The sequence below is a fragment of the Lithobates pipiens genome, unplaced genomic scaffold, assembly GCF_037356315.1.
Source record: "Lithobates pipiens isolate NorthernLeopardFrog02 unplaced genomic scaffold, aLitPip1_a1.2 Scaffold_18, whole genome shotgun sequence".
NCBI lineage: Eukaryota > Metazoa > Chordata > Amphibia > Anura > Ranidae > Lithobates > Lithobates pipiens.
In genome coordinates, this window is record NW_027507758.1 from 334,434,533 (window position 1) to 334,506,621 (window position 72,089).

Sequence of the window (72,089 nt, forward strand, 5' to 3'; positions counted from 1 at the left end):
CTGTTAGCATCATTATTTTGATTCAATGGTATACAGCAACGGACAACTAAATAGAATATTGATGAACATCATTGGCATGTTATATGTCAAGTAAATAATTTTGTAAACAGGAATGCTCACTTTTTTTGTCATTTTCCAAACATGGAGAAGTCTCCCGACACAACATAAAACAACAACTACTTCTTCAAAGCATCACTGTACTAAGAAATCAATGCTATGAAAAATGACCAATAACTTTATTTGATAAGAAATCAATCTTAGATACAAAACAAGCAGCTACCAATGAATCAAATGTTTATGCAATTAATAACACACTAGTAAAAGCATCATACATTAAGATCCCATACTCTAGAATTTGGAAAGTAATTTGAAAATATCCTACAAAAATAGTAATATAGTTTTCAATGAGTTTTCAGGAAAATAATTCACTAGTTTTGAAATGCATGGGCCTTGCAGGACGCATGTCTGGATTAAGTAATTTCAAATCCATAGCAATGGGGTCTAAAATAAATTAATCCAAAACTATTTTATTGATTATTTATTGATTATAAGCAAAAAAAGGTTTTATGGGGTATTTTCCTTCTTTATAATTTAGCGATCGTCACTGAAAATAGTTAAAGAGGTTGTTAAGCCACCAACTGCTCATTATATCATCCCCTCCGTCACATAAAAACCCATGTCCTAGTGCCTGTGCTTTATAAAAAAAAAAGCTGATTTCTTCCTGTTTTAACAGCATCTCCACATGATCACGTGACTCCAGGCTCCACTTTGTCAGAGATCAGGGGCCCTGATATATTGGGGTCAGCATATAGAGGTGAGGGTATAAACTGGCAAGATCAACTAGGTATTTCAGGGGATACAGGAGGTCAAAATGCACAGCACAAGCACTGTGCTGTATAACATGCTTTAGGGGAACATGATCCTTTTTTTTGGGGGGGGGGTTAACAAATGTTTTAAGTAAACAGAAGTGTTCTCCAGTGGCAAAAATTAAATGTAATTTGTCCATTGAACATTCCTTCTATTACACTATGGGTTTGATTTACTAAAGGCAAATAAACTGTTAACTTTGCAAGTGAAGTTACATTCTGCAAGGGAATTTTCCCCAGAGCTTAGTTAATGAGGTAAAGCTCAACTGATCTCCATCATTGAATTACACTATATTATCAAAAGTATTGGGGTGCCTGCCTTTACACGCCCATGAACTTTAATGGCATCCCGGTCTTAGCACATAGAATTTAAGATTGAGTTGGCCCACCCTCGGCAGTGTCTATGGGAATGTTTGATCATTCTTCCAGAAGCTCATTTGTAAAGTCAGGCACTGATGTAGATGAGGAGGCCTGGCTCGCAGTCTCTGCTCTAATTCATCCCAAAGGTGTTCTATCGGGTTGAGGTCAGGACTCTGTGCAGGCCAGTCAAGTTCCCCCACACCAAACATGCTCATCCATGTCTTTATGGACCTTGCCTTGTGCACTGGTCCAAATCATTTAGAGGAGGGGGGATTATGGTGTGGGGTTAATTTCAGGGGTTGGACTTGGCCCCTTAGTTCCAGTGAAGGGAACTCATAAGGAATTAGCATACCAAGACATTTTGAACAATTTCATACTGTGGGAACAGTTTGGGTTTGACCCCTCCTGTTCCAACATGACTACTCACCAGTGCACAAAGCAAGGTCCATAAAAATGTGGATGAGAAAGTATGGGGTGGAGAGCGGAGACTGCGAGCCAGGCCTTCTCATCCACACCAGTACCTGACCTCACAAATGCACTTATGGAGGAATGGTAAAACATTCCCATAGACACACTCCTAAACTTTGCAGACAGCCTTTTCAGAAGAGTTGAAGCTGTTATAGCTGCAAAGGGTGGACCAACTTAACATTAAACCCTAAGGACTAAGACTGGGATGCCATTAAAGTTCATGTGCATGTAAAGGCATGCGTCCCATTACTTTGACTATGACTCAGATTATCAAACAAATTTTATCATTACACAAAGATAACCCGAGTAAATACAAAATACAGTTTTTAAATGATGGTTTACTTTTTTAAGGCAAAAAATCTGTCCAAACCTGCCTAGCTTTATGTGATAAAGTAATTGCCCCCTAAACTTAATGACTAAAAAGTAATTGCCCCCGAAACCTAATTGCCACCCTTGGCGGCAACAACTACAATCAAGCATTTGCGATAACTTGTAATGAGTCTTTCACATTGCTGTGGATCAATTTTGGCCCACACTTCTTTGAAGAATTTTATTCAGCCACATTGGAGGGTTTTCCAGCATGAACAGCCTGAGTAAGCTCATGATACGGCATCTCAATTGGATTTAAGTGCAGGCTTTGACTAGGCTACTCCAAAACCTACATTTTGCTTTGTTTGAACCATTTGGAGGTGGACTTACTGTTGTGTTTCAGATCATTGTCCTGCTGCATAACTCAAGTGCACTTGAGCTTGCGGTCACAAACTGATAGCCAGACACTTTCCTTTAGGATTTTCTGGTAGAGCTCATAATTCATGGTTCCATCAATTATGGTAAGTCATCCAGGTCCTGAAACATCATGCTACCACCGCCATGTCTGACTGTTGATAGGATGGTTTTGTTATGAAATGCTGTATTAGTTTTATGCGAGATATAATAGAACGCACACCTTCCAAAGTTAATTTTTTGTCTCATCAGTCCACAGAATATTTTTACCTAAAAGACTTGGGGATAATCCAGATGTTGTTTGGTAAATGTGAGATGAGCCTTTGTGTTCTTTTTGGTCAGCAGTGGCTTTGGCCTTGGAACTCTCCCATGGATGCCATTTTTGTCCAGTCTCTTTCTTATTGTTGAATCATGAACACTGATCTTACCTGAGGCAAGTGAGGCCTGCAGTTCTTTAAATGTTGTTCTGGGTTCTTTTATGACCTCCTGGATGAGTTGTCATCATACTCTTGGAGTAATTTTTGTAGACCGGCCACTCCTGGGAAGGTTCATCGCTGTTACAAGTTCTCCATTTGTGGATAATGGCTCTCCTTGTGGTTCACTGGAGCTCCAAAGCCTTGGAAATGGCTTTGAAGCCCTTCCTAGACAGATACATGTACATTACTTTATTTCTAATTTGTTCTTGAATTTTTTTAGATTATGACATGATATGTGGATTTTTGTGATCGGTTAGCATGCTTCTTTTTCTCAGACAGCCTCTATTTATGTGATTTAACTCAGCTTTCCAAAAAATTGTGGTTAATCACAGTTCATTAATGATTCAGCATGGGAGGGGACAATTACTTTTTCACATAGGCCCAGGCAGGTTTGAACAGCTTTTTTCCTTTTATTATTCCATTTATTATTTAAAAACTGCATCTTGGATTTACTCGGATTGTTTTTGTGTAATATTTAAATTTGTTTAATGATCTGAATAATTTAAGTGAGAGAAATATGCAAACAAATAAAAAATCAGGAAGGGGGCGAATACTTTTTCACACAACTGTATATATAAATTTTCCTTGGGTTGGGTATTCTTTGCAAAGTGAAGCTTAAGCACATTCACAAAGCTCTGGGGAAAATCCCCTTGCAAAATGATTAGTCTATTTTCCTTTAGTAAATCAACCCTGATATGATAAAAAAAAGGTATTTATATATAAGTTAGGGTTTTACAGCCTACTTTTTCATAAAGCCATCCAATGACATACATATGGATAGTCACCAATATATTTATGGACCAATACATTTTGTGACTTTGCTCTATATGATTGCTCATAGAAAAGACTTGTTTTCTCAGTTGTGCAAATTATCCTATTAGTTGCAGCCCTACAAATTAGACTTGCTGTATTTCCTAATATAGACAGAATGTTCTGTCACCAAATGATTTAAGATTTGCATATTTGTAAGACTCTTCCTTATACCCAAGTGTTCTTAACTGGAGACTATATGGGTTTAATTTATTTTGATTATATGGCCTGTAGTTCAAAGGGACAAAATGTTTTCAAAATTATTAATTGTCTTTGTTACATACTGTACATAACAGAGACTGAGATCTTTGTGTGTAAATGATAGAAAGAGACAAGACAATTGGAGACAAGAAAATCAAGAGAGACCCTCAGAGGAAGAGGAAGCAAAAGAAGATGAGATAATTGGGGAAGGGCATTTATAATATTAGCCAAATCCCCCTGCCAAGAGAGAAATTGAAAGTTTTAGACCAAGAATTAAAATTTGCACCTTCAAAAAAATCGGAATAAATTTGACACATATATTAACTTACAGAATTGTATTTGGAAGATAAATAAGAAGAAATATATGAAAAATATATTTGTTGCGCTATAAGCAAGAAAAAAATATAAAAATACAGCAGCTAACACAATATTGCTGGACACAATACAAGAAATTAGACATGTGCATTCGTTTTCGTCCGAATGCATTTTCGTCCGAATTTCAGCTATTTTCGTTTTCGTTTTGACAAACGATAACGAAAGCACAAAATCCGAAAAACGAAAGATCCGACATAAATAAAAGCTTTATTTTCATTTTCATTGTTACAACAGTTCGATATAGAATAGGAGATTCGACATGACTCTGACAATAACAATCTGTCTATAGAACCTGTGGTCGAATGTGCCTAACCTTACCTCTATTAGTCCAAGATTATATAGAGAAAATATTCGACAGAGAAAAAAAGATTTGACAGAGAGAAAAGATTCTGCAAGTTACTGTCCTAAAAAGTGTTTGGGGGCCCGGGTCCTGCCCCAGGGGACATGTATCAATGCAAAAAAAAGTTTTAAAAACGGCCGTTTTTTCGGGAGCAGTGATTTTAATAATGATTAAAGTGAAACAATAAAAGTGTAATATTCCTTTAAATTTCGTAGGGGGGGGGGGTTGTCTATAGTATTCCTGTGAAGGGGCTCATGTTTCTGGTGCTTAGAACTGTCTCTGCACAAAGTGTCATTTATGCAGGAAAAAAAGTCCTTTAAAATCACTTGCAGCTATTATGAATTGTCGGCTCCCGTAATACAGAGAACACTCATTGAAAGTCATTGATAAAAAAATAAATAAATAAATAAAAAAGCGTGGGGGTCCCCCAAATTCAATTACCAGGCCCTCCAGGTCTGGTATGGATATTAAGGGGAACCCTGCCTCAAATTTAAGAAAAAAATTGACGTGGGGTTCCCCCTAAATATCCATAACCAGACCCTTCAGGTCTGGTATGGATATTAAGGGGAACCCCGCGTCAAATAAAAAAAAAAAAATTGGCGTGAGGGTCCCCCTAAAAATCCATACCAGACCCTTTATCCGAGCAACCTGGCAGGCCGCAGAAAAAGAGGGGGGACGAGAGAGCGCCCCCCCCCCTCCTGAACCGTACCAGGCCACATACCCTCAACATTGGGAGGATGCTTTGGGGGTCTGTGACCCCTCAAAGCACCTTGTCCCCATGTTGATGAGGACAAGGGCCTCATCCCCACAACCGTGGCCAGTGGTTGTGGAGGTCTGCGGGCGGGGGGCTTATCAGAATTTGGAAGCCCCCTTTAACAAGGGGACCCCCAGATCCTGCCCCCCCTGTTTGAAATGGTAAGGGGGTACAAAAGTACCCCTACCATTTCACAAAGAAAGTGTAAAAAATAGCTAAATAAGACAAACACACTTTTTGAAAAATTCCTTTATTAAAAATAAAAAAAATAAAAAAAAGATTCCAGCGGTGGTAATCCACTCTTGCTATCCAGCGACGGAAGGTCATCTCTCCAGCGATGGCTCATCTCATCCAGCGCAGCGAATACATCCTTCTTCTGTCTCCGCGGAGGAGACACTGCAAGGATTCCGGCGGCTTGACGTTTCTTATATACGGAGGGCGGGGCCACCCGTCACCTGACCCCGCCCCCCTCTGACGCAAGGGGAAACCCGGGGTTCCCTGTGACGTGTGGGTGACCTCGCCCCCCTCTGATATAACGGAAACCTGCCTGTGTTACATCAGAGGGGTGCGGGGTCACCCATACGTCACAGGGAACCCCGGGTTTCCCCTTGCATCAGAGGGGGGCATGGTCAGGTGACGGGTGGCCCCGCCCTCCGTATATAAGAAACGTCAGGCCGACGGAATCCTTGCAGTGTCTCCTCTGCGGAGACAGAAGAAGGATGTATTCCCTGCGCTGGATGAGATGAGCCATCGCTGGAGAGATGACCGTCTGTCGCTGGATAGCAAGAGTGGATTACCGCCGCTGGAATCTTTTTTTTATTTTTTTTATTTTTAATAAAGGAATTTTTCAAAAAGTGTGTTTGTCTTATTTAACCATTTTGACACTTTCTTTGTGAAATGGTAGGGGTACTTTTGTACCCCCTTACCATTTCAAACAGGGGGGGCGGGATCTGGGGGTCCCCTTGTTAAAGGGGGCTTCCAGATTCTGATAAGCCCCCCGCCCGCAGACCTCCACAACCACCGGCCGCGGTTGTGGGGATGAGGCCCTTGTCCTCATCAACATGGGGACAAGGTGCTTTGAGGGGTCACAGACCCCCAAAGCATCCTCCCAATGTTGAGGGTATGTGGCCTGGTACGGATCAGGAGGGAGGGGGGCCGCTCTCTTGTCCCCCCTCTTTTCCTGCGGCCTGCCAGGTTGCGTGCTCGGATAAAGGGTCTGGTATGGATTTTTAGGGGGACCCCCACGTAAATTTTTTTTTAAATTTGACGCGGGGTTCCCCTTAATATCCATACCAGACCTGAAGGGTCTGGTTATGGATATTTAGGGGGAACCCCACGTCAAATTTTTTCTTAAATTTGAGGCAGGGTTCCCCTTAATATCCATACCAGACCTGAAGGGCCTGGTAATTGAATTTGGGGGACCCCCACGCTTTTTTTTTTTTATCAATGACTTTCAATGAGTGTTCTCTGTATTACGGAGCCCACGATTCATAATAGCTGCGAGTGATTTTAAAGGACTTTTTTTCCTGCATAAATGACACTTTGTGCAGGGACAGTTCTAAGCACCAGAAACATGCGCCCCTTCACAGGCATACTATAGACACCCCCCCTGTACGAAATTTAAAGGAATATTACACTTTTATTGTTTCACTTTAATCATTATTAAAATCACTGCTCCTGAAAAAACTGCCGTTTTTAAAACTTTTTTTTGCATTGATACATGTCCCCTGGGGCAGGACCTGGGTCCCCAAACACTTTTTAGGACAGTATCTTGCAAATTAGTCTTTAAAATTAGCACTTTAGATTTTGAATGTTGGAGTCCCATAGACTTTAACAGGGGTTCTAAAGTATGCTATATACTAGCTCCGTCAAATCTTCTTTATACATTCGACAGACACCATAAGCCTTCAAAGACAGATTCGACCGTAATTCATGTGGATTTTCGGACGAATGCAATTTTTTAACGAAAAACTAAATAAATAAAAACGAATTTCGGGAGTAATTAAATAAATTAAGTTTTCAGACGAAAACTAAATTCCAAAACGAAATATTTTACTCTGCACATGTCTACAAGAAATATAAAGGGTACAGTGTAGCGCAAAAAAACTGAAACAAAGTTCATATAAATGGTTCGTGTGATTTAAACTGTAAAAGAAGAAAAATCCTTCTGTGTCAGTCCAGAGAGGTAAAGAGGAGAGGGACCATTACCAGCACCCGACAACACTGACTCTTACCATCAGTGCAATTTAACCATGCACATAAAGCACAATCCTTGACAATCAGATCCCCCAGTCTCTCCCTTATCCTGACTCAGCAATCCAATCCAGAATATATCATCAGATGGTACAAATATAGATTTTAACTCCACCACACTCCAACAGATATATCCTCAATAATAATTCAATGGCCACATGCGGGAATTAAAAAAACAATCTCATTGCGCAAATACCATAAAAAATCCGAACAATCTTTATTTTCAAGTTCTAATAAAAATACACTCACATTTTGTGTGAAGTTTTACCAGCTTAAAGATAGGAATGTAACCAGCACTTCCTAACACAAAGAATCAAAGCCACTCCCGCACTCCTCCACATGTCACTAGTCCCTCATACACCCAACGTTTTGTCACAATTGTGCATCTTCAGGGGCGTGATGGTCCCTCGCCTCTTTACCTCTCTGGACTGACACAAAAGGATTTTTCTTCTTTTGGAGTTTAAATCACACGAACCATTTATATAAACTTTGTTTCTGTTATATTTTATTTTTTTAGCGCTACACTGTACCCTTTATATTAAGAAATATATGGTGATGCAAACCACAAAAGGAGAGATTAGGCCTAATTATTTGACCAACCCAGAGATCATACATAGTAATCTCCGTAACAAGTCAGTTTTCAATCCTCAGATCCATGAAAACTGCTTTGTTGATGTGTTCAACATAATGGTAGCAGAAGATGTAGAGGATTTGGAAATTACAAAGTATAAAAACCCGATATATATGTCAAAGGGAATCTGTAAAATTGAGATCAGAAAGATGTAATTATTCGACCAGCAGACAAAGGGGGAGGTATCGTGGTAATGTCCAAAAATGATTATAAAGATGAAATTAATAGATTATTGGAGGATAGAAGTACATATACCATTTTAAGGGAGAATCCTACACCAAAATTTCAGGAAGAATTGGAGAGGATGGTCAAAAGGGGAGTCCCCCCCCCCCTGGTTCGCTTTGCACCAGAACATCCGAACAGGCAAAAAATTTGGATGAACAAACGAACACTGTTAAAGTCTGTGGGACATGAACATGAAAAATCAAAAGTGCTAATTTTAAATGCTTATATGAAAGTTATTGTCATAAAAAGTGTTTGGGGACCCGGGTCCTGCCCCAGGGGACTTGTATCAATGCAAAAAAAGGTTTTAAAAAGGCCAGTTTTTTCAGGAGCAGTGATTTTAATAATGCTTAAAGTGAAACAATAAAAATGAAATATTCCTTCAACCACTTGGGATCCGCGCTATTGCAAAATGACGGCAACAGCGCGGACCCACATTTCCGGGACTACGTCTATTGACGTCGTCCCGGATACGAGCGGCCTGCGCGCCCCCTGAGGGGCGCGCGCGGCGCGCTCTGTGATCGGCGAGTCCGTGAGACTCGCCTGATCACCGATCCGTGCAAGGGGTCGATCCCGACCCCTTATCACGTGATCAGCTGTCAGCCAATGACAGCTGATCATGTGATAGAACGGAGCCGGTAATCGGCTATTATTCCTCCTCGCGCTGACAGCGCGAGGAGAGAAAAAAAAAGCCGATCACCGGCGGCCGTGATCGGGACATCAGTCCCGATCACGGCCAGCAATACAGCTGACCACCTGCCCCCTGCCAGTGCCCACCTGCCCACCGCAGTGCCATCCTGAATAAAAGTAAGTGCCCCCCATCAGTGCCCCCATCAGTGCCCCCATCAGTGCCCATAGTGCCCACAGTGCCACCTACAGTGCCACCCACAATGCCACCCACAGTGCCATCCAGCAGTGCCACCAACAGTGCCACCCACAGTGCCCACAATCTGCCTCAAAGGTGCTGCGACCCAGTGCCGCCCATCAGTGCCCAGCAGTGCCGCCCATCAGTGCCCAGCAGTGCCGCCCATCAGTGCCCAGCAGTGCCACCTATCAGAGCAACCTATCAGTGCCACCTATCAGTGCCCATCAGTCCCATCTATCAGTGGTACCTATCAGTGCCCATCCGTGCCACCCATCCATGCCACTTATCCGTGCCACCCATCCATGCCATCTTATCTGTGCCCATCTTTGCCCATCAGTGCCGCCTTATCTGTGCCCATCGGTGCCGCCTTATCTGTGCCTATTAGTGCCGCCTTAACTATGCCTATCAGTGCCCACCAGTGCAGCCCATCAGTGCCCACCAATGCAGCCCATCAGTGCCCACCAATGAAGCCCATCAGTGCCCACCAATGCAGCCATCAGTGCCGCCTAATCAGCGCACTTCAATGAAGGAGAAAAATGACCCGTTTGCAAAATTTTATAACAAACTATTAAAACATGATTTTTTTTTTTTTGCATCTTTTTTTGTTTGTTTAGCAAAAAATAAAACTCCGAGCTGTAACTAAATACCACCAAAAGAAAGCTCTATTTGTGGGAAAAAAATGATAAAAATTTCATTTGGGTACAGTGTTGTATGCCCGCGCAATTGTCATTCAAAGTGCATCAGCGCTGAAAGCTGAAAATTGGTCTGGGACTGAGGGGGGTTTAAGTGCCCAGTAAGCAAGTGGTTAAATATTGTTCCTGGGGGGTGTCTATAGTATGGTGGTAGTTTTCCCGTGTTTAGAATAGTACCACAGCAAAATGACATTTCTAAAGAAAAAAACTGAAAAAATGGCATGGGTTCCCCCCAGTCCATTACCAGGCCCTTTGGGTCTGGTATGAATATTAAGGGGAACCCTCACCAAAATTAAAAACACGTCCCCTAGGGCAGTACCTGGGTTCCCATACACTTTTTATGACAATAACTTTCATATAAGCCTTTAAAATTAACACTTTTGATTTTTCATGTTCGTGTCCCATAGAATTTAATAGGGTTTGCATGTTCACTAGAAATGTTTGCCTGTTCGCGGTGTTCTGATGTGAACCGAACCTGGGGATGTTATGCCCATCCTTAGTGCCAGACATGACACATGTGTCAACTTTCCCTATCTAAGGGCGGACAGGAGGTTTGTGCCATTATCACACACCACCATTCCTGGCTCCAGCTGGCATGACGTGAACCACCTCTAGGCCTGTCCCTGCAGTGCTGCAAGAATCTCAGCTCTGATGTGGTTCCTGTCCCCTAGACACACCAGCTGAAGCATTGCATGGCAGCTTTTAGGCTGACTTATTGAATAGCCCTTTGAACGCTTAGGGGGTAGTTTGAGTTCATAGTACAATTCAGGAGAGGTGGGAATGTAGGAAGAGGAGGGAGTAGAGCTGATGAATCTGGTATCATCACCAGCTGTATGGAGATGTGGGGGTACAACAAGTTGCAGCACCGAGCCCTGTCTTGCATCCTTTTGAGTTGCAAGCATAGTTACCCAGTGTGCTGTGAACAAAATATATTGTCCCTGCCCATGCTTGCGGACCACGTGTCAGCAGTAATGTGGAATTTGCGGCTGACTGCCTGGCCCATCGATGCCACAACATTGCCTTCCACATGATGTCAGAAAGATGGAATGGCCTTACGTGAAAAGAAATAGCGACTGGGAACCTGCCATTGTTGTGCAGCACATTCTGCAAATTTACAGAATGGGGCAGCATCCACCAGGTGTAAAGGCAGAAGTTGTAGAGCCAGCAGCTTTGACAAGCTTGCATTTAGACGCTGGGCATGTGGGTGGCAGGGACTTTACTTTTTTCCTGCTGTAGCAGATGGGGCAGAGAAATTTTCCAACTATAGGCTACAGCTGGTGGTGTGCTGCTGGCAGATGTGCTGCAAGGACCTGGGACACCCTGCACTATATGATCATCCCTGTCAGTGGAGGCTGAGAGGTCATTAGGTATAGCAGGGACAGACTGAGGTGAGTAAGGAGGAGGGACAGACGTGTGCCCTTTTGTGTAGCTTTTAAGTGCTCTTGCCAACGGGCTGAGTGGTGGGAGGTAAAATGCCTTGTCAAGCATGTGGCACCCAAATGGTTGGTGTTTTTGCCACACTTGATGCACTTGAGACAAAGTTTGCATATAACAACAGTGCGACCAGCTGCACATGTACTAAAAAACTAAAAAAGTCAGCTGAGCTGTGGGAAGTGGGCTGAGAGATAACAGCTCCACAATGTGATGGAATAGGGGGGCTGCTCTTTACTCTTTCATGATGGCTGCCTCATTTGGGTTGTGCCTCACCCTCACTTTCCTCCTCTGCTCTATCCGGCACCCAAGTCGAGTCAGTGACCTCATCACCATCATCTCCTCCCTCCTCATTACAACTGGAGACAATTTGGCAATATGCTGCAGCTGGGGGAACATGATTGCCAATTTGCGTACCAGTGTTCTCCCGTCTCTGTAGGCTCATGTTCCTGCCTCCCTCAGTCTCAGAGTCAGAACCAACATCCAAATCTTGTAATGGTTGTAAATCGTCAAGGAGCAAGTGGCTGATGCTCTGTTTAAAATCACTCCGCTGACTCCTCCATGCCTGATGCTGGGGCTATGGCAGGAATATTTGTGGACAAGGAGGCAGGTTTTGCCACTCTAGCAGCTGCAGGGGACTACACACTAGTCTCTGCTTGGGTGACGGAGGAAGAGGAGGATGAGAACACTTTAGTAAGCCAGTCCACCACCTCCTCTGCATGCTGTGGCTGGATAGCATGGGCAACATCACTAAACGATGCCCTGCCTGAGGACTGACCATGTCCACCTTTGCCTCCACACTCCACAGATACACTATACTATACTGCAATATATTGCATCAAATGTACAGTAATGCACAGAACTATATGGCGTTAAACTTTCAGTAATGCAATGAAATATACAGTGTTAAACTTGCACTAACGCACAAAACTATATGGCGTTAAACTTGCAGTAACACACAGAACTATATGGTGTTAAACTTGCAGTAATACACAGAATTATATGGCATCAAACTTGCAGTAACGCATAGAACTATATGTCGTTAAACTTGCAGTAATGCAATGAAATATATGTGTTAAACTTAAGCCGCGTACACACGGGCGGACTGTCTGGCCAACTTAGTCCGTCAGACAATCCGACGGACAGTCCGTCCTACTTTTGAATGAACGGACTTGACCACACACGATGAACAGACAGTCCGTTGAAAGCTTGCGCGATGACGTGTACAGCACGTACGACGGGACTAGAAATAGGACGTCCAATACACAGCAATGCAACCTTTCGCCGTGTAAATCCTTTCTGAGCATGCGCCATACTTAGTCCGTCCAACTTGCCTACTCACGAGCGGACTGTCCGCTGAAACCAAAGTTGGACGGACAATATTACGGAAATTCCGAAAGACTTAGTCCGCCAGACTGTCCGCTGAAAAAGTCCGCTGAAGCCCACACAGGAGCGGACTGTCCGCTGAAATGTGTTTCAGCGGACTAAGTTGGACAGACAGTCCGCCCGTGTGTACGCGGCTTTACAGTAATGAAATGAAATATACAGCATTGAACTTGCAATAACGCACAGAACTATATGGCTTTAAACTTGCAATAATGCACAGAAATATACGGCATTAAACTTGCAGTAACGCACAGAACTATATGCCGTTAAACTTGCAGTAATGCACAGAACTATATGGCATCAAACTTGCAGTAACGTACAGAACTATAATCCAGATACAGTTTGTAAGGGCGCTCTGAACTTCAGGACCAAGCAAAAAACAGATGTCTTTATGAACCAGAAAGTCTATAATAGGGTATCTTCCACACTTAGGGCTGCACTTACGGAGAGAAGCAATCTCTGAATAGGAAACAGAAAAACAAAGAAAAGGCGCCTCTAAGTGTAGAATTAAAAGCTGTTTAATTTCCCCAAAAAGGGTTAAAAACACTTACAAGATATGTAGACTGGCAGAGCATATCATTAATATCCATGTAGGTGGTCCGGCATGAATGCAGTGGTCACTGGCATATACCAGTTCTTTAGGCTGTGTGTGTCCAGTAGCAGGGAGGTCCAGGGGATGCCAAGAGGAAAAACAGCAGGGAGCTCCAAGAGAACTGACAGGCCAGTCCGCAATCACAGTCTCAAAACACGAGGATCCTGGAAGTGACGTCAGCGGCAGGAGACAATAACCAGCAACCAGCGTGGACCACAAACAGGAAGCAAACAGGAAGCAGTCATCAAAGAGGGACGCGTTTCGGAACATCTCATTGGTTCCTTTATCAACCTGATGACTGTGTGTGTATGGGACTAATTTATACTACCTGGGCGGACCTTAGGGGCGGGGATATGTAAATGGGGCGTTATCACAATATAAAGGTATAGGACAGGGGGAGAAACAGAAACAAAATCCCTATCCAAACAAAAAAATATGATTTCTTACAGAGCAACAACCAATAAGCGACATTTAAAAATAAAAATAAACATAAAATAAAAATGAGAATCAATATTTTTACATAGTCTTCAATAATGCTTAGGTCTAGGCATAATATATAAGACTGAAGAGGAGGGAGTAGGGAAAAAAAATAAATAAAGGGAGGGGCAAAAGAAGAAAGGGAATAAAGGGGCAAAGAGAAACTATTTTGAAAAATATCTAGGGCAAAAAATATGTATAAATATATTAGCTAAATATATTTAAAAAAATATATAATATATAAATATACCGAAAAGGTTAAAATTATTTAAAAATATTTACCATATTTAAAATAATATACTAATAGAAAATTATATACTACTAAAAAAAGTTATATACTACTAAAAAAATCTTGCACAAATATATTAGAAAAGGAGGAATCTAGAGAATGGCACTGGTTTCAAAGTCCTCGTTCAACCCTCCAGGGGCAAGAACATTTAAAGTAAAAATCCAAAACATTTCTCTATGACAGAGTTTTCTGAAAGGTTCGGCTGAGGGGAGGTTCTTTGGCATTGTCTCAATGACCCAGACCCTTAAACCATCTGTAGATTTTTGATGATACTTGAGGAAATGCCTAGGAACACTGTGATTATCTAATCCACCGGAGATGAAACGGCGATGCTCGCCGAAACGCTTGCGAAGTGGCCTAATGGTTCTCCCTATATAAAACAGGCCGCAAGGACATGTTAGACAGTATACCACATGGTCAGTGGAGCTACGTACAGAACTATATGGCATCAAACATGCAGTAACGCAATTAAATATATGTGTTAAACTTACAGTAATGCAATGAAATATACAGCGTTAAACTTGCAGTAATGCACAGAACTATATGGCTTTAAACTTGCAATAATGCACAGAACTAAATGGAGTTAATTATATTGCAGTAACACACAGAACTATATGGCATTAAACTGGCAGAAAGATGTGGTGGGGCTGGATAGCCACAGTCACCAAATTGGACAATTTATTAACTGTGGTACCTAATTTTTGATCTATGGTATCATTTGTCCATGCGGTCTCCTTTATGTTGGACACACTATATGCCTACTAAGGGTGAGATTCAGTGAACATAAATGCAATATTATCAATGGCAATGGGAATTACCCCAACATTAAAAGCAAAAAGAGACATAATTACTCAGTACCACGTCATTTTAAAGACTGTCATAATTGTAACCCAGCGGGCCTGCAAGTGTTCGGCATGGAAGCCATCAACAAAGATTCTGGTGGAGGGGGAAGCTTCCAAAAGCTATGCAAGAGAGACATTCTAGATCTTCACCCTTGGTTCCTTGGCTCCTGATGGGATGAATGAAGACCTAGAGGTCCATGGCATATTCTAATGGGTATGGGAGTGTTCCCCTAACCCCCTTGTCCATCATGATATTGGTCCTGCCCTGTCTGTTCTCCAGGTGTAGCTTTGTGGGAGGGGAGAGAGAGACGCATGTGCATGTATATGTTTGTATACATGTGTATATGTGTGTGGATGAATGTATGTGTTTTTTATGCATATACTGTATTTATCGGCGTATAACACACACTTTTTTTCCCTTAAAATAAGGGGAAAATCATGTTATACACGACCCCCTGCCGATTGTCAGCTTCTTTGCCGTTCTCGGTGGCTTTCGGCTATTTTCGGCCACACTCGGCCGTTCTCCGCAGCTTTCGGTCGCTCTCGACGGCTTTCACAAGGCTGCAGATGACTGACAAGGCTGCAATAGAAGGCTGCAAATGACTGACAAGGCCGCAATGGAAGGCTGCAAATGACTGACAAGGCTTCAATGGAAGGCTGCAAATGACTGACAAGGCTGCAATGCAAGGCTGCAAATGACTGACAAGGCTGCAATGCAAGGCTGCAAATGACAATGACAAAGCTGCATTGATGGGCATTTAAATTTAATTTTTTTACTTAAACTTCCCTCCTAAAAGTTTTTTTCTTTAAAATTCCCTCCTAAACTTGGGGTGCGTGTTATACGCCGATAAATATAGTACGTGCCTTTTTCATACGTGGATGCATGTGCGTGTATTCATGTATTCACATATGTAGATCACACCCCTTCGCTCCCACATAGATGTGCATCATGTGCAAGCTAAAATGTTGTTTTTTATTTCCCTTGCATGTCCCACTCGGATCTACAACGACTTTACTTCCAAATGCACCTTGAGTGCACTTTTAAGTGCACTTGCAGTGCAAAGTAGAGTTTCCTTTAGTAAATAACCCCCAATGTGTTTTCGTTCCTCCCCCTCTGTACTCACAACACACTAATTAATACTGTGATCTCTTGAAGGTCACCACGTATACAGTCCCACCCACAGATTACCTTTCTGAGCTCTGATAGGCCAGAGGACACAGATGCAATTTTTACATCACTCCGCCCACCGTCGGTACTAAGGATGATATGTATTCCAATGACTGGAGGAAGCACTTCCGGGAACTGGGGCACACGACCGTACTGCAAAGCTGCTCACCCCTATACCTCTACGTCACAGAAGCACCCACATATGAGTTCCAATGCTCCAGAGTGCAACACGGCTACAGGTCAGCAGGAGATGCTGCACAGCCACAGCATATGTGGATCACCGTGAACAGCCCAGCCACTACATGGTTACAGACCTTAGGCTGCAATAACAGAATCAACCATTGGGTAGGTAGGTCACGACCGTGGACAATTTCATTTCTTTTTATATGTTTATGGGGCATTGTTTGCATTAGCGTCTGCAATTCTATTGTTATCTATAACTGTTTGGTGTCTGTTTTAATTTAAAGTGCTGTGATGTGGAAGGATAATTCCTAGAGCAAAGGTGAATACGCCCACAAAGCTACACCACCTATGTCGTGTTATGCTACACTACATATCCGACCTCCTGTATCTATTTATACATATTATAACATACAGACCAAATTTGTCCCTCTAAGGCTCTGATGAAGAAGAAAACCCTTGAAACGCGTTAGCTATCATTTGATCATCCCTTGTGTGTATATCACTTTATAACAATCCATCAAGTGTTTAACATTGCTTTTTATTCATATGTATAACAACGTAGTATTACTCTGTTTATACCTAATTTGTTTATAATAAACTCTTTTTTAATGATTCATGCATTAGACCACGTACCTTCCTTTTTCCTTTATATATTAAACTGGCAGTAATGCAATGAAATATATGGCATTAAACTTGCAGTAACGTAATGAAATATACAGTGTTAATCTTGCAGTAACGCACAGAACTATACGCCGTTAAACTTTCAGTAACACACAGAACTATATGGCGTTAAACTTGCTATAACGCCATGAAATATATGGCATTAAACTTGCAGTAACACGCAGAACTATATGACATTAAACTTGCAGTAACACAATAAAATATATTGTGTTATACGGTCACTACACTCACACTGACTGAACTATCCCTACATTCACACTAATGTAAAGATGAATGGTCGCACTACACTCACAATGACTGAATTATCCCTACATTCACACTAATGTACACATGAATGGTCACACTACGAACACTATAGCACACTAATTCCCTGTACACACGGTCGACAATTCCGATGGAAAAGGTCCGATCAGATTATGTTGTCGGAAAATCCGATCATGTGTGGGCTCTATCAGACTTTTTCAATCAGAAATTCCAACAGAAAAAGTGCAGGAGCTGGATCTAAAATTTTCCGACAACAAAATCCAATCTGACTTTTTCCGATCATTTGTAGAGAATCCGACGGACAAAGTGCCACGCATGCTTATATTAAATTACGAGACCAAAGCTATTGGCTACTAACCTCTACATAGTCCCATCGTATGCAATGTATGCCACCTCGTTCCGAGCGATTGGATTTTCCGACAACTTTGTCCGGCCATGTGTATGCAACACAAGTTTCAAACCAAAATCCGTCACAAAAAATCAGATGGATTTTGTGGTCAGAATGTCCGCCGTGTATACAGGGCATTACTGTCTAATAGCCCTGTTCTATCCCTCTCCACACCACGCCGCTATCACACTACAAATAGTCACTTTGGAAAGAATACTTTTATAGTGTGGGGTGGGAGCAATGAGCCATGATTGGATACAATCATCATGACAGCGTCTAATCATGGCTCTGACAGTGCTCTGTGCCCTGATTGGGTGAAGCTTTCAATGCACTGTGTGGCAGCATTGTGGTTGTTCAGCAAACAGCCAATGTTCAGCCCAAACTCAAGGTCAGGCTGAATCATTTACCCATCCTTAGTTATAAATAGTTTACTGGCACTTATTCCAGTATAATGCTCCTAACAATATGTAGTACAATATTCTTATAAACCTTACAGAAGAGCAAGACAAATTATTCATATAACATTTTTTTTTGTAATTAAACTTGTTGGTACAGTAATATTGCCACGTCTTGATTCAGCTTAGTTTATTTAGCCAATCAGCTTGGTTTATTTAGTCAGTTTTACCACCTTCACATCAATTACTTTAAAGTTAACATGGTTTTTGTTAGACTGGAGTTAGCAGTATTGAAAACGTAATATTTTTCTGATTATAATATTTTTCCAGTGATGAACAGATATCCACTATATATCAGATGGATCATGCACAAAATCCTTCTACTCATCATGTTATTGTCTACTCTATATACATCCTCTACACACAAGTTAAAGATTCTAATAATTTCTTGCAGGGCTTTCTTATTGCTTTTTTGCAGATGACACACTAATGCCCTTTTAATTTCCCGTTCACACTCATTTTATCTAGAATCAAATTTCCCGTTGGCTCTCTACAACTCTACCATGAATGGGCAGTAACCATGTAATGCTCAGAGACTTGAATGTCTGTGTTTTCTTTACAGATTGCTCTGCGTTAACTGTGTATCTAAGGTCTGTATTTTCCCTTTCTAAGCATAATGATGTAAAATAAGGACTTTATATGAGCCAGCCATTAAAGTGTTTGTAAAGGTTTTTTATTTTTATTTTAAATAACAAACATGTCATACTTACCTGCTCTGTGCAAGGGTTTTACACATAGCAGCTGATCTTCTTATTCTGGGGTGCCCCGGCGGCGCTCACGAGTCCCACTGCTACATCCATTGACACAGACAGCAGGACTCGGCCCTGCCCCTGGCTCCCATGTTACTGAAATTGATTGACAGCAGCGAAGCCAATAGCTTCTGCTGCTATCAATCTATCCAATGAAGAACCAAGACAGCGCACATTAGAATGATCGGGGCCAGGTAATAAAAATGGGGGGGTTCTGGGGGCATCTGCAGCACAGATTGGTTTTCACCTAATGCATAGAATGCATTACGGTGAAAAACCACAAGTCTTTACAACCCCTTTTAGCCCTTGTACACACGGTCGGACATTCCGATGGACAATGTCCGATAGGACCGTGTTGTCGGATAATCCGACAGTGTGTGGGCTCCATCGGACTGTTTCCGTCGGGAGTATCCGACAGACCAAGTTTTCCAGCTGGGCTATAAAATTTTCCGACAACATGATCCGATCGGACTTTGTCCGATCATGTGTAGAGAATTCCGATTGGACAAAGTGCCACGCATGCTCAGATCAAATTCCTAGACCAAAGCTATTGGCTACTAGCCTGAACGTAGTCCCGTCCTAATGAAATAACGTCATCACGTTAAGTACGATCGGATTTTCTGACAACTTTGTCCGACTGTGTGTATGCAACAGTTTCGGACAAAATCCATTGGACAAAATCCGTCGGACAAAATCCAACGGATTTGGTTGTCAGAATGTCCGACCGTGTGTACAAGGGCTAGGAGATAATGGTTTATGATATACCATTTTATTTTCTAAAAAAACAACATTAATCTGTAACCTAAACATTTATTGACCCTATTTAAAAAAAGCTGGCTAACTAACAGGGGCGTAACTAGAAATCACAGGGCCCCATAGCAAAATGTTGCATGGGCCCCCCCCCCAAAAAAAATGAACTAATGCCATTGAACAACAGATTACCACACTCATGTAGCACAGTACCCAGGCAACAGCTTATATTAATTTCAACCAACAAAGTATGCAGTATACTGTATGCAGCCCCTGAAGGATACACATGCATATCCCCCTCAGTACAGGCCCCCCCTCAGTGCAGGACACCCCCAGCAGTGCAGGACACCCCCCCAGCAGTGCAAACCCAACCCTCTCAGTGCAGACCCCCTCAGTAGTACTGACCCCCAAGCAGTGCAGACACCCCCCTTAGTACATACACCCCACTTAGTGCAGACCCCCCGAGCATTACAGACCCCCCCATCAGTACAGACACCCCCCACCTCAGTGCAGACCCCCCCAGCAGTACAGACACCCCCCACCTCAGTGCAGACCCCCAGCAGTACAGACACCCCCCATTACAGACCCTCCTCAGTGCAGACACCCCCCATCAGTACAGACCCCCCACCCAAGTGCAGATCCCCATCAGTACAGACACCCCCCACCTCAGTGCAGACCCCCATCAGTACAGATACCCCCCAGCAATGCAGACATCCCCCTTAGTACCCACACCCCCCATTACAGACCCCCCTCAGTGCAGGACCCCCCAGCAGTACAGACCCCCCCAGCTTTGCAGACAACCCCCTCAGTGAAGGACCCCCTCAGTACAGACTCGCCCTCAGTAGTGCAGACCTCCCTCAGTGCAGACCCCCCTCAGTAGTGCAGACCCTCCCTCAGTAGTGCAGACCCCTCAGCAGTGCAGACTTCCCCTCAGTAGTGCAGACTCCCCCCTCAGTAGTGCAGACTCCCCCCTCAGTAGTGCAGACTCCCCCTCAGTACAGACCCCCCCTCAGTAGTGCAGACCCCCCCCCCTCAGTAGTGCAGACTCCCCCTCAGTGCAAGACCCCCTCAGTGCAAGACCCCCTCAGTGCAAGACTCCCCCTCAGTAGTGCAGACCCTCCCTCAGTAGTGCAGACTCCCCCTCAGTAGTGCAGACTCCCCCTCAGTAGTGCAGCCCCCCCAGCAGTGCAAACCCCCCCTCAGTGTAGAACCCCCTCAGTAGTGCAGACTCCCCTCAGTAGTGAAGACTCCCCCTCAGTGCAGACCCCCCTCAGTGGTGCAGAATCCTCCTCAGTACAGACCCTCCCTCAGTAGTGCAGACCCCCCTCAGTGCAGACTCCCCCTCAGTAGTGCAGCCCCCCTCAGTAGTGCAGCCCCCCTCAGTAGTGCAGCCTCCCCACAGTAGTGCAGACCCCCCTCAGTAGTGCAGCCCCCCCCCCCAGCAGTGCAAACCCCCCCCTCAGTGTAGAACCCCCTCAGTAGTGCAGACCCCCCTACCCTCCCTTACATACCTCACAACAGCGCTGACATTCTCCCCATACAGCGGTGTGTTCCTCGAGGCTTGAGCGCAGGCTCCTCCTCCTCTGTGGATGTAAACAGAGAGGAGGGAGGTGGCTTAGGTCTGCGACACTGTGTCCCTCAGCCTACGCTCGAGCACAGGCACAGGTGTTAGTGGTGCGGCTGCCGCTACCCAAGGATGTCACCCCGCTGGCGGGTGTCACCCGGTGCGGCCCGCACACGCTTAGCAACGCCACTCACCGGGCCCTAGAATGGCTGCGGGCCCCATAGCGCCCGCATGGCTCGCTATGGCGGTAGTTCCGCCACTGCTAACTAAAGTCAAAAGGCTAAGGATCTCTGGGCTCTGGCTTCCAGTAAATGTACATATTTGCCAGCACATCTTGGATCATCAAGTGCTGTCCGACAGCTTTATTTAATAATTATCACATCACAAAGGACATTGGAGCCACGCAGTTAAATGGAGCCATGCAGAACTTCTTTGTCAGGCATGCAATGAAGGGCAAAGGGCTCATATGTGAATTCAAAATGTCCTTTGTGATGTGATCATTATTCAAAAAAGCTTTAGGACAACACTTGATGATCCATAATGTGCTGATAAATATGTATCTGTGATGTCTCCAGTCTGCAGTGGCTGTTGCTGCAGCATCAGCTACCTCTGAGCTCATTCCAGGAACATGTGCAATGGGAATATTGACATTGGCTTTCAGTAAAGACTCCCCATGTCCCTCTAAATATAGACATAGTTTGTAGTAAAGTGTAATCAGACTGTTAAGATCCATATAAAAGTATTGTATGTTTCTTTCTAAATTATTCTATATAAATATAAAATTCTATATAAACAGGAAAAATGTGGGAGAGGGGGGTAAGACACAGGTAACCCTTAGTCAAAATTAGCAGACAGGAAGACTCCTTAGACAAAAATGGTGAGATAATGCAGACAGCAGTACATGAAAAAGAGCCTTTAAGCTAGGACCAGCGATCTATACTTTGTAGAATAGGCTGTCTCCTATAGTAACTGAACTTTACTCACAGCATCATACAGAATTATCTTGGATAAGTTCTCTCTTGAAGCTCTCCCAGCCACCTCATGGGCCCCCAGTCCATGAAGAGTCACCTCTGGTACTTCTCTCGAACTCCATCCCTTTCAGCATTGTTTCCAGATATTGAGCAGGCTCTCCTCTGTGAAATCTTGGATACCTGGATAGGCCTCAAATAGACCTAGCAGCCAGGAGACTCCTGGATAGGCCTCAGGCTTCATGCCTAGTAGCCAGGATCTGTTCCACACACAACCGTCAAGTTTGCAGTCTGGATGGAGAAGACCTAGATCACCTGACTCTCTCCAAATAAATACCTTCTCCCAGCATGTAGATCAGTAGTCTGATTGGCTGAGAAAAAGTATGTTTATCCATAACCTGAATTCACTGTAGCTCTCCATACTATTGTCAAAGGGAACAAGGCCACCTACTGAAAAAAGGGAGAAGCCACAGCTGAAACAGGATTAGAAGAAAACCCATTTGATCCATAAAGACTACAAATTAGCCAGGCTAGCTACCACCCAGCACAGCCAAATTCACCATTGTAGTAGTGACAAAATGACTGTGCTGCATATAGTCAGTTGGGGGAAACATCCAGATAGTCCATCCACTACAGGCTGCCTGCAGAAAAATACAGGAGGGACAGAGACAAGACCAGTCGCTCTACACAAGGAGAGAGAGTAGCAGTGGCCGGTCTTCATTACAAGCAACTCTTGTACAGATGGAAAAGTGCAGAATGTGTTTTATGGTGGATTACTGCACACATCTGGAAGAAATGCACAAACAAATTCAATATTCAAATGAAGCATACATTTCATTCTTTTATTTGCGTATGTTTTTATTATTTAAGTATTTATTTAAGTTCTTTTATTTAATATTTAAGTCCAGATTTCACCATTACAACTTGTTTTTTTTTAAAACATGGCTCTTCATCCAGAACACGAGTATTTTTTGTGTATTAACAGAGGGCTCTGGCTTATTACCAGATCCCAAATTTGTATTACGCCTGGAGCACCTCCTGCTGGAAAATCTACAGTGCATCCGGAAAGTATTCACAGCGCGTCACCTTTTCCACATTTTATGTTACAGCCTCCTTCCAAAATGGATTAAACTTTAAAATGATTTTCCTAAAAATTCTACAAACAATACCCCATAATGTCAACGTAAAAGAAGTTTGTTTGAAATGAAGGTCCCAATGAGCACAGTGACCTCCGTCATCTGCACATGGAAGAAGTTTGGAACCACCAGGGCTCTTCCTAAACTGAGCCATCGGGAGAGAAGGTTCTCACTGTGTCACGAGCGATCGCAGGAGCCCAGCGGCCATCGCGACTGCCGGGCACTCGCTCCAGCCCCTATTGGCCACAGGGCGAAGCGACATAAGGTAACGTTGTTTTCGCCCAGTCATGCCATTCTGCCACAGTGCAGCGGCTGGACGGCAAGTGGTTAAAATCACTGCTCCTGAAAAAAATGTTGTTTTTAAAGCTTTTTTTGCATTGATATATGTCCCCATAAACTTTTTATGCAATCACTTGCATATAAGCCTTTAAAACAAGCACTTTTTACATGTCCGTGTCCCATAAACTTTAACCACTTTCAGACCGGACCATTTTGCTGGCCAAAGACCAGAGCACTTTTTGCGATTCTGGTCTGCATCGCTTTAACTGACAATTGCACAGTCGTGCAGCATGGCTCCCAAACTAAATTGACGTCCTTTTTTTCCCACAAATAGAGTTTTCTTTTGGTGGTATTTAATCACCCCTGCAGTTTTTATTTTTTGCGCTATAAACAAAAAAAGAGCTCCAATTTTGAAAAAAAATCATTATTTTTTACTTTTTACTATAATAAATATCACCCAAAAAAGTATAAAACATTTTTTTCCTCAGTTTAGACCAATACGTATTCTTCTACATATTTTTGGTAAAAAAAAATCGCAATAAGCAATTATTGATTGGTTTGGGCAAAAGTTATAGCGTTTACAAAATAGGAGATCGTTTTATGGCATTTTTATTAATATATTTTTTTTTTACTAGTAATGGTGGTGGTTAGTGATTTTTATTGTGACAGCGACATTATGGCGTACACAAAGGACATTTATGACACATTTTTGGGACCATTGTCATTTATACAGCAATCAGTACTATACAAATGTGTAAATGACACTGGCAGTGAAGGGGTTAACCACTAGGTGGCAGTGTAGGGGTTAAGTGTGTCCTAGGGGCGTGTTGCTAACTGTGGGGTGCGTGGCTGTGTTTTACACGTCACTGATCTCTGCTCCAATCACATGGAGCAGAGATCAGTGACGCTGTTGCTAGGCAGAACGGGGAGATGCTTGTTTACTTTATCTCCCCATTTATCTCCCCATTCTTCCTCCCCGTGAGATGATCACGGGTATCCCTGCGGTGATTGAGTCCATGGGACCCACAATGGGAGTCACGGAGGTCCCGACCGGTACGCACGCAGACGATGGCACGGTGGCAAATTTAAAGGGATGTACCAGTACGCCCATTTGCCTGTCTGTGCCATTCTGCCGATGTACATTGGCATGCACCGGTCGGGAAGTGGTTAACAGTGTTCGAATGTTTGCACACATTTTTTGTCTGTTCACAATTTCTGGTGCGAACCGAACCGGGGGGTGTTCAGCTCATCCCTAACTGTAAACCAGGGAGGCGTTATGAAAATGAGGAAAGAACACTGTGTTGACAAAGTCCAACAGAGCAGAACTCATGCAAGGATTTTCATGTAGCAGGTGCAGGACTGCCATCCACAGCAGTAAGTTAGGAGCTCACTTGATTTCTGGCAGATACAGCAAATATTTAAAGGGAAAAAAAGTATGACATGTACTGCAGAGATGCACTGCATTTTTTTTTATTTTGCTTACACTTATTTTGCCAATTTGATGTTTTAGGTTTATTGCTTTTTATTATCTGGTGTGTTGGACAAAATATACATCTTTCCCTGCAATAAAATTACAATCACATTTTAAACATTTTACACATTAAAAATGATTTAAAAAATAAAGCAGCACTGTACAGTATATTTAACTTGAGTGTATAGTTGACCTTAACATGCATAAAATTAATAGACTAATTAGCACAACACTTTATGAGATGAATATTAATCTGTCATAACCTTTATTGCTTTATTGAAAATGATTAAGCTACTGAATATGAATGTCAGAAGCACTTATCATTGACATACTGTATATGACTAACAATTTTTATTAATATGGCTTTACTCAATTAACACCCCTTAACATTGGCTTATTTACATTTTTGTCTCCTTGCTGACATTTTATATCCATAATATTTTTAAATATTATAGTTTTAGTGCAAACTTTAGTTGTGGATTATTGTGAATATTAAAATGTATTATTTCAATTTCCTCTCCAGTGTCACATGTTTTTGACAGGTACCCACCCCCACTTCTGGGAGACTGGGCCACAGCGAATTATGTCAGCATCTCAGTTCCCCTTCTCCTCCCTAACCTTCTGCCGGGCCAGTGAGAAAGTGCAGTGTGCTTCACGCCATGCGCAGTAGGGACCTGATCGTAAAGCTGAAGGGCTACACTGCCTTGTTCCCTTATCCGCAATGGCGGTGGCAGCCACGGTGCCAACATCGCTGGACTCTAGGACAAGTAAGTGTCCTAATGTTAAAAGTCAAAAAGTCAGCAGTATGTGTAGCTGCTGACTTTAAATTTTTAAAAGGGGAGGCGGAACTCCGCTTTAACTTAAAAAAAGGTTTATTGCTGCACGCATACTTGTTGAAAAGATACCCACCCAGTCCAAGTTCCAGTGAACATTTCCACAGGTCCCTGTGTTTACTGTAGACATCTGATTACATGCAGAAAATGTGATTTTTACAATCAGAGTTTGAAATGAATGCTGCATTTCACGTTACACGTTAGTAAATCAAAAACAATATTTACCGTAACTGTTTATATTTTTTAGTTTAGATCAAAAAGTTCCAGCATTTTCTTCTCTTAGCCTCTGTTCTAGTTCTTTAGATGCCTAATGCCCCGTGCACATGATCGGAAATTCCGCCAGCAAAAGTCCATTATGAGCTTTTTTTCATTCGGAAAAAGTTCCGATCTGAAATTCCAATCGTCTGTACCAATTCCGACGTGCAAAATTCCTACGCATGCTTGGAAACAATTTGACACATGCTCTGAAGCATTGAACTTTTTCTCGGGTCGTTGTAGTGTTGTACGTCACCGAGTTCTTTTACGGTCGAATGTTCAGAGAACTTTTGTGTGACCGTGTGTATGCAAGCCAATTCCGTCGTGGGGGTTCCCCTAAATTCCATACCAGGCCCTTCAGGTCTGGTATGAATATTAAGGGGAACCCCAGACCAAAATGTAAAAAAAAATGGCGCGGGGGTCCCCCTCAAAATCCATACCAGACCCTTCAGGTCTGGTATGGATTTTTAAGGGGAACCCCGTGCCAAAATTAAAACAAAAATGGTGTGGGGTCCCCCCAAAAATCCATACCAGACTCTTATCCGAGCACGCAACCTGGCAGGCCGAAGGAAAAGAGGGGGGACAAGAGAGCACCCTCCCAATGTTGAGGACATGTGGCCTGATATGGTTCAGTAGGAGGGGGTGCTCTCTCGTCCCCCCTCTTTTCCTGTGGCCTGCCAGGTTGCGTGCTCGGATAAGGGTCTGGTATGGATTTTGAGGGGACCCCACTCCATTTTTAAAAAAAATCGGTGTGGGGTTCCCCTTAAAATCCATACCAGACCCTTTGGTATGGATTTTGAGGGGGACCCCCACACCATTTTTTTTTTGTGGGGAAATTCCATGCTGTTTTTATCAATGAACTTTTATTTGTATTGTCGGACCAACAATTCATTATAGCTCCAAGCAGTTTTAAATGACTTTTTTTCCTTTAGAAATGTAATTTTGCTGTCAGACTGTTCTAAACATGGGAAACATGTGCCCCTTTACAGGCATACTATAGAAACCCCCGGGTACGAAATTTAAAGCAATATTACACTTTTATTGTTTCACTTTAAGCATTATTAAAATCACTGCTCCCGAAAAAACTGCAATTTTTAAAACTTTTTTTGTATTGATACATGTCCCCTGGGGCAGGACTCGGGTCCCCAAACACTTTTTATGACAATAACTTGCATATAAGCCTTTAAAATGAGCACTTTTGATTTCTCCCATAGATTTTTAAAGGGTGTTCCGTGGCTTTCAAATTTGCCGCAAACACCTCAAATTGTTCGCCATTCGACGAACGGGCGAACAGCCAATGTTCGAGTCAAACTCATGTTCGACCTGAACATAAAGCCCATCCCTACTCTCTAGATAAAAAAAAACAACTATGCCTTTAATTTCTTATACCTTACCTTACCTTATACCTTATTCCTGCAGCACTGTTGTGTGGTCACATGATCATTCCCTGTTCTTTGACATCTGCAGAGAAATTCGGGAGGGGTTTCTATTGCTCTGCTGATTCATGCTTTCTACAGTATGAGTCTGTGTCTGGCCAGCTCTGATTGGTGATGTGCCAGTCACATGACTAAAAAAAAAATCTTCAAAAAGAGCAATTAATATTAAATTATAAACATCAAAAAAGCTCCCAATAGCTCAAATTCCAAATTGAAATAGAACCGAACTTAAACGAATCCGAAATAACAAAAAAAAATTTGGATGAAATTCAAATCGATTCCAATAGTATTCAAATCAATTTTTCAAAATTTGAAAACTTTGAATTTGAATAATCTTCCAATGTTCAAAGAAAATAACAGAATAGAAAATGAAGGAATAAAATAGAAAAATGTTTTATAGAATGGAATAGAAAAGAATATGACAAAAAATAAAAGAATAGCATATAATATAGTAAAACAGAACAAAATAGAAAATACAAGAACAGAATAGAATAGAAAAAAAAATAGAAAAGAAAGGAATATAATAAAATAGAAAGAATATAACCATCTTCTGAAATTTTAATTTCAAATAGAATAAATTCCAATTTGAATACATAAGAAAAGAAAAGAATAAATTGGAAAAAAAGAATAGAATAGACTATAGAAGAAGAGAAAATAATAGAATTAAAAAAAACAATAGAATAGAAAGAATATAACCATTTCCAAAACTTCGAATATGATCAATTTGAATTTGAATAGAATAGAAAATAAAAGAATAGTATAAAAAAACTAGAATAGAAAGAATACAACCATCTTCCAAAATTTGAAAAGAATACATTCAAATTTGAATAGAAAATAATAGCATAGAATAGAATAAACAAATAGAAAAAGAATAGAAAAAAAAAACAGAAAGAATATAACCATTTCCCAAAGTTCTAATAGAATCAATTCTAATTTGAATAGAATAGAAAAGAATAGATTAGAATAGGAAGATGGTTATATTCTTTCTATTCTATTCTATGTTTTTTCTATACTATTTCTGTTATTTTCCATTCTATTATTTTCTATTCTATTCAAATTCAAATTGATTCTATTAGAATTTTGGGAAATGGTTATATTATTTCTATTTTATTCTACTGTCGTATACACAGGGTCGTATTCTACAGGGCGTAATACACACCGGAAGTCACGTGTGCGTTCCACGCACCGAGGTTTGGTTAACCAAGGCACCAGGAAGCGAACAGACCTTTAGAGCGGACGTCCATGGTGGCTGAGGCTCACTGAACAAAAAGAAAAAGGCACAGTACATTTTATTCTAAGCGGTTGTTCTTATTTATTCTGGTACGCATATTTTATTTGCATGGTCAGTTTTAATAAAAAGGTTGAAGCAGTATCACGCTATGTGGGCATGTTTTTTCCTTTCACATGATAAACATCGGATCTCCCACTACTGAGACATCTAGTGGTCAAGAAGTTATTTGTTGTGATATCATGGAGGCTCACAGCAGCTATTATTATTATTATTGGTTATTTTACTATCATTTATTAATTTTGTTGCTTTAACATCTAGGTGGTTTCCACCTACTTCAAGCACATCTTAACCTGAAGCGCTGAGCAGCGTGCAATTGTGGTTGGGGATATAGAACTTTCAGCACACAGGCTTTAAATGTCTTTAAATGTCTTTTTAATTATATTCTTTCCTATTCAAATTTCAGAAGGCGGTTATATTCTTTCTATTTTACGCTATTCATTTTTTATTCTATTCTTTTCTATTTGTCTCTATTTTATTATATTCTATTCTTTTATTTTCACTTATATTATTTTCTATTTTATTATTTTTTTCTATTCTATTCCCTTATTTTCTATTCTATTTTATTCTCTTTGGAAAATGGAAAACGATTTAAATTTGAAAACTATTCAAATACGTTTAGAATTTTAATTTGAAAACTATTCAAATACGTTTCAAATTCAAATTTGAAAACTATTCAAAGACTATTTGAATTTGAAAACTATTCGAAAATTGATTTGAAACCTATTCAAATTCGAAAACTATTCGAAATTGACTCGAAAACTATTCAAATTCAAATTCAGAAAATTCAAATCGATTCAAATACGAACAAAACTAATTCCAAAAACAAATTAAATAACCTAACTTTTTTGTTCTGCACATGTCTAAAAGAAAGCAAAGATAGAGGAAGTAATTCAGCACAGGCTTCAGAAGTAGACTCTATACTCCAATAGATTACGGAGACTTTAGCACAACCCACTGTAAGCTGCTCATTGGTTATACTTGGCCCTGGAGTTTTTTTGTTTTTTGTCAAGACCTATGAAAGCACTGCTTTTTCTATATCAAGTCAGTGGAGGCAAAAACATTTTAGACATTGGTCTAAATACTGCCCTGTGTTTTTTTTTTCTCAAAAAAAGTTTTTATTATAACACAAATAAAGAAAGACTTGCATGAATAAAGTAGCAACTGACATGGGTTCCATACACATATGATTCAGTTTTACTAGCCGTGCCCACGACTCTCAACGTAGAGTAAGGATAAGTTACGAGCTACCGTTTGCTCCAGGCTTCCCACATATAAAAAACTACAATGTAGCGCTAAAAAGTGATACAAAGAATGTGAAGTGCCTGGCACTAGAAAAAAGAAAAAAACAAATAAAGTCCAAGTCTCAAAAAAATAATAAATTAGTCCTTAGAGTCCATGTGAAACTCAAATATATTATTTCACACAATGTATGAACCGAGAAATGATCCCAAAGACTTCTTTCTAGTGCCAGGCACTTCACATTCTTTGTATCACTTTTTAGCGCTACATTGTAGTTTTTTGTTTGTATATGAATTTGGTCACATTCGTGTGTAGCTGCCTATTTTCACTTGTTTTTGGTTAGCGCAATATTTTTTCCTTTTTATTTGTTTTTTTCCCACATATACTACTTCTCATGGGCTCTGCCTCTGTCACCCAAAAAATCACAACATTCACCCCACCTCCCCTATTTATATCAATGTTGTCTGAACAAGTTAAAGCAACAGCTTATCCATCACAAGGTCTATAGGTGAGATGCCATTGATATCTAGCCACGGTGACCATAGTTTGTCAAATTTGCATGGGCGCCCCCTATGCTGATATATATATATATATATTTCTCCAGCCGGAGTGTGTCCCCCATCTGTGCCAGCCACTCCTGAAGCGCCGGGGGTTCAGCTGCTTTCCAGTGCCTAAGGGTTAATTTGCAGGCCTGAAATAAGGCTCTAGAAATGGCCTGCTTCTGATCCTCTCTGGTGGGGATATCATCCATTATCCCCATTAAGCAGGGCTTTGGTTCCAACGGTACCGTGACCTGAAATGCCCTATTTATCATAGACACGACCCCTGTCAGGAACCGGTGAAGTTTGGGGCAGCGCCATAGCAAATTTATGAGATCGCCATGGTCTCTCATACATCCAGGGCAGTGCAGGTGCAGTCTCATCCCCATTTTGAATAGTCTGGCCGGTGTGTAGTGAATCCTAAGGAAAATGTACAGTTGGGACAGTCTTTGGGCTACTTTGAGGGAGCATAAGTGTATCGCCTGTAGCGCCCCCTCCCACTGTTCTTCCTTGAAGGTGCCCACATCCTTTTCCCACCTACTCGCCACCCCTGAGGGAAGCTCTCCAGACGAGTATGGAGGATCATGGAATAGCATCTGGATATAAAGCCCCTGAACATGAACACCTCTGTCATATAGTGGAAAACAGGCGTCAGAGACAGAATTCACGGAGTCCCGCTAGACTGTGCTGCTACTGCATGTCACAGCTGCATGTAATAATAAAGCATTGCGTGGGGAAGGCAATATTGCTCCCTCAGTGCCAAAAAAGGGCACAGTTTCCCATCAGCAAAAATGTGCTAGTAAACGCCTCTACAGCCTGTATCTGCCTGAGCTTATTCCATACTTTTTGCATAAGTGCATATGTTGGGATCTTTTATTGGATTATGCTTATGCCAAGGCCTCCGCCACATCTGTTGTTCCCATGGCATGACACATCAGGGCCCTGATGGGGTAAAAATCTGCACCCTCTCCCACCGGCTCCTGTCCAGTCACCATAGTGCGGGCAATATGCTGTAGCTGTACGGCCAGGTAATAAATCCAAGGGTTAGGGAGTGCAAGGCTTCCCCTCTACTTCTGTAGTTGTTCAAGTTTGATCCGTGTCGGCTTGTTAAGCCAAATAAAGGCCCTATAGATAGTGTTTATTATGCAGAACACCTTAAGAGGGATCACCATAGGGATGTTGTGGAGCATGTACAGAAGCTGGGGCATAAATACCATCTTAATAAGCTTAACCCATCCTACCAGGGACATTTTAAGGCGCGACCAAATTTTGTCTCTATCTCTAATCCTATTAACAAGGGGGGACAAGTTAAATGAGACAAAATTCCTGGGTTCAGGAGTGACCTGTACACCCAAATATTTAAAGCTGCGTGTGACCAGTTCCCCCGTGTATCGTTTGCTGTTCACTGTCTGGATCTGTGTCCATCAGCATGAGAGAGGATTTAGACCAGTTAATCACAAGCCCTGAGTAACCACCGAAGCGTCTGATCAAGGACATAGCCTCCCCAAGGGATTTCTCTGTGTCCCCTAGAAACAGCATGGTGTCGTCCGCATATAGCATGAGCTTCTCGTGGATTTCTTTGTATTGAAAGCCCCTAATATGCTGGTTGGCCCTGATTTGGGCCGCCATGGGCTCGATAGCGAAAAGGAGGGGGGACAATAAGCACCCCTGTTGGGTACCTCTATGTAGTTGAAACAGTAAGGATATATGTCCTGCCTCCTGAATCACCGCCCGTGGGGAGCAGTAAAGCAGCTGCACTCAGGAGAGGAAGTTTTCCCAAAGCCAAACTTGCCCATGGCTGCCCAAAGATACTGCTACTCTATGCTGTCAAACACTTTATGTGCGTCCAGCGACAGCAATGCTCTGTCACCTTCCTTGTCCATTCTAGTCTGTAGGTTTAGGAAAAGTCTGTGGAGGTTAATTGCAGTGGACTTATGGGGTATAAAACCTGATTGGTCTGAGTGGATGATACTGGATATAACTCCATTAAGCCGTATTGCCAGAACCCTGGCCAGGATTTTTATATCATTTTGTAGTAAGGATATTGGTCTGTAAGACCCTGGGTCTAGAGGATTTTTGCCAGGTTTTAGAATAAGGATGATATTGGCCCTAGTCATGGATTCAGGTAGGTGTTGGTTCTCTCTGGCCGCATTCAGTACCCTAAGTAAGTGTGGCAGAATGCAACTTCTGTATTACTTAAAAAGTTCTATAGGGAGGCCGTCATCTCCTTGGGCCTTAAAATTAGGAAAAAGGCTATGCGCCTCCTGTAGTTCCTCTATCGTGATAGGGGCATCTAACAGTGATCTCTGTGTGTCCGTTAGACTAGGCAGCTCAATACCTTGTAAATAGCCCTGCAGTTTGGTCGGCGTGTAGTCCATCTGAGACTTATACAGATCTGAGTAGAATCCCACCAACACCTGCATAATAAGGTCAGGGTATTTACCAGTTTGACCCCTCTGGGCGTAAGGCCCCAATAGACAGAGAAGTCTGGGAGGCCCTTACTATTTTTGCCAGTAATCTACCCACCTACTCCCCTCTTCATAAAAAGCCAGCCTGTTGAAAAACCTTTTCCGATCTGCAACAGAGCCAATAATTCTGTCTACCACTTCCTGGGCCACTAACCAGGCCTCCTTTGAGGCATCTGATGGATCTGCTACAAACTCCGCCTCCAATTGACTGACTAGCTGGGCAGCCTGCTCCTGTAGGGCGCTTGTCTTGGATTTCACCCCATTTACCTTCTTGATAAGTAGGCCTCTAAGGAATGCTTTAAATGTATCCCCCCATTACATTTAGATCAGGGTGTTTCTCGTGCTGCTTCCAGAACTCAGACATCTGGGGGGTACAAAGACAAAGGTCTATCCTAGATAGGGAAAGGTGCATTTTGGAGAAACAGGAGAACTGTTTCTGATGTGGGTTGCGGTCCCTCCATGGATTAATCCATCCAACTTCCTCCGTGAATTTCCGCAATGCCGTTCGAGCAATTTTGCGGCCATTCGCCAGAGGGGAATGTTTGTCCAGGACTGGGTCCATATAGCAATTCAAATCTCCTAATACAATGAAAGGAGCATCCAGACTGCCCAACTGGTACATCAATAATGTTCTTAACACCTCTAGGCTAAACGGTGGTTGCACATATTTGGCCGCAATTATGCATTTCAACTGGTAAATCCTGCACATCAAAATCACATATCATCCGTTGGCATCTATCAGCTTATGAAATAATTGAAAATCTACCATACGGTGCACCAAAACACTCACACCCCTGGAGTATAAGGTGTGAGTAGAGTGGTACACCCATCCCACTCATGAGTAGTTCACACAGGATAATGATTCTGGTACAAGATGTGTCTCCTGTGAGGCATATATGCCAGGTGAATGTTTTTTAAGAGCGGTGGACACCATAGTGCACTTTAGGGGGCTCTGTAGCATGAGAGTATTGGTAACCCACTCATTTGTGAGCAGAAATATATATGAGATATTGGCAGGTAATTCCAGGGCCATGAGTGTCTGGTGCAGTGTCCATTCTCTTCCCTTTAGACCATACCGGTCACAGGAGACATTTATACCTGAGTCCTGGTGCTGCATCCGATCAAATGGGCTCACCCATATCACAGTCCTCCGTGAGTTCATGTCATCACCTGTAGTGTCAGTTCCCTGACAGTTGATGGTTAAAACAGTAAAGAAAAAAGTTAAACAAAACACAAAGGGATCCCTGGGCCCGCAGAAGCCCCTATACGAGACCAGGCCTATCAATTTGCTTCTCTGGGTCCCGCTGACAGCATGGCGGGGATAACAGTGACTCCAGGGGAATTGGGTATAACCAGGGAAAAACATATGATCAGTCTAGCGGTCTAGCTGACTCAAATGGTAATCCGCTTGCCCAACAGAGGCCGAATTGGTAGAGACTGATTGATATGAAGTCTCCAAACGTTAACTAGAAGTCTCACTTACTCTCAGCACTTTTGCAGTAGGTAAAGGTTATGGCTTCCCAGTCGAACAGGGTAGCATTTTGCAAACTATGTTTTGATAAAAAAGAGTGTCAGTCTCCCTCCGCAGCACCCCTCCCATCCTGGCGAAAGACATGTTCGTTAGCGTCCAACCGTATTTTATATCTGTTGGAAATCAAGGAGTGTTTTTGTTCTCACCCTGTACATAACCAGAAGTTACCTTTAGCGAAAAAAAAAATTCCAAAATGATTAGTAAATCCAGAAATGAAGAGGCTGAAGTTTCCTGCAAATTTCAAATTTTCTTATAAGACAACTCCAAAGCCTACCTATTGGGATTTTATGTCATGCATGATTTCACTGTCCAGAAAGATTTGCATACAAATTTGTTTGCCTCTATCTTTGGATCTACTGGTTTCTTTTGACATGCAATTTTCACAGATGGTACCTGTGCGTATATAATCTTTTTATTGCTTTCTTTGGTTTTTGAGCTTTCTATGTTTGTGCTAGGTTTGCTTTTAGGGATGGCCGAACTGTTCACCCGGCGGTCGTTTCGCGGCAAATTTCGGCTGTTCGCGGTCCGTCCGTTCGGCGGACTATTGCCGCTGTTCGCCCGGCGGACTTACGTGTTTACTGTCTAAAAGAACTTTGACCTATGATGACACATCCATCGTGGGGTACAAGATAGCCAATTGAGACATTACAACAGCACATGGACACTTGGACATTTCCCCTAACTTATAAATAGACCCGATCCGGCGGACATTTTACATTCTTTCTTCTGTCACTATAGGGAGAGGTTGCTGTGTGGAGCAGGGAGAGACTGCAGTGACCCAAATCGCTAGCTATTAGGTCCACAAAAGTTATTTTAAGGACTGGTAGGGTATAGGTGTAGTTCAGGATATAGGTTTGAGGCACTGCTATTCAAGTCATTGTTGCTGCAGATTGTCTTTTGTCAGGGCTGAGAGAGGGACAGGACGCTGTGTGCAGCAGGGACCATCAGTTTAATCATTAGCTGTTACTATTAGGTCCACAAAAGTCCTTTTCAGGACTGGTATGGTAAAGTAGTACAGGATATAGTTTTGAGTGCTATTCAAGTTATTGTTGCAGGAGCCTGTGTTTTGTCAGTTTAAATAGGGACAGGCAGGAAGCTGTGTGTGACAGTGAGGGACAGTCAGTTTAATCAGTAGCTGTTACTATTGGGTCCACAAAGGTTCTTTTCAGGACTGGTATGGTAATAGGTAGGGATGAGCTTCGTGTTCGAGTCGAACGTACGTTCGACTCGAACATTGGCTGTTCGTGCGTTCGGCGAATTCCGAACGTTTTGGCCGTTCGCGTCAAAATTCGAGTGACGCGCGCGCGGACCACAATGCACTGCGTTGGCGCAGTGCATTGCTGTCCGATGATTGGCCAAGCATGCACTGTGACCCCGCATGCTTGGCCAATTGCAGCGCCGGCAGCGAGGAGAGCCATGATTGGCCACAGGCATCCTGCCTGTGGCCAATCATAGCTCAGACTGTGTAGTGCACGCCCCACACTATATAAGGCCGCCTTTAAGGCGGCCTCCTGTAGTGTGTTACTTTGCATCTGAAGCAGTGGGTGTTCTGTGTACCTTCAACACAGTACACACCAATCGTTTTTGGCTGATTTCCTATCTTGCTGCTGTGTAGTGGTTGTTGTCTGTGCCCTGACTGCAGTATACACCACTATATTCACCTCACCTATATAGCTAGTGATCTAGCTTTAACCACTTAACAACTGCCCATTGCCGATTAACGGCTTCAGGGCGGTTGTTTAACTCAGAGAGGCCGTTAATTAACGGCCTCCCAGAATTCTGCTCTCGCGTGCCCCGAGGTGTGCGCACTCGAGAGCATCCGTGACCGCCGGGTCCATAGGACCCGGCGCATCACGGTAAACGGCCGCTCATAGCGGCCGTTTACCACGTGATTGCTCCGTCAAATGACGGAGTGATCACTTGGAAACAAACCGGCGTCATGTTATGACGCCTGTTCCTCCCTCCCCTTTCTGTACCGATCGGTACAGCGGAGGGGAAAGAGATCGGTGTCAGCAGCGATGTGGGCTGCATCTGCAGTGCCCACATCGCTGCTCACCGAATTTAACCCCTCAATTCCCTGCCAATACTCTGCAATACCAGTGCATACTCTGCAGTACCCTGCCATTACTCTGCAGTACCCCGCCATTACTCTGCAGTACCCCGCCATTACTCTGCAGTACCCCGCCATTACTCTGCAGTACCCCCCATTACTCTGCAGTACCCCCCATTACTCTGCAGTAACCCCCATTACTCTGCAGTACCCCCCAATACTCTGCAGTACCCGCCATTACTCTGCAGTACCCCCAATACTCTGCAGTACCCTGCTATTACTCTGTAGTACCCCGCCAATACCCCGCCAATACTCTGTAATACCCTGCCATAAATTGCCATACCCAGCCATACTCAGAGATACCCAGCCATACTCGGTGATACCCTGAAGTACCCAGCCATAGACGCCCCCCACCCCTCACCGCCCTCCGGTGCTTCTACCAACTCGCCAGTACGATCAAAGCCAGAATCTTTTTTTTAATTTTTTATTTCAGGCTTCCCAGCCTAGAGGTGAGATGTGGGGTCATATTGACCCCCCCAGATTTCACTGTAAAGAGGACCTGTCACCCCATATTCCTATTACAAGGGATGTTTACATTTCTTGTAATAGGAATAAAAGTGATCAAAAATATATTTTTGGGAAAAAAAATGTCAAACTAAAATAAAGTAAAATGAACAATAAAAAAATAAAATAAAAATTAAAGCGCCCATGTCCCCATGTGCTCGCATGTGCCACACATGTGAGGTATCGCCGAGAATGTTAGAGCGAGAGCAATAATTCTAGTCCTAGACCTCCTCTGCAACTCAAAACATGTAACCAGTAAAAAAATATTTAAAGCGTCGCCTATGGGGATTTTTTAAGTAGCGACGTTTGGCGCCATTCCACGGGCATGTGCAATTTTGAAGAGTGACATGTTTGATATCTATTTACTCAGCATAACTTCATCTTTCACTTTATGCAAACATTGGGCTAACAAGTGGTTAATAATAGAGCTTGCAGTCAGTAGTGTTAGGAGACAGTGCGTGCTGTCTGCGTGCTCTGTACCCAGTACATACCGCTATAATATAGGGCAGGCCCCTACTTTCAAACATCCAACTTACAAACATCTCCTACTTGCAAACGCAAGGAGACAGCAGCAAGTGAGATGAAAAAAGATGGACGACAAAACAAATTATACAGGGGTGATAACCCTTCCCTATGTTTTCCAAAAAGCTTAAAGATATTTTTTTTGACTGGAGCTACACTTTAAAAATGTACCGGTTGAAAATGACAAACAGATTCAACTTAACACAACAAACCTACACAGTCCCTGTCTTGTTTGCACCGCCTGTATACTGCTGTTCTGAGTATATAGGGCCTGGGGGCCACACGCATTTCCTTTTTTTAATATGGGTACGGGGTTCCCCTTAATATGTGTACAAGACCCAAATAGGCTGGTAATGGGCAGGGAGGGCTACCCATGCCATGTTTCTCAATGATTTTCAACCATATTGCAGGAACCAGATATAACATTAAAACCGCAAGCAGTTTTAAATGGTGTTATTTCCGTTTAATGTCATTTTGTGCAGGGACTGTTCTAAACAAGGGAAACACGTGGCACTTCACAGGCATACTATAGACACCCCCCAGGCACCATATTTAAAGGAATATTTCACTTTTTTTTTTTCACTTTAATCGTCATTAAAATCAGTGCTCCCGCCAAAACGGTAGTTTTTAAAACTTTTTTTTGCAGTGACCCATGTCCCCTGAGGCAGGAGGCAGGTCGCCAAACCCTTTTTAGCACACTATCTTGCATATTAGCCGTTAAAATTAGCACTTTCCAATTCGAACGTTCGAGTCCCATAGACTTCAATGGGGTTCTAACGTTCGTACCGAACGCGGGGGTCGTTCGCAAGTTCTGGTGCGAACCGAACCGGGGGGTGTTCGGCTCATCCCTAGTAATAGGTTTGTACACGTATAATATTCTTTCTTCCAAATATAGAAAGAATATTATACTTGACTGCTGCCCTTCTGCTGCAGTAGTCCTTTATGAGTATAGGGACTGAGGTACAGTCTGCTAATCACAACCTACTATTTGCACAAAGGTCCTTCTAAGGACTGGTAAGGTATAGCGTACTACAGTATATAGGGTTGAGTGAGGTACAGTCTGCTAATCCTTAAGGACTGGGATAGGTCCACAATATATAGGGTTGAGGTGCACTACTGCTGACTGCTGCCCAATTCTGCAGCAGTCCTTTATCAGTATAGGGACTGAGGTACAGTCTGCTGATCACAACCTACTAGTTCCACAAAGGTCCTTATAAGGACTGGTAAGGTATAGTGTACTACAGTATATAGGGTTGAGTGAGGTACAGTCTGCTAATCACAACCTAAAAAGCACCCCGTACTATATGCCCGTACCCTCCTGTTTGAAGAGGTTGAGCGGTGTCATATTTTTGGGTCCCAGCAGCAAGTTACTGGTATCAGTGCTGCTGTTAGTGCTCTCTATCTCGGTGCTGGTGTCAGTGCACTCTATCACGGTGCAGGTGTCAGTGCTGTATATCACGGTGCTGGTGCTGGTGATCATCTCCTGCACCCTCTTCTGTGCCTACCCTGACCTTCCCTCATCTCCATTGTCTCAAGAGTCCTGAATTGTCAGAATTTCACATATAAAAAAAGAATGCTTGTAGTTGTCGATCCCAGATTCACCTCATACATGTGTTATGTCACGGTGCTGGTGTCAGATCACTCTATCACGGTGCAGGTGTCAGTGCTCTATATCACGGTGCTGGTGATCATCTCCTGCACCCTCTTCTTTGCCTACCCTGACCTTCCCTCGCCTCCATTGTCTCAAGAGTCCTGACTTGTCAGAATTTCACATATAAAAAAAGAATGCTTGTAGTTGTCGATCCCAGATTCACCTCATACATGTGTTATGTCACGGTGCTGGTGTCAGATCACTCTATCACGGTGCAGGTGTCAGTGCTCTATATCACGGTGCTGGTGCTGGTGCTAGTGATCATCTCTTGCACCCTCTTCTTTGCCTACCCTGACCTTCCCTCGCCTCCATTGTCTCAAGAGTCCTGAATTGTCAGAATTTCACATATAAAAAAAGAATGCTTGTAGTTGTCGATCCCAGATTCACCTCATACATGTGTTATGTCATTGGCCATGTGGTGGGACTATCTGTGCACAGCTATTAATTATTTTGTGGCTGCAAATATTACCTGTAGGTTTGTAAAGTTCACCATCCCTGTGCTGTGCTGACTTCCTCCTGGGGCTGTACCTCTGCTGTGCATATTATGAGGGGCTCCCACCAGCCCTGTGCTATGCTGACTTCCTCCTGGGGCTGCTTATTATGAGGGGCTCCCACCATCCCTGTGCTGTGCTGACTTCCTCCTGGGGCTGCACCTCTGCTGTGCATATTATGAGGGGCTCCCACCATCCCTGTGCTATGCTCATTATGAGGGGATCCCACCATCCCTGTGGTATGCACATTATGAGGGGCTCCCACCATCCCTGTGCTATGCTGACTTCCTCCTGGGGCTGCTCATTATGAGGGGCTCCCACCATTCCTGTGCTATGCTGACTTCCTCCTGGGGCTGTACCTCTGCTGTGCATATTATGAGGGGCTCCCACCATCCCTGTGCTATGCTCATTATGAGGGGCTCCCACCATCCCTGTGCTGTGCTGACTTCCTCCTGGGCTGCTTATTATGAGGGGCTCCCACCATCCCTGTGCTATGCTGACTTACTCCTGGGGCTGTACCTCTGCTGTGCATATTATGAGGGGCTCCCACCATTCCTGTGCTATGCTCATTATAAGGGGCTCCCACCATCCCTGTGCTATGCTTATTATGAGTGGCTTCCACCATCCCTGTGCTATGCTGACTTACTCCTGGGGCTGCTTACGGTGCAAATGTCAGTGCTTTATGTCACGCTGCTGATGTCAGTGCTCTCTATCACGGTGCTGGTGTCAGATCACTCTATCACGGTGCAGGTGTCATTGCTGTATGTCACGCTGCTGATGTCAGTGCTCTCTATCACGGTGCTGGTGTCAGATCACTCTATCACAGTACAGGTGTCATTGCTTTATGTCACGCTGCTGATGTCAGTGCTCTCTATCACGGAGCTGGTGTCAAATCACTCTATCACGGTGCAGGTGTAATTGCTGTATGTCACGCTGCTGATGTCAGTGCTCTCTATCATGGTGCTGGTGTCAGATCACTCTATCACGGTGCAGGTGTCATTGCTGTATGTCACGCTGCTGGTGATCATCTCCTGCACCCTCTTCTTTGCCTACCCTGACCTTCCCTCTCCTCCATTGCCTTCATGCGCTCCACAGTCCTGAATTGTCACAATTTCACATATAAAAAAAAGAATGCTTGTAGTTGTCGATCCCAGATTCCCCTCATACATGTGTTATGTCATTGGCCATGTGGTGGGACTATGTTTGCACAGCTAGTAATTATTTTGTGGCTGCAAATTTGACCTGTAGGTTTGCAAAGTTCCCCTCCCATTGAAGTCAATGGGGCCCGCCACAAACGTTATGGTTCGTGAACTATCGGCCGTGTTCGCGGTCCGCATTCACGAAACGTCCCGTCGGAAGTTCGTCCATCACTATTTGCTTTAACCCCTTCCCGACCGGCGCATGCCGATGTACGTCGGCAGAATGGCACGGGCAGGCAAATGGGCGTACCTGTACGTCCCTTTAAATTTACCACCACCGTGAGTCCGGTCACAGGTCCCGCGGACTCAATCGCTGCAGGCATACCTGTGATCGTCTCATGTGGCGGCTGAACTAGGAGATGCCGTTGTAAACAGCATCTCCCAGTTCTGCCTAGCAACAAGTGACACTGATCTCTGCTCCATGTGATTGGAGCAGAGATCAGTGTTCACTAAAAGAAAGCCCAGCCCCCAACAGTTAGTAACACGCCCCTAGGAACACTTAACCCCATACACTGCCACCCACTGGTTAACCCCTTCACTGCCAGTGCCATTTACAAAGGAATCACTGCATTTGTATAGCAGTGATTGCCGTATAAATGACAATGGTCCCAAAAATGTGTCAAAAATGTCCAATGTGTCCGCCATAATGTTGCAGTCACAATAAAAATCACTGATTGCTGCCATTACTAGTAAAAAAAAAAAATATTAATAAAAATGCCATAAAACTATCCCCTATTTTGTAAATGCTATAACTTTTGCGCAAACCAATCAATAATCGCTTATTGTGATTTTTTTTTACCAAAAAATATGTAGAAGAATACGTGTCAGCCTAAACTGAGGGAAAAAAATTTTTTATACATTTTTGGTGGATATTTATTATAACAAAAAGTTTAAAATAATGCGTTTTTTTGTTTATAGCGCAAAAAATAAAAACCGCAGGGGTGATCAAATACCACCAAAAGAAAGCTCTATTTGTGGGAAAAAAAGGAAGTAAATTTTGTTTGGGAGCCACATCGCATGACCGCGCAATTGTCAGTTAAAGCGACGCAGTTACGAATTGCAAAAAGTGGTCTGGTCTTAAGCCAGCAAAATGGTCCGGGGCTGAAGTGGTTAAATTACTTGACTAATGTCTATGGGCGCTATCGGGTAAATATAATTGGTCTTTTATCATTGCCAACCTCTATTAACATTGTCAATGCACTCTATAAACACAGACTATTAAGTCTGATATTCAAAGAGACAACATTTTTAAATAAACCATTCTGCTGAGCTAATTCTGAATTGTAACTGCAGCCTGGTTTAACTTATTATAAAATCCATTATTGCCACTTCAGTAAAGTGTAATTAATCTTTGCAATCTGCCGATGTGGAAACAAGCATGCGGAGCAGTATGCAATAAAATTATTAAATCTCATGATAAATGGGTTAAATGTTCAGCAGATGAGTAACCAGAATTATATTGAATGTTGTTTTGCCCCATTGTTTTTTTTTCTTACATTTAATATGCCCAATTAGTTTAAGCATAATTGTTTAGGCTGACTGCAATTATTCACTCATTTATTTGCTAGCTACAGTAGCACATTTCATGCTGGCTAAGCAACACCACTTTGCAACCTGCCAAACAGCTCTTGGAATACGTTGTGTTGTTAAACTGTTTTATGTTTGTACAGAACCCATTGAAAGCATATTCCTAATATACTGTTACTTTTTTGTTACTTAACCACATCAATACTGGGTACTTTCACCCCCTTCCTTCCCAGACCAATTTTCAGCTTTCAGCGCTCTCGCACTTTCATTGACAATTGCGCGGTCATGCTACACTGTACCCAAATGAAAATTTTATCATTTTGTTCATTAAAAATAGAGCTTTCTTTTGGTGTTATTTATTCACAACTCCATTTTTTATTTTTTGCTATATAAGCGAAAAAGAGAGGACATTTTGAAAAAACAAAACAATATTTTCTTCTTTATATTTTAAAAGAAATCCAATAAAATCTAATTTTGTCATAAATTTAAGCCAAAATGTATTCTGCTACATGTTTTTAGTAAAAAAATTCTGTTAAGTGTATAACAATTGGTTTGTGTGATCACGGAGAGATGTACGCAAATGATCATGTACAGATGTGCGCAAGTGATCACAGACATATGTGTGCAGATAATCATTGGGACATATGATTTTAGTGGGACATATGTGAGGAACAGGTGTTTTTATTACTTGGGGACATGTTTTTTGGGCACATGTGTTTTGGGGACATTGTGTGGGACATTTGTGTATTTACATTATGTGTTGACACTAGGTTGGTGATCAGTGAGTAAAAAGCTGTAAAAAACAGCTCATACTCACTGATCACCAGCCGGCTGCAGCGATCCCCTCTCCTCTCCTCACCGACAACTTCTGTGTGAGGAGATGAGAGTCAATTGCCTAGCAACCGTCTCTGTGTTTACATCACATGACAGCTGTGATTGGACACAGCCATCTTGTGATCAAGAGGGCCAATCACAGAGCCCTCCTGCCGATCGGAGATGCACCGTGTCCGCGCGCATCCCCCTCCTTTTAGGGGATGTTCCTGAACATACACTCAGAAGGAGAGAGTGCCCACCCAGCCGTTTATGTACATTGGCTGGGTGGGAAGTAGTTAAAAAAAAAGTTTTATGTGATAACTTTGCAGTGTTGTAAATTTTATGTAGAGTGATGCATCAGTTTGAGACCCAACAAAACTGTATAACCGTTCAGGTTATGTGAATATCTTCTGTTTTAAGAAGAAAATAGAAAATGTCAGTGATTGTTTCATGGTGCCAACATCCTATTGTGTGAACAGAGAAAAGAGAGTTCCCCTTTGGATTTGGACTTTAATGGCACTCAGATAAATGAAACAACTTAAAAAAGATATGGCAATATTTATTAGAAATACATAGTTAAAACATATGTTATGGAGTATACATTACAGCTACTACCGATGATACAATTGTTACAAAATAGATGGTATGTAGGAAATATCCTTCACCCGACGTGTTTCGGAGTCTGCTAGAGATACTTCTTCCTCAGGGGTAGCTAGGATATGATAACTCTACAAAAATAAGTACAAACAGTCAATGCCTATACATATTATTAGCCATAAATTACTATGCATGTATCTATTGCATTTTAGACTTACAATTGCAACAGTCAGATGCTTATAGCATACACCATTGGATTAAAAACATAAAAGTACAACATAGCCCTGGGAGACCGCCATCACCCTAAAAGGCCCAGAAAAAAGTTTTAGTTGAAAAGATACGCAACAGTCATCCAAATATAATCAGAAGCCCAAGATAGAGAAACTTCTTGAGTGTGGGACAAACCCGGATCCACTGAGGCCACAGATGAGATCCTACAATATAAAATAGAAAAAAAAATACAGTATTGCACAAAAGTGAGCACACCCCTCACATTTTTGTAAATTTCTTATTATATCTTTTCATGTGACAACACTGTAGAAATTACCCTTTGCTACAATGTAAAGTAGTGACTGTACAGCTTGTATAACAGTGTAAATTAGCTGTCCCCATAAAATAACTCAACACAAAGCCTGTAAGAAAACTGTTAGTTTGCGCATGGCATGCATGCACAGACAGCAACAGACTTTCGCAAGCGCCAACGAACATAGGAACGCGCCTGGCCCACAGCAGACTTCTATAACCGCTAATGCGCAACGAACAGCGTGCACACACAGAAGCGCGCCCCTAATTCCAGTTGGCGCCACATGGGCTATTTAAAGGGTACTCTGCTCACAAACAGTGCTGACTGGTCTTCAGCTTGTCCTGATCCTCTGTACTCTGCCTGAAACCTGCTTGATACCCGTTGTTGACCCCGGCTTGTCCTGACTCTGCCTTTGGACTCTGATACTTGGGACTTCTGGCTTCTGATCCTGGCTTAATCTGACCTTGTTCCTGCCTGATGCCTTGTACCTCGCTGCCCGCCAGTTGCCGAACCCGGCTATCCTCAGGACTCTGCTTCCGTCTCCTGTCCTCATGAAGTTCTGACAAGACACAAAACCTGAACTTGCACATCGGTTGGAGTGCCACTTTTACATCAGCTGAGCCACTGAACCTCATCCCAGACTTCTGCCTGTTGTTCTGCCTGAGGCGTCTACTCTACAATCTCAACTGCAAGTTCTACAAACAACACACACAGGCACTCGTGTTCCTCCTAACCCTAGCCACCATCTGTTCCACATTCAGGGAGGCTTGGGTCGGAGATACAAGGGAGGCCGACCTCATCATATCAGACTCCTACCAGGTATGTGACAGTACCAGTCAGCCACTGACATTTTCAGATCATTTACTGCACTAACATGTACATTAGGGCAGTGCAGTGCAGTGTACAGTGCAGGGACTACAGAAGAATCTAAGTCACATGGAAGAGCGACTTTCAGACAAGATGAATGTTGCATCAGCCCCTGCCTTTCCTGCAGTCACAGATTCTTCTGTTCAAACAGAGCTCAGGTTACTTCAGGAGGCCACTCCCTCTCCGACACTCAGAGTGCCTATTCCGGAACGGTTTTTCGGAGACCGTGGAAAGTTTTGTACCTTCCAGAATTCCTGCAAACTCTGCAGACTATTTCTCTCTGCTGCCCCGGACCTTTTTTTCAGAGGACATCAAGGTGGTGTTCATCGCAGTGCATTGACGGCTGCTGATTGGCCAAAGCATGCACCTGACATGCATGCTTTGGCCAATCTCTGCTGTGAGAGCCATGATTGGCAAAAGGCAGGGTGTCCACGCCCCACAATAAGTAAGGCTGCTTACATAGCGACCATACATAGCATAATGAATGAGAGCAGCAAAATTACATTTCTAAAAGAAAACACATCATTTAAAACTGTTTGCGGCTGTAATGTATTGGCGGATCCTGGCAATATAGATAAAAATTATTGAAAAAAATGGCGTGAGTCCTCTCCAGTCCATTACCTGGCACTTTGGGCCTGGTATGGATATTAGGAGGAACCCCGCACTAAAATTTAAAAATAAAATAGTGTGGGGAGCAAATAAATTTAAATCATGAATACTTTCAAAAATGGTTAATCCTACTGGCAAGCCCATGCTTAAACCTAGCTCCAAAACCTCAATTTCTGTTTAAATAAGCCTGTAGGAGGACAAGTTTATGATCTCTAATTTATCATCCACTATGTTCATCACATAGCCATCAAGGTTGTTTATAGATTCCCTATTGCCTATTGCAAACGACTGTTCTAAAGAAGAGGAAGGATCAACTAAATTGTTCTTGGCCTTTGGAAGCGCCCCCAAATTTGTGTAGTTGTGTCCCTTGTTGTGCTAGACCCAATGTGTGCATTAGCTATAATAATTTATTTTGCCTATTGCAAGGGACTGTTCTAAAAAAGAAGAAGGATCAACTAAATTGCTCTTGGCCTTTGGGGGCACCCCCAAATTTGAGCCCCCAAATTTGTCCCTTGTTGTGCTAGACTCAATGTGTACATTAGCTATAGTAGTTTATATTCTTTCAATCGTCTGTTGTGTTTAAATAATGGCTGCCTCAGGCATCACATCCATATTTAACCAACCGCTTCTTGCCAATACCACAGTGTCCACTATAATTTTTTGTCTTTTTTCTTTATATCTGTGCACATGGCTGCAATCTATCAGAAATATGTGAAGCATGAGACAAATATGATACACTGGATGAATCTGATTTAGTTCCTTCCCCTGTTTGTGCCATATAATCCTGAAATTTGGTTTCTGCTTGCCAGTTCCATGTGCCTCCCTGTGGCCATTCATATGCATATTTGCTGCTAAATGCCAACTTATCTTGAATACATTTCATGTCTTTCTTATGGAGCAAATTTAAATTTGCCAGTTATTTCCTAAGAGCTTTGTCTTTCTCTACAAAGCTTAAGGTACCATATAATATAGTGTTTTGTACATATAATTGTTTAGTTTCCTCATTTATTTATTTAAGTCCCTTCCTATAATAATAATTTTCATTTCTATAGCATTCAAAGAATTTTACATGCCAGAATAGATTAGACTTATGCTTTAGTGCTTTTTTTGATTGACATTTTAGGACCTCTATTTCTAGGTCCAAACCATGATCAACAGCACAATCCTTATGTAATTGGGGCATAAACCCATCCTGTTTTGCACCCCTATAGACCAACATCTTTAGTCAGGTACTTCACAAAATCAAAAAAAAAACTTTCCTGTAAAAAAATGAATTTCAATAATTTTTATGTATAATACTAATATAATTACTAGTAAAAGTTAATAAGTATATACCACCTTCAGTCCACCCCAACAAACTATGTGGGGAAGGGGCCATGGATCAGGTAATCCAAAATAAATGTTTTTCACCTGAATCTCAGATAATTAAAAAGGAACAGCCACCTATGTACCACATGCAGAATTGTTTAGACCCAGCAAAAGGCAATGATTATTCATGCTTTACTGGTACAAATGAGATTAGGCTTCAAATAAAAAAATTACATTCAACACATTATTACATCTTATAAAATACAAATAGATCAACAAGGAGATAATGAATATTGCTAGACATGGAAAAACAACTTATTAAAATCAGATATAGATAAGTTGATAATTGCAACATATATATTAGGACATATATGCAGGCAAACCAGTGTGTGTAAAGTATTTGCACCTATACAGGCTGGGGGCAGCAGTCCCCAACAGAGTAGTCCCTGGGGGTGGACACTGGTAAAAAAGAGTGGACCCACTTATCAGTAGACATGTCCGATTAGTTTTGTACAAAATGAAAATTCGTAAGATTTTCCGAAAATTTGTACATTCGTACGAATCCGAAATACAAATTTTTATGCATACGAATTCCATACGAAATACGAAATTTTGTTTACGAATTTTGGATCAAAATTCATAACGAAAATTTGTAATTGTTACGAAAAGTTAACGAACCTAAAAGTTAAAAACCCAGGAAGTCAGCACAGCACAGGGATGGTGGGAACCCTTCATAATGAAAAATTCATCATAACGAAAATTCGTAATTTTTTACGAAACGTTAATGAACCTAAAAGTTAAAACCCCATGAAGTCAGCACAGGGATGGTGGGAACCCTATAGGAATTTCTATGCTTACGAACTTCATACGAAATACGAAATTTTGTTAACGAATTTCAGAATTTCGGATCCAAATTAACTGAAACATAACTGGTGTTTTGTTGCACCAATCAGAGGAAGTCAGCACAGCACAGGGATGTTGGGAACCCCTCATAATGGGCACAGCGGGTGTACACTCAGACCCGGGAACTCAGCACAGGGATGGTGGGGTCCCCTCATAATGATACATTTATCATAACGAACATTTGTAATTGTTATGGAAAGTTAACAAACCTAAAAGTTAAAAACCCAGGAAGTCAGCACAGCACAGGGATGGTGGGAACCACTCATAATGATAAATTCATCATAACGAACTTTCGTTATTTTTACGAAAAGTTAACGAAACTAAAGGTTAAAAACCCAGGAAGTCAGCACAGGGATGGTGGGAGCCCCTTATAATGATAAATTTATCATAACGAACTTTCGCTATTTTAACTAAAAGTTTACGAATCTAAGGAAAATTCGTATTTCGTATGAATCCGAATTAAATTTCGTACATGAATTACGAAATGTTTTTTTTTTTCATACGGAACGAAAGGAAACAAATTTTTTGACGGCGCCCATTTCTAATTATCAGTGGGATTCAAATTCACCTCAAACTGATAAGTAGCCTAATTTTTTTTTTTTTTTTTTAGCATTAAACGAGTTGCATCATTTTCCTTTACTATTCTTACAACAAATGTACTTTTGGTTCCCAAATAAAAAAGACCCCCAAAAATGCTCAAATTACAAGCCAATTTAATGACTTAATATAGACATTTTTGAGTCTTGATTAGCAGGATTCATTATTCACATTATCCATTGATCATATATGTTATCATACCGTTTCCATTACCCTACAAAGTATCTGGTTTCCCTTAGCCACCTTGCTTCACCTAATCCGCAACAAATTGTGGATCTATTTTCTTATCTGTAGTAGTAATCCTTTTATATGTGTACAGCTGTCTGCCCAGTTTGAAGAGGACTGCTACACAATTCAAATACTTCCACCTGAAATATATAATGGAAATTCTAAAGCATAAAAGAAAAGTGAATACATTATGCCACACAGTTCAAGCTTCCACAGCTGTTTCTAGAGGAGGTAGGTTTAGAGAAGATGCACGTACATCAAACCAAATAAGAAAATAACACAGCAGAATCTCTGCAGCACCTATTATGTGTGCACCAAGGACATGCTACAGACCGACATGATTTACTGGGCCAGAGTATTGTTTTTTTTAGCCTTTTTGATAGCCTTCCTTAGTTCAATGGAACTATATACATTTTGTACATTTGCTTGAATATTAAATATGTAAGACTAAATTAAACCTACTGTACAAATCTTCACCACCGGCCGACTGCAATACGTATATGTACATGTTTTTTTCAGCCGTCTCACAAAAGCTGTTCGGCGGCGCACTTTCAGAAGTGGTGGGAGGAGGCGCTTTCCATCTTTTTGGGGCTTACCGTTTTCACCAAGGCACCCGAGAAACAATCTGATGGTGTGGCCAGCTGGTCACAGAGGCAAGAAGAGACTAGAAAGTCTCTTAATGCTTCTAATGTCTTGGAGGAGCAGAGCGACGTCATGAAGTCACTTTCGGTCGAAGTAAACAGTTTTTGTTTTTTAAAGCAAGGGATAAAACATTTTTGATCTTCTGCTTTTAAAGGTACAGGAGAGATTTGGGGTCTTTTTGACCCCAGCTCTCTCCATAAAGAGGACCTGTCATCCTTATTTCTATTATAAGCAATGTTTACATTCCTTGTAATGATAAATGTGATAAAAAAAAGATGAAAAGGACAGTGTACAAATGAAAAATAAAATAAATAGGAAAAAAATTAAACTGCCCCACCACCCCCCTGTGTGCATGCGCAAATACAAACTCATATGTAAGTCATGCCCGCATAGGTAAATGGTGTTCGCACCACACATGCAAAGTATTGCCATGAACATCAGGGATGTTAACATCAGGGGCGATCAACAGCTTAAGTGTGCTCCTATGGAGTGATTTCTAACTGTGTGGGGGATGGTTTAACTGGAGGAAGAGAGAGATCCATGTTCCTGATCAGCAGGAACACAAGATCTCTCTTTTCCTCTCTGACAGAACAGCAATCTGCCTTGTTTACATAGGCAGACCGCCATTCTGCCTCTCCAGTGAACGATCAGTGGGTCCCGGCGGCCATCACTTGATTGTCTCACAGCACGGGCACCCTATATCCTGAAGAGGTAGCAACATACAGGTACGTTATTTCACACAGCCAGGCCACCCTGCCACAGTAAATGTGCGGTGGGTGGTCCAGAAGCATTTAAACCTGTAAACCTGTAAACAAAAATTGACAGAAAAGGCTTGGTCTTCAAGTGGTTATGAAATTACTGTAACCCCATTAAATAGATTTAAATAAGTCATTCTTTTCCCATAACTAAATAAAAATGCAGTTGAAGATTACTGAGCAATAAAAAAAAAATTCTAGATTTTTAAACAAACAGAAGCTAGATGTGAGACAACAGATGTCACTGTTCAAAACAATTGTATCATACTGCAGTATACAAAACAATTGTATCATGATGCAATATTATCTTCCAAAGATCAACAAAGGTCATATTGTGTGAAATGTATTTGTTTACTTCTGTACAATACAATCACTATTCACTGGCATATCATGTGTAAAATGCATTGCTTGTCTGTCTTCTTTACACAATGGAACTATGCCTTTATTTTCTCATTTTTTGAAAACTATACAGTGTACTTCTGTAATGTTTTTGTTTAAATAATCGATTAAAAAGAAAAAAATTTATGTATTAGGCCGACCTTTCTTAAAAGATGAATTGCCGGTATGACAATTTGGACCAAAGTCACTATGTATATCAGCCTTTCTCAACCTTTTCAACACAGAGGAACCCTTGAAATAGTTCTCTGTTCTCGGGGGAACCCCTGCTAAAAATTTGAAATCTACAACTAATGATACATTAGTGTGATGGTCAGTGGGAAGAATGGTCCTTACACTTGTGGTCATTGGGAAGAATTACCTCCTTACAGATAGCTAAAAAGATCAATGGTGTCGGTGGGAACTTATCTTAGAGGCAGAAATTGCCCAAAGCTGAAGGAACCCCTAGCAACCTTTGGAGGAACCCTAGGGTTCCACGGAACCCTGGTTGAGAATCACTGATGTATATCATACTTAGCCAATGTGCATGGAAGCTGGAAATCACTGAAGTAGACACTGCTACTCCAATGATCTCCACTGGCTTCTGGGTCCTGTGCTGAGCAGCCGGCCTGATGCATTCTGAACACAAAGGTCAGCTGCTTAACACAGACCCCATTCACGCAATGCTTTGCATTTTCTGAATGAATGCAAAGTGTTTTCTGATTGGACAAGATAGAGAGTTGGGACAGTCATGTCACACTCTGCACCTCATCCTATCAGAGAACACTTTGCATTCATTCAGAGAATGTAAAGCATTATCTGAATGGTGCCTGTGCTGATCTTTTGTGTTAAGAATAAAACAGGCCAGCCATGTGGCATGGGACCCAGAAACAAGTAAAGATCACTGAAGTAGTGGAGTCTACTACAGTGATTTTCAGCTTTCAGGGGCATTGTCCAGGTATGGTATATACATATAGTTGTGCTTATAAGTTTATATACCCTGGCAGAATGTATGATATCTTGCCCATTTTTCAGAGAATATGAATGATAACACCAAAACTTTTCTTTCACTCATGTTTAGTGTTCAGCTGAAGCCATTTATTATCAATCAACCGTGTTTACTCTTTTTAAATTATAATGGCAACAGAAACTACCCAACTGACCCTGATCAAAAGCAGAGGCATACCTAGGATCTCCAGCGCCCTTGGCCAGAATCTGTATCGGCGCCCCCCCCCCCCCCGGCACCCCCTCTCCCCTACAGGGCCCCCCTAAAAAAAAATCAAAACAATATTTTTGCTAACAATACAATAAAATCACAATCACAATACAATAAAATCATTACTAGCATACACAAACACAACAAAACGTATAAACTTCCAGGGGAACAGGAGGGTACAGTGTGGGGGGAGGGGGCAGGACAGCACAGTACAAAACATACCTGGATTTATTTTTTCATTTCATATGTTTTTTAAAAAGATTTTTTTTATATACTTACTTGATATACTTAGTTACATAGTTGGTAAGTTTGAATAAAGACACCAGTCCATCCATATATTTTTTTATTAACTACTAATTCATATTTAACCCAGGCTGCTTCCATGAAAAAGTTTGTGGTACATGCTAAACAATGTTACTAAGAACATCCAAAACTTTATTTTCACTTTTCATTGTCTCTAACCAAGGTTTCTAGTAACAAGAAGAAGGGGCAGTGTCCCTTCTTTGAACTATACAGCTGTGTGTTGTGAATAGACCTGCCTTGAGGATTGTTGTGATACAGTGTAAAGATGCACAAAGCAACATGGATAGAGTGTAGTTTAACATGTGCATCTCTGAACAGGTTTGGGACTGAATGTTATAGTTACATAGTTGATAAGGTTGAATAATGACAATAGTCCATCCAGTTCAACCTGTATGGGTGTGTGTTCGTGTAGCTAATCATTTCCCATATCTGTGTATATTGTGTTCGCTAAGATGCATGTACAAGTGTCTTTTAAAACTATGAATATTTCGTGCTGACATCACTGATTGTGTAAGAGAGTTCCACATCCTTACCATCCTGACAGTGAAAAACCCCCTATGCAGCTTATAGTGTTACTAAACCCAGAACCTGCATTCACTATATCTGGTCTCCCACAGTAAACATGGAAATGCTTATTGTTTGTAAATATAAACTGATCAATACCTTTTCTCATCAGCAGTATATAGCAGTCTTGTGACTTCTATCAGTTCTTAGTAAAGCTTATAGGAGGGGTTTTCATTCCCCCCGATCCTCTGTCTGGACATGTCTGGGCAGTGCTGATTGGACCTGTGATGATCACATGCACCCTCCCAAGAAAAAAAAAATACACACCAAACTAAGCATGTGCAGCACATCCCCTGGCTCTGTAAATTATCAGGTGATTTTTTTTGGAGACAGTGGAAGAAGAGGAGGGTCAGAGAGACAGGATCAAACAGACTTTATACACAATGCAACGGATTAGGTTCCACAGTGAGTATAAAAAGCATGCTTTACTGCATATACAGACTGATTTTACTGTTGTGTGTTTAGTAACACTTTAGTGTTAAACTGCTTCTCTTACAATCTCATTGTATGGCCCCATGTCCTCTTACACTCCCTGAGAGTGAATCGTTTTTTACCTACACTGGGATTACCAATAAGATATTTGTATATCGCTATCATGTCTCCTTTCAAGTGTCTCTTCTCCAGGAAAATTAAATTTAGTGCTTGTAGTCGTTCCTCATAAATGAGGCCCTCCAGCCCCCTTATTAATTTTGTTGCCCTTCTCTGAACTCTCTCCAGTTCCAGCACATCCTTTCTGAGGATTGGTGACCAGAACTGAACAGAATACTCCAGATGTGGCCGAACCATAGTTTTATAAATTGGCAGAATAATTGTCTTATCTCTGGAGTAGATCCCTTTTTTAATGCATGCTAATATTCTCCTGGCTTTGCTTGCCGAAGCTTGACAATGCATGCTATTGACCAAACATCTACTAGGATGCCCAGATCCTTCTCCATCCTGGAATCCCCCAAAGCTTCACCCCCCTAGTGAGTAACTTGCATTTATATTTTTAACCCCCAAGTGCATTGCTTTACATTTTTCAATGTTAAACCTCATTTGCCATCTAGTTGCCCACTCAATTCATTTATTTAGGTCCTCTTGTAAGGTTTCTATATCCTGCTGTGATGTTATTGCCCTACTCATTTTTGTGTCATCAGCAAACACTGAGATTGAGCTATTTATCCCATCCTCTATATCATTTATAAGTAAATTAAACAGAATTGGTCCCAGGACAGAGCATTGGGGTACCCCACTAAACCACTCTAGACCATTCTGAGTACACGTTATTTAACACCCCTGTAGCCAGTTTTCTATCCAGGAACAAATCCCATTGTCCATGCCTACAGACCTCAGTTTGTAGATTACGCGTTTGTGGTGCACTGTATCAAATTCTTTTGCAAAATCCAGATACACTACATCCACAGGCCTATCTTTTTCCAGGTGGCAGCTCACTTCCTTGAAGAAGGTCAACAGGTTGGTTTGGCAAGAACGACCTTTTGTTAACCCATGCTAATTACTACTAATGTGTCAGAAACCATGAATCAGACTGACACAGAAATACAGTTAAATCACACTTGTTTAATAATAATAAAAAAAAGTAAACAGAGTAAACTTAGTCAAAACATAACTAGAGTTCAGGAACCGGAACGGATAGTCAGACAAGCCAAAACATCAGGGAGCCAGAAGGAATGTCAGCCAAGCAAGTCTTTAACAGGAACACAGGAGAGCATCTCTAGAGATGTGACCAAGGTGAAGGCAGAGATCATCTGGCCTGGACGTCTTAAGTAGGCAGGACCAATGAGCAGGATCATCAACAGGTAAGTCACTGTTGAGAGATAGGAGCTGCTAATTAGCCGACAGCTGAGCAGCCAGCTCAGAGAAGGAAGGGCTGGGCCCAGCCCTGACAGTACCCCCTCTTCAATGACCCCTCCCACTCTGAGGACCACCAGGCTTGAGGGGAAAACATCTATGGAAATCACAGAGGAGGACAGGGTCATGTACATCTGAGGATGGGACCCAAGAGCATTCCCCCAGACCATACCCTTTCCAATGCACCACATAATGTATGCGCCCACGGAACCTACGTGAGTCAACAATGGACTGAACCATTGGAGACTTGGAAAATTTGAGTTGAACCTGGTGAGTGACTGAAGAAAAAACATGTGTTAATATCCCAGAGGAAAAGAGGAGGACAGGAGACAGGGAGATAGGAAAGAAGGACAGAGTGAGAAAAAGGGTAAAGAGAGATGAAGAGGCTAACCAAAGCTTTTTCAGAAGGTTTTGGCCGGAGCCCTATGGGAAAATAACACCAGGAGTTCTCGCCAAACAAGTGGTGTCTGATCCACTAGGAGCAGACAACCTATCCCGCAGAGACAAAAAGAGTCTGAAGAATAGGTGGAGGCACATGTCCAGCACCCAGAACTTAGGTACCCTTTAAAACATTTTTGAAGAATGTTTAACACAGAGAGAAATAGATCTATCGGTAGGCATTGTCATGAGCCCAAGGTAGATCCTAGTAGTTGGATCTCCTTTGCTCCCTCTTTAGTGGGAAGAGGGGAGGAGATCTTGGGACATTACTAAGCTTTTTGAGGAGGCAAAGGAAAAATAACTTGTAGAATATAGAGACACGTACGCTTTCTAAGGCAGACGTGTGCCACGGGCCAGCTAAAAGCCCTATAACTGAATGATACACTGATAACAGACCACCCAAAAAAACTATGAGAAAAACAGAGTCCAGGACAGTCTAGAGTTCAGACCTACTCGGGACTAATGTGGATAAAATAGAAAACCCCCCAAAAACAGCATTATCGCTGGTAAAAATAAAAAAAGGAAAATAAAAATGTATAATCGGTTCTTTGGACCATGGGCCCCACTCAGATGAGTATAATGACTCTGGTCACCTTGACCTTTAGGAGGTGTGGAAGAGAGAAAAGGTTGCTGGGGTTGATTCCTAGCTTCAGGTCAGGCCATTGTGCTTTGTTCTCTTGGTCTTGGTAGGGGGGGGGCGAATGGTTCAACCCGAGCAAACGTTCGGGCAATATTTTAGTTGTTCGGACGTTCGAAAAACAGCCGAACAAACGGGTAGTTGGACCGTTTGTCTGGACCCCAAACTAGCCCCAATGCATTGCAGTGCTGAACAGTGCATTGCAAGCCCTGATTGGTTGAAGCAGTGAAAGCTTCAGCCAATAGGGGGACAGAGCACTGTCAGAGTCATGATTTGACACTGTCATCGTGACTTTATCCAATCATGGCTCAATCCTGCCCCACAGTATAAAAGTATTCTTTCAATGGCAGCCATTGTCAGTGTGATTTTGGCGTGGAGAGACATAGAACAGGGCTCTGTTCGGTGCTATCAGTTAGTGTGTTATACTGTGCTATTTTGCTTCAATTGTCAGTGTAGAATATTAGTTTAGTGTCAGTCTAGGGATAGTGTGAGTGTAGTGAGGAGGACCATCATTCAGCGTTGCATAGTGGGCAGCTAGAGTAGGGACAGCTCAGATAGTTTCACTGTAGTGTAGTGAAACCGTGTCATTCATATATACATTAGTGTGGAGTAGGGACAGCTCATATAGTTTCAGTGTAGTGTAGTGAGACCGTGTCAGTAATCTTGACATTAGTGTATAGCTAGAGTAGGGACAGTTCAGATAGCATCCGTGTAGTTGAACACGTCTATTTGATTGAGTTACTGCCAGTTTAACGCCATTTACTACTGTGTGCGTTACTGGCATTTTAACACCATATCATTTTGTGTGCGTAACTGCCAGTTTAATGTCATATTATTTTGCATTTGTTACTGCCTGTTTAACACCATATAGTTCTGTGTGCGTTACTGCAGTTTAACGCCATATAGTTTTGCATGCGTTACTACCAGTTTAACGCCATATAGTTCTGTGTGCATTACTGCCAGTTTAACACCATATTGTTTTCTGCGTTACTGCCAGTTTAACTCCATTTACTTCTGTGTGCGTTACTGCTAGTTTAACGCCACATAGTTTTTACGTGCATTACTGCCAGTTTAACGCCATATCATTTTGTGTGAGTTACTGCCAGTTTAACGACATATTGTTTTGTGCATTACTGACAGTTTAACGCCATATAGTTTTGTGCACGTTACTGCCAGTTTAACGCCATATAGTTTTGTGCGCTACTGCCAGTTTAATGCCATATAGTTCTGTGTGCGTTACTGTCAGTTTAACGCCATATAGTTTTGCATGCGTTACTGCGAGGTTTAACTTCATATAGTTTTGTGCGTTACTGCCAGTTTAACGCCATTTACTTCTGTGTGCATTACTGCCAGTTTAATGCCATATAGTTTCACGTGCATTACTGCCAGTTTAACGCCATATAGTTTTGTGTGTGTTACTGCCAGTTTAACGCCATATCGTTTTGCGTGCGTTACTGCCAGTTTAACGCCATATCGTTTTGTGCATTACTGACAGTTTAACGGCATATCGTTTTGTGTGCATTACTGCCAGTATAACGCCATATCGTTTTGCATGCGTTACTGACAATTTAATGCCATATAGTTCTGTGCTTCACTGTACATTTAGCGCATTATATTGCAGTATATTATAATATATCTGTGGAGTGTGTCTGTGTAGCTTGAGTACTCAAATTAAAGTGCACCAAACACCTCTTTACAATGATTAAAGTGCATCTACGTACATATTTCAACTTCTTCTTTGCATTTGCTTATAAGCACTGCCCCCTTCATCCCAATAATGTCTGGGAGGACAACAATGAGAGATAGACATTCCCTTGGCACTGTAAGGGGGGCAGCAACAAATGTGTCCACAGACAAAGGTGGACATGGTGGTCTCTCCTCAGGCAGAGCATAATGCCCTCTGTTTAGTGAGTTTGCCCATGCTATGCAGCCACACCATGCAGAGGAGGTGGTGGACTGACGTACTTAACCTTCCTCATCCTCCTCACCCTCTGTCACGCAAGCAGAGACAAGTGTGCAGTCCCCTGCTGTTGCCAAAGTGGATAAACCTGCCTCCTTATCCACATCTATTCTTGCCATAGCCCCAACTTCAGCCATTGAGGAGTCAGCTGAGTTATTTGACCACAGCGTCAGCCACTTGCTCTTTGATGATGCCCAGCCATTACTGGATTCAGATGCTGGTTCCTGAGGTTGAGGATGACAGTAACATGAGCCTAGAGAGAGGGAGGAACACTGGTAGACAAATTGGCATTCATGTTCCTGTGGTAATGATGAAGATGGAGGAGATGGTGATGATGATGAGGTCACTGATGCGACTTGGGTGCCAGATAGAGCAGAGGAGGAAACTGAAGGTGAGGCAGCACAACCCCAAGTAGGCCGACATCAAGAAAGAGTAGAGAGCAGCCAGCCAATTCCATCAAATTCTTGAGCTGTTATCTCCTGGCCCTGGCCCACTCCCCAAAGTTCAGCTGTTTGGGCCTTTTCAGTACATCTTCAGCAGATCGCACTGTTTCTATCTGCAAACTGTGCCTCAGGCACATCCAACGTGGCAAAACACCAGCCATTTGGGTATCACATGCCTAACAAGGCGTTTAACATCCAACCACTCAGCCCGTTGGTAAGAGCACCTAAAAGCCACACAAAAGGGGCACAAATCTGTCCTTCCGCCTCCTCCTCCTTACCCACTTCAGTCTGCCCCTGCTATACCGAGTCATTACCTCTCATTAGCCTCCATTAACAGGGATTATGGTATAGCACAGGGTGTCCCAGGTCCTAGCAGCACATCTGCCAGCTGCACATTACCAGCTGTAGACTGTAGCCAGCAAATTTCTCTGCCCCATCTGCTGCAGCAGAAATAAAATACAGTCCCTGCCACCCACATGCCCAGCTTCTAAATGCAAGCTTGTCCAAAGCTGTTGGCTCTCCAACTTCTGCCTTTCAGCCTGGTGGATTCTGCCCCCTTCCATGAATTCACACAATGTGCTGTACCCCAATGACAGGTTCCAACTTCCTAGTTGCTACTAATTTTCACGTAAGGCCGTTCCATCTCTCTACCATCACATGGAAGGAAATGTTCTGGCATTGGTGGACAAGGCAGTCAGCCGTAAAATCCACCTTACTGCTGACATGTGTTCCAGCAAGCATGGGCAGGGATGACATATTTCGTTCACAGCACACTGGGTAACGCTGCTTCCAACTTGAAAGTGTACAGGACAGGGCTCGGTGCTGCAGCTTGTTGTGCCCCCACATCTCCATACAGCTGGTGGTGATGATGCCAGACCTGTGAGCTCTACCCCCTCCTCCTCATCCTCTGCCACCTTCATGCCCTCCTCTGCAGAATTGTCCTATGAATATCAGGTTCCCCCTAAGCGTTCAAAGGGCTATTCCATGAGTCAGGCTAAAAGGTGCCATGCAGTGCTTCAGCTGGTGTGTTAAGGGGACAGGAACCACAACAGAGCAGAGGTTCTTGCAACTCTACAGGGACAGGCCCAGAGGTGGTTCACACCACGCCAGCTGGAACCAGGAATAGTGGTGTCTGATAATGTCTCGAACCTCCTGCCAGCCCTTAGACAGGAAAACTTGACACATGTGCAATGCCTAGCACATGTCCTCAATTTGGTGGTGCAGCGTTTCCTAAGTACGTAACCAGGGTTGCAAGATGTACTAAAACAGGCCAGAAGAGCATGTAGCCATTTCAGGTGGTCATACACAGCCAGTGCTCAGGTGGCTGAAATTCAGCAGGAATTACACCTGCCCGTAAACCGCTTGATTTGTGACATGCTCACCATGTGGAACTCGACTTTGGCAATGCTGCAGCGGCTATACATGCAGCAGAGGGCCGTCAATGAGTACCTGTGCCAGTACGACACAACAACGGCTCAAACCACCTCTGCTTTTTTTTCCCACACCAATAGCTGATCATTAAGTATGCATGCACTTTATTGTCACCATTTGAGGAGGCCACAAGGATAGTGAGGAGTGATTAGTGCATGTATCAGTGACACAATCCCTGTTGTGTTCCTGCTGGAGCAGACTCTGCGTGGCATTATGGACAGGGCACTGGAGGCAGATTAGCAGGAGGGAGAGGAGGTCTTCCTTTCCTCTCAAGACCCAATTTATCCAGACACCATCATTCCTATTTCACAGAACACACTGCTATGAGGGCGTCCCTCCTTTGGTGGCTTCAGCGGGAAAACCTTTGCAATTGCCACTTGATCGTCCCCATCTCATGGGTCATCATAACATCAGATGGCAGCAACAATGGCTGGGGCATCATTTCCTATCGAAAGTAGCACAGGGCAGGTGGAACTCCCCTTCTCTTGGGATAGTGTCCAACTTCCTGGAGCTCTGGGCCGCATTCCAGGTGCTACTATTATTCCGTCATCTAACGATGAAATCCTCGGTGATGCTCAGGTTGGACAATACAATGGCAGTGGCCTACATAAGGAGGCAGGGTAGAACCCACAGCTGATCCCTGCTATGGGAATTGCAGCCAATTATGAGCTGGGCTCAGAAGAACTTGTCCAACATTTCAGTGGTCTACATACCCAGGACCCAGAATGTTCAGGCAAATTTCCTTTCTCATTTTCGGATGAAGAACAATGAGTGGACTCTCCACAAGGAGGTGTTTGTGTGGCTCTTGACCCTGGGAGTTTCACCGGAAGTCAACCTTTTCGCCTCCCCATGCAACGACAAGTTGGCCATGTACTACTCGAGGTTCTGAGACACTCAGGCCTATGGGATAGATGCCCTCATGGATCAGTGGAGGTTCCACAAGGCTTATGCCTTTCCTCTGGTGCCTGTGCTACTACAGTTCCTTCAGAGACTCAGAACGGAGAAGGTGGAAGTTTTAGCAATAATCCCTTTCTGGCCCAGCATGTCATGGTTTCCTCTCTTGATGCTCCTCAGTTATCGGGACTCAGTTCCCCTACCACTCAGGCCAGACCTACTGTCTCAGGGCACAACCCTGCACCCCTGTCCTTCTCACCTGCACCTCAGGGCTTGATTCTTGAGAGGGGAAGGCTCAAAGCTCTAGGCTGCCCAGAAGAGGTCAACCCTACCCTCCTGAATGCTAGAAGAAGGAGCACCAACAGGGTCTATGAGCGAATATGGGCCAGATTCACGGATCACATGTCTTCCAGGTCCAACCCGTGTACTGCCTCGGCAGTCCAGGACATTCTTAGCTTCCTGCAATGAGGTCTAGACCTAACCCTATCGGTTAGCTCTCTCCTGGTACAGGTGTTGGTCATCTTGGCATTCACAGGGGTATCATGGGCCAAACACTCCCTTGTTTGCAAATTCTTCAAAGGAACTATCAGGCTTAGGCTCCAGAGGAAGCCAAGGTTTACCAAGGATTTGCTGGATTTCCTTTCCTAGCTCAGATCAGAAGCCACTCTCGATGAAAGAAATTACTCTCAAGACCACCTTCCTGGTAGCCGTAACTTCAGCAAAAAGAGTATCTGAAATCAGAGACCTGGGTAAGGATGAGCCGAACATCCCCCTGTTCGGTTCGCATCAGAACCTGCGAACAGACCTAAACTTCGTGTGAACTTTAGAACCCTATTAAAGTCTATGGGACTCGAACGTTCACAATCTAAAGTGCTAATTTTAAAGGCTAATATGCAAGTTACTGTCCTAAAAAGTGTTTGGGGACCTGGGTCCTGCCCCAGGGGACATGGATCAATGCAAAAAAAAGCTTTAAAAACGGCATTTTTTTCAGGAGCAGTGATTTTAATAATGATTAAAATGAAACAATAAAAGTATAATATTCCTTTAAATTTTGTACCTGGGGGTGTCTATAGTATGCCTGTGAAGGGGCACATGTTTCCCATGCTTAGAACTGTCCCTGCACAAAGTGTCATTTTGCAAGGAAAAAAAGTCTTTTAAAATCACTTTCCATTGACGGCTCTCGTAATACAGAGTACACTCAATGAGTGTTCTCTGTATTAGCCGACCATTCATTGATAAAAAATGTTAATTTTTTTTTTTTTAAAACGTGGGGGTTTCCCTAAATTCAATTACCAGCCCCTTCAGGTCTGGTATGGATATTAAGGGGAACCCCATGTCAAATTTTTTAAAAAAATTGACGTGGGGGTCCTCCTAAATATCCATACCAGACCCTTCAGGTCTGGTATGGATATTAAGGGGAACCCCGCGTCAAATTAAATAAAGGAATTTTTCAAAAGTGTGTTTGTCTTATTTAACCATTTTTACACTTTCTTTGTGAAATGGTAGGGGTACTTTTCTACCCTCTTACAATTTCAAACAGGGGGGGCGGGATCTGGGGGTCCCCTTGTTAAAGGGGGCTTCCAGATTCTGATAAGACCCCCGCCCGCAGACCCCCACAACCACCGCTCAGGGTTGTGGGGATGAGGCCCTTCTCCACATCAACATGGTGCTTTGAGGGGTCACAGACCCCCAAAGTATCCTCCCAATGTTGAGGGCATGTGGCCTGGTACGGTTCGGGGGGTGCTCTCTCGTCCCCCCTCTTTTCCTGCGGCCTGCCAGGTTGCGTGCTCAGATAAAGGGTCTGGTATGGATTTTTAGGGGGACCCCATGTCAATTTTTTTTTAATTTGACGCAGGGTTCCCCTTAATATCCATACCAGACCTGAAGGGTCTGGTATGGATATTTAGGGGGACCCCCACGTAATTTTTTTTTTTTTATTTGACACAGGGTACCCCTTAATATCCATACCAGACCTGAAGGGCCTGGTAATTGAATTTAGGGGAACCCCCACGCTTTTCTTTTTTAAAATGTTTTAATTTTTATCAATGAATGAATTGTCGGCTAATACAGAGAACACTCATTGAGTGTTCTCTGTATTACGAGAGCCGAAAATGGAAAGTGATTTTAAAATACTTTTTTTCCTTGCAAAATGACACTTTGTGCAGGGACAGTTCTAAGCACGGGAAACATGTGCCCCTTCATACTATAGACACCCCCCAGGTACGAAATTTAAAGGAATATTACACTTTTATTGTTTCACTTTAATCATTATTAAAATCACTGCTCCTGAAAAAACGGCTGTTTTTAAAACTTCTTTTTGCAATGATCCATGTCCCCTGGGGCAGGACCCAGGTCCCCAAACACTTTTTAGGACAGTAACTTGCATATTAGCCTTTAAAATTAGCACTTTAGATTTCTCCCATAGACTTGTATAGGGTGTTACGGCTTTTCGAATTTGCCACGAACAGCCCAAATTGTTCACTGTTCGCTGAACAGGCGAACAGGCAATGTTTGAGTCGAACGTGAGTTCGACTCGAACTCAAAGCTCATCCCTAGACCTGGGTTCAAAGGAACCCTTTCTAACTTTCTTTCCAGACAGAGTGGTGCTAATCCCCATGCTGGGGTCGAACCCTAAAGTGTCCACAATTTTCCATGAAAATCAATAAATTGTGCTCCCACCTTTAGATCAACAGAAAACTTAGATGTCCATCCCCTTTATGTGAGGCACACTCTGAAACAATATCTGGAAGCCATGGCTCCTTTTCATCGATCAGATTTTCTCTTCATCCCTCTTCATGGGAAAAACAGAGGAATGCAGGCCTCAGTTAGATCCATTGCAGCATGGATCATTCAGACTATTCAATGGGCTTATTGAGTCTATCAGGAAAGATAGGATTTTTTGGGGGGGCGTGGCGACCGAGCTCCATGCAGGACGTGTAGCGTGAGAGCTCCGCTCGTCCGCCGGAGAAATCAGCCGACATCGGACTCCACCGGCACCGAAAGCTAACGCCACCGACACTGCCAAGTAGCCCGGGCTCAGAGCTACCCAGCGATATGGGTAAACGGCGAAAGATGGTAGCACAGCCGTACAAACTGGACACTTACTTCGCCTCAGGCCTCAGCAGGCCTCACCAACATGGCGACGGCTCCCGTGCGCTCCCGCCGAAAGATGCTTCTGATCCGCGCAATCCGGACCACCGAATCTCCTCAGATCTGGCCTGTTTGAATAGCGGATCCTCCTCAGGCAATCACTCTCCTTCCACGCGCAGCCCAGCGAAAACCAAGCAACGGAGGTCCTCCCCGGATAGGCCGCTATGCCAGCCTGAGGCTCCAATGGAGGTAAGCAGGCCGCAACCACACACTGCACTGCAAGGGTCTCAGGTGAGGGACCCACTCACTGACTTCCCTACTACTGATGCCCCGGTCTCAGAATCCACTCTAAAGGACATGCTACTGTCTCTCAGGGCGTCCCTACAAGCTGACTTAGTGGCAGAAATCGCTGATTGTCGGAAATCAGTACAGGCCCTAGGCAATAGGGTGGACAGGGTGGAACAGCAGTTGGGCACATATGCTTCATCATACAACGTCATGGTAGAGGCACACGAGGCTCAGGGAGACGACATTAAATGGCTGAAAGATAAGCTTGCAGACCTCGAGGACCGATCCAGGAGAAACAATATTAAACTGAGGGGCATTCCTGAATCAGTTCCAACAGCTCAACTACTACAGTTTGCCCAAACTATGTTCTCTACGTTGGTTCCGGAATTCACAGCCTAAGACCTAATAGTGGACAGAATACACAGGCTTCCTAAGCCTTCGTTTCTTCCTGTTGAGACACCAAGGGATGTCCTTTTGCGGGTTCACTTCTATCACGTGAAAGAAAAATTACTGATTGCCTCCCGTAACTTGGACATGTTACCCCCTCAATATGCTGATGTGCGGATGCTGCCTGACCTATCGAGGCATACACTACAAAGACGTAGAAATCTCGCGACCATCACTAAGGCCCTGCGAAATCATGCCATTCCACACAAGTGGAAATACCCTGCACCTCTAGCTATCACCCACAACGGGGTGGTGGTCATGATCTCGACCCTGGAAGAAGGCATAGAGGTCCTGAGGAAATGGAACATATTGCCGGACCCCTCCTCATCTCGCCTACCATCAAGTAACCTGCAACACATTTCTGAGGAATGGCAGGTGGTCACTCATAAACGATCTTCTAAAAATCCTAACGGTGGAGTCCCAAGACCTAACAAAATACAATCCAAAAGTTTTTCTCCGGGGACTGGAGCTGCCTCTCAAGTGCTCCCCGTCCCTCCCTAGTGTCTAATAGCAGCTATGTCTGCACGCGGATCGTTTATAGATCCTTTTCTTACACATGCCATTTTGACTGTTTTTTTCTCTTTGTTTGGTTATTTTTTCTTGTTTTTTCTGCTCAGTTACTTCTACGTTCTACTATCTACTCTCGATATATACAATGTGTCCGGAACATTGATGCTAACTCTCACAGATGGAAAACAACCCAATACCCAGCCTTCACTACCCAGAGGCGAACCGAGCTATAAACTGCTATCATTGGTGAGTACCTGCACCACACACCCAGATACTCTTCATTTGAAATATGGTACTTAACTGTGTTTCCATAAACGCCAAGGGTTTAAACCACCCTGCTAAACGATTTTCCCTATGGGCGGAAGCTAAAAAACAAAAAGCCGACATTCTCTGTGTTCAAGAGACTCATTTTCAGAAGGACAAAGTACCCTACTGCTCTAACAAGAACTTCCCTCATATTTTTCTGGCTTGTAATCCTGAACATAAAACAGGTGGAGTACTTCTGGCGATTAGTAATTCTGTTTCCTTTCAACTCAGGAAAATCCTCTTGGACGAAAAAGGTAGATATATAATTCTGAATGGAGACCTTAACTCTAAACCATACACACTGATTACGCTGTAATCTCCTAACTATCACCAACTTCGCTTCTTCAAAAGGAAAGATAGGATTTTTTTCCGTTATATAGCCATTTGAATTTTTGAAAAAGGTTTTGGACTGTATTTTTGATCATCACTTATATACAACAGTAGGTCCAGAAAATTAACTGTATTGACATTATGGGCAGCTGTGAAGTTGATGCATAATTTAAAGGCTAAGCTCATCTGTTGCGAAAAAATTATAAATGCACATAATTTTGCAGGGAAAAAAGTGCATTTATTATTTTTCCTGCAAGAGCCTACAAAGCCCTGCACCCATTATGAGTGGATCATGGGTGCAATGTCGGGCTCCTGCAAGCAAGCAGCTTTCTGCCCATACCTTTGCACAGCCTCTCAGTTTGAAAGCTGTGGGGTTTGTGAATAAACAATGAATGTGCTCATCAGTACACTCACAGTTCATTCAGAACTGCAAGCTGTTGGACTTGTAGTTCTCTAATTCACAGATTCCTGTGAATAAATAATGTGGCTGTGTGGGCAGAGCCCCACGCAGCCATGCTATTTTCAAAATTTGACAGTGAGTATGGGGAGAATGTGCTATCACAGGAAGGGGAGATCGGGTGGAAAGGAGGACATTGTGGTCTAACATGCGTGGTCTAACATGCTCTAGAAGGTGAACTTATCGATTAATATACATACATCCATTACACTTTTTTGTTTTTCAAGTTTTATCTACATAATTGGGGTCTGTTTACCACTTTTTAAATTACATATATACTGTATATTTATTTTATGTATTTTAAACCTTTGGTTCCACATTGAAAATGTTTTTTGTCATATTTATATGTACTGTATTTTATCTAGTGTACTGTACACCTTTTCCTGATGAAGTGACCAATAAAGAGCCATGGAACAAACTGATGATGTTTTAACGTGTTTTCATGATCAATAAATACCAACTTTCGTGAAGAATCTACTTGGAAACATCAGTGAATGTTTGGAAAGTCACATTTACTGCTTTATAAATACGCCCATATGTTATATATGCTATAATTAGCAAGAAAATAAAAGGTTTCGGACTTTAAATGAAGCCTGTGCGAACACACCTAATTCATTTCAATAACAAAGGGGTTTGGGACTTTAAATGAGACAGATGATCAATAGTCAGATACAGAGCTTATTTATTCAAATTGTAAGCATGTCACATTACAAAAAATGTAAAAAAGTATTAAAATACAATTTCATATATATACCTAACATCAGTACTTTACATATGCATACATGCATGAACATTAGAGCAGTCCATCCCAATGACCCATCCTTGTTTTGGTAAATGAAGTACCAATCAATATGTTTGTATCTTGTCCAACATTGGTGGCGTATAATACTTATATCATTAGCATATCAAACTTGGGTGATTAGTGATTTTAGTACATGTTGGCACCCCATGTAGCTCGACATGTTTACAATTTGAATAAATCAACTCTGTATCTGACTATTGATCATCTGCTTCATTTAAAATCCCAAACCCCTTTGTTATTGTAATTAGCAAGATAAGCCTCTTCTCTGCTTCTCTCTGATTTAGTTTCACTTTGGTATTGTTACCTGACTTTCTTTGACTTCATGATTAGGCTCCATCAAATGCCATCTCCTGCCTAATGAGGAGTGTTATTGGCAACTAAAACAGTCTAATTACTAGGTGAAATTGCAGTTGATAGGACTTAACCATGAAGTTAAAGAACAATTCCAAGCATGTTTACATATTTTTACATTGGTCCAGCTTGGTCCAAAGTAATTATGCATATACTATACCTAGATGATGCCCTGGGAAGTTGGGAATCACTGAATAAGACACCAATACTTCAGTGATCGCCACTAGTCTTAGAAGAACTAAAGTCTAAAATGCCTTTAGTTCTACTTTAATGAACTCAGAAAAAAGGATTTTATGGTAAGACAATTTATTTGCCTGACAACTAAAGAATGATCATTTACAGAGCTTCTGATACTGTGCGAAGCTCCATTTGCTGGCTATAAATGATAAAGGTGGCCCACTCTGTGCCTAATTTTTGAGTGGTCCTGTGTCTAAATTTTATTTTTTTATATAAAATATTTAAGTTGTTAATTGTGGGTTGTTTTATGCTATATATAACTGTCTATAATATATAAATAAATGGGTTAGCTAAACACAGCACAACAGTAGCTTCCTTTCAGAAACAGTAATTATATAATAATTTTTTACCAAAACCTTGTACTGAGCCCCTTTGTAAAAGTGTGGCCGGGACAGATAGAGAGAGAAACTAAAGAATCTTTGATCTTTACCTGTTATATGCATATGCAATATTTCCTATTTACCTTAAAAAAAAATATTTTGGGTGGCGTGGCCGGAAGCCGAAGATGACGGACGTGTCTGGGGAGAGCTCCGCCGAGGCCTAGCTCCATCTAACCCCATCCTCGTCCACCGCAGCCTTTTTCTGCCCGCCGGCCTCTTCGTCCCACCGGTGGGCCATCAGAGCTCCGGACGGAGCTGATATTTGTGCCGGATCCGCCGCCGTTTTTACTCTGCGGCGGCGGGCGGCGAGACAGGCCGGACGCCGCCATCTTGCGGCCTACGCCGCTCCACGAAGCCTCCGGACGGCGCATCCTGGATCCAGTCACAGCCGGGACTGCGGGAGACTCACAGCGCGGACCCCCCAGGACAGCCTCTCCTGCACCGGACCCCCGCTGGTCGCCGCTCGGATGCCTGCAGGGAAGCCTAGACTTTAGCTAGAAAGGTGAGCTCCGGCGGCCATCTTGCTCCACCCAAGGCCTCTAGCAGCATATTTGCTCTCCCTCTTCTGTGGCCGGATTGCTGCCCCATCCATTACTGGCATTAATCCCTGCCTCAACTGGGCCTACCAACCCTCCTGAGGGACTACCTGCATACACCAGTCACTCCCTCCTACCCTGCATCTACCCTCGGCCTGCTCAGCGGCCATCTTGGTTCACCCATCTCCTTCTCCTGCTCCCTGTGGCCTGCACCTGCTTGCTATTTGCCCTGATTTCTGTCCGAGCCGGTACCCTCTCCCCTTATACAACCCACTGGGGCAGTGGTATCTGGATCTCCCCCCCTGACTGTTTGGGACTGCTGCGGCCTGCTCTCCTGCTCCACCTCCCCTCCCCTCACAGTTGGCTTGTGTTCTCTAACCGACAGCGTACTTTCTTGGGGTCTCATCTTGGGTCCCTCCCTGTTTGACAGCCATGTGATCATCCTACATAGGCCTTAGCCGCCTTCCAATGCTCCCGTGCTGCTCACAGTCGCTACACCTCTATGGGAAATACCACATGTAACTGAATATACGCCTAGTCCCAACGCCTCATGGTGAAATACGGGCCGAAACATCTTCCTCAGTCTCTGTCCCCGGATTTGCGGCCCTCACAGACTCTGGATCGATTTTTAAGCAGACCGGCCTCCCCAGCTCCTTCTCCAGGTTCTTTCACGTACGCACAAGTAGCCTCCCAAGTACCGGCACAAGACAGTCCACATTCCTTGTCGCATAGCCTCTCAGACGCGATGTCCGTCCCGGTCACAGTCGATGTACTTGATGATAAACTACGAGCCCTCCTGCAAGACTTGACAAGTAATGTTTCTAAGGAAATGGGTAAACTGGCCCATGAATTACGGGGGGAGCTCGCCCAGATTGGAGAACGGACTGATGTCCTGGAAACCAAATTTGATGACCTGATACAGTATGTCCACGTTTTGGAAGAAGACAACGCCGGTCTGAAACAATCTGTCTCTCAGCTCCAATCCCAACAGGAAGACCTGGAGAATAGGGAACGCCGCCAAAACCTTCGGATTAGAGGCGTCCCTGAGGCCGTTAGTGAGGGGGAGATCAAACCATACCTACTTAGTCTCTTTAATGTTGTTGCCCCTAAAATCCCGGACATAGACTGGAGAATGGATAGGGCCCACAGATCCCTGGCCCCAAAGCCTCCTGCCGGAGCCAACCCTAGAGACATTATCGTCCGTTTTTACTACTACGATAGCAAGGAAGCTTTGACCATGGCCACCCGGAACAAATCCCGTTTGGAATTTAAAGGGGCCAAGATACAAATTTTTAGTGACTTATCCCCTATCACTCTTGCCAAGCGTCGTAGCTTCCGCCCTGTGACTGCCCATCTGCAAAGTCATCAGTTCCCGTATCGTTGGGGGTTCCCCTTCCGCCTCTCTGCTACTAAAGATGGGATTCAATACTCTATGAGAGATCTTCAGGAGAGTGAAGCTTTCATACGTAACCTGGGCCTACCACCGCTTCCAGATGAGGATCCCATGCCGCTTCCGACGACACCCAGACCCTCCTCCATTCCTGCTCGGATCTGGACCCCTGCTCGCCAGAAGTCGCAGAAACCCTTTTCTACCCCTCAGCGTAACTTGCATCCTAGACTCCCTCCCTGATGGAAGCTTCCTTGTGTAGTGTTTGGCTGGCCTCGGCCTCGGCCCCTATCTCACCATGTTTCCTCTTTAACAAGGAGTGTTTGCAACTTTAGTTACAGTTTATATTTCTTACTGCCCCTGTTTTTTTCTTGTTGTTGGGACTACAGTGTTCTGCTCTTATTCCCTGTAACTATTGCTGGAAGGTGGCGGGGTCTCTCCAGATGAGCTGGAACCCCTGATGTGCCTCCTTTTGTTCCACGGCTACGGCTGTGGACTCCTGGGAGGTTTTCACCCCCCAGGCCTTTTTTCTGATAGTAATGTTTTTTTTTTTTTTTTAGGCCTCTTTTTCGGCCTTTTTTTCATTTTTTGTTCAATTTGGATGCACTTTTTTACGCTTTATAATCACAATGTTGTTATTATATGCCTTCATCTGCCTTTCCCTTCTAGGACACACCACGGGTCCCAGTATCTTCCTGGTTGGTATGGTTATATCCGTTTATTGTACGTATACTATGGGTATCTTAAGCTTTCACTGTTTTCTACACGATGGCTTTGAGGGTACTTACTTATAATGTTAAGGGCCTGAACTCAATCCATAAGCGCTGGTTAGCTTTGAAGGAGTTCAAGTCCTCAAACGCAGATGTGGTCCTAGTCCAGGAGACCCACTTTCGCCCAGGGGGATCTCTTAAATTTACAGCCAAAAATTTTCCGGTCTCTTTTATGGCCTCTGACCCCTCTGGTAAAGCAGGGGTGCCAATACTGATTAAAAAGACCTGCCCGCTACGGGTTAAGTCCTCATTTATCGATCCACAGGGTAGATACATCCTCCTGGACTGTGTTTACTTATCTCGTTCTCTTACTGTTATTAATTTCTATGCCCCCAACTCGGGCCAGATTCACTTCCTTACTGAGGTCTTAGATAACCTGGGCACCTATGCTCAGCCATTCATGATCCTTGGCGGGGACTTTAATATGGCCATGTCTGCTAGGAAAGATAGGCAGACCCTGTTTTCAGACAATCCCTCCTTAAAAACGGAACGCCAATCTACTGCGTTTCGCAAGCTCATTAGATCCCATAACTTCTTAGACATCTGGAGGATTAAACACCCTACGCATCGGCAATTCTCCTTCTACTCTCCCCCACACAAGATGTATTCCAGATTGGACTACATCTTTGTTACGGCGCCTCTTCTAACGTCGGCAGTGGCCTCGGAGTTAAATCCCATAACGTGGTCTGATCATGCATCGGTCCAGCTTGACCTCGCCCTCACCCTCTCTACACCTAAGACCTGCCACTGGAGATTCAACGAGTTTCTCCTCCGTGATTTGGTTACCGAAACACATTTATCCCACGGTTTAGCCAAATTTTTTCAACTTAACGAAGGGTCGGTGCGGGACGTGTCCACCCTTTGGGAGGCCCACAACGCCGTTTTTAGAGGATTGTGTATTTCGGCTTGCTCCCGCCTTAAACGAGACTCGGCTGCGCAGAGGCTAGACCTCCTTTCGCAACTGCAAAAAGCTGAAGCTCTGCTGTTGTCCTCCCCATCGGTGCCACGTCTTTGCACAGTGACCTCTCTCCGCGAACGGTTAAAATCTTTAGATATGCATAAGTGCTCTAAAGCTCTGCTTTGGGCTAAACAGAGGTTCTATGAATTTGCCAACAAGCCTCATAGGATGTTGGTGAACAAGCTAAAGCCCCGTCCATTTCACTCCTATCCTGACCTCCTGCTGCAGTCAGACGGCACTCCGACTTACTGCCCCTTGACGATGTCTAAAGTATTTGGTGCTTTCTACAAAAAATTATATAACTGCCTAGCTTCAGACCCTAACCATGTGTTCTCCCAAGACAGCTTTGATGATTTCTGCGCTTCCTTGAAATTGCCAGTGTTGTCTTCCCCACAAGTGGAAACCCTGAATGCTCCTGTTATACCGGAAGAATTGGCTACGGTTGTGAAAGACCTTCCGTCCCATAAGTCCCCGGGCCCCGACGGGCTTCCTTATGTTTATTATAAAACTTTCCTCCCGACGCTGAGCCCTCATCTGCTTAATCTCTTTACCTCCCTACAGAAGGGCATTATACCGCAGTCTCA